The sequence below is a fragment of the Eubalaena glacialis genome, chromosome 1 (assembly GCF_028564815.1).
Source record: "Eubalaena glacialis isolate mEubGla1 chromosome 1, mEubGla1.1.hap2.+ XY, whole genome shotgun sequence".
Lineage (NCBI taxonomy): Eukaryota > Metazoa > Chordata > Mammalia > Artiodactyla > Balaenidae > Eubalaena > Eubalaena glacialis.
The window spans coordinates 18,637,219-18,709,307 of NC_083716.1; positions in this window are offsets into that span (position 1 = coordinate 18,637,219).

Below are 72,089 nucleotides of genomic sequence, written 5' to 3' on the forward strand. Positions count from 1 at the left end.
ATCAATATGGCATGTAGACATATTTCATTTGGTTTCCACATTGTAGACTCTGAGAAGGTTTGTTTTTTTTTTTTTTTTAGAAATGTTAGATATTTTTTAGATTTTTTTCAGATATTTTGATAATCCAGATCATTGGATTCTTCTGAAAAATAATAAGATTGGCAGGAGATGCCCTGTATTCTTGCCTGACAACCGACAGCTCAAATGAGAAGAAGCTGCCCTCTTTAAGTAATATAAGTACTCCAGAATTTACCATAATCCCGCCAATCCCTATTGCTTCTTTCACAGGTCGGCTTTACCTGTCCTTCATTTCCTGCTGGATTCCCTAGGCATTTGTGTTTGTAACTCCTGATCCATATCATACTAAATATCATAAGGTCCTTATCACATACTCTTTTATGTCATAGTTTTTTTTTGTTTTTTTTTTGTTTTTTTTAAATTTTTTTTTTATTTTTTATTTTTTTAATGCTATTCTTGTCTGCTTACATTCTTTTTATGTATGTATGTATGTATGGCTGTGTTGGGTCTTCGTTTCTGTGCGAGGGCTTTCTCTAGTTGTGGCAAGCGGGGGCCACTCTTCATCGCGGTGCGCGGGCCTCTCACTATCGTGGCCTCTCGTTGCCGAGCACAGGCTCCAGACGCGCAGGCTCAGTAATTGTGGCTCACGGGCCGAGTCGCTCCGCGGCATGTGGGATCTTCCCAGACCAGGGCTCGAACCCACGTCCCCTGCATTGGCAGGCAGATTCTCAACCACTGCGCCACCAGGGAAGCCCTATGTCATAGTTTTTAGTCGACATGTCTTGTGTCTATAATTGCACTAGAAGCTTTTAGAAAGCAGAAATTACATCTCATTATTATTATGCATTTTCCGTAGGATAAGATTTTTATACATTCATTGAATAAATAAATTTAATTAGTTCATTAATGAAAATTAGACTATAACATACCTTATTTTATTGTGCTTCATTTTCCTGAACTTCACCGATACTGCATTTTTTATAAATTGAAGGTTTGTGGCAGCCCTGTGTTGTCAGATGATGGTTAGCATTTTTTAGCAATAAAATATTTTTAAATTAAGGTATGTACATTGTTTTCTTAGACATAATGCTATTGCACATTTAATAGACTACAGTATAGTGTAAACATAACTGTATTATGCACTGGGAAACCAAAAAATTTGTGTAACTCACTTTTTTTTTTTTGCAATATTTGCTTTATTTGGTGGTCTTTAAACAAACCCACAGTATCTCCAAGGTAAGCCTATTGTTGCTATTTTAGCTGGTAGTTATAGTATTAGTTGATTTAAGAAGAATTCCAAATGCTCAGTCAAAATGAACTGTCATGTCTGCTACCAAGAAAAGTAATTTGCTAAAAACACGATTCAGATAATGAGATCCTTTGTCGCACAGTAGAAAAAGCTGGACTGAAAATACAGGCCTTCTATGTTTGAAAACACGATCTTATTCTCAAAATCATCACTCTCCATGCAACTTGTATTTTACAGCTGATATAATCAGTTTCTGTGGGGTGTTATTACTCACACTATCTTTTCTGTTGAGAGAAAATGTGTTTTCAAAGCACAGGTTCCCAATCTTTCAAAATAAGTCATCTTGCTAGAAAATGAAAGGTAACTTTAGTATGTCCAGATGCTGCCATATAAAAGGAACACTTTTCCAACTGTAGCCACCAATGGGGAACAATTGTGGGTATTTCTGTAGACAAGCAGCCCACAGGGATGTGTAGAGCAGACAAAAGCTTTGAATGGCAGAGCCCTAAGGAGTGATATAACCAAAAAACCAAGACAAATCCAGTAAAGGAATCTTTCCACTTGTCTGCATTCTGTTCTTCTTTCCCTCCCTGCAATATACAGAAAATATAATTTGCTTTTCTATCTTTTAAAAAATTCTAGACATTTCCTTCTTCACAATACACTGTGGCTGGAAAAATACTGGAATTGAAAGTCCAGTGTATCTTCTGGGTAGGACTGTTTAAGGCCTCCCCTCCCCTTGCAGGAGTTTTTTAGGTTCAGCTTCTACAGCTGAATTCTGAGATCCAGGTAGAGTAGGGGGGTAAGGGTATAACCTCAAGTCATCCTCAGTGTACAGAGTCAGAAGTAGGAGGGGACAGACCAGATGTATAACACCAGACCTGAGTGGGAGTGAGACAGTAATGAAACACAGGCCCAAGAGCCAAGCTTTGGCTTAGAGTGGCTACAGTTTTGGTAAAAGCCAGGAGGTTCTCATGATTACAGTCTTCTTTATTAGAATCACCTATATTGGAAGGCAGGACCATGATGAAAGTGTGCCCCAGAAAGCAAGCAGGCATCTCCCAAGAACCAATGGGATCAACAGGACATTTTCTTAATGGAAGATGGTATTAGGGCTTGGCCAATTTTGAGTAGACCTCTTGACCTTATCTCCTTCTCATCCTCATATTATACCAAATTGTCCATGGCATTCAGGGCCATTTATGATCTGATTCCAAGCTACCTTTCTTGTTTCATTACTTATTTCTTCATATTCACCACCTATGCATGTGATAGTGGATCCATACACACAAGCCACATACACTTGCCCATATTTTTGTTTATGTTTTCTCTTTGGGAAGATCCTTCTCCCCATGAAGCACTCCTGGGATTCATCTTTCCCCTCTGTATTTTCATACTCTCCCATTTTCCCCCCATATCTCCTGGTTCCTTGAAGGCAAAGATAAGTATGATTTCATGTTCCCTACAAGGCCAGGCATGTGTCTCGAGTACAATAGACATTCAAGGTAAAGAGAGTAGTTTAGTTAGAATCAGGCTGCCTCCATGGAGCACCTTGCTTAAGTACAATAGTCTGAAATCAAATGGGTTTGAAGAATTCTTCTCCTTCCATTATTTCATTTCCCAGTGTTCTTATCTATTAAACAGGTTCAGTTCACTTGCCTTCACCTTTTTCTCAGGTCTCTAGTTTTCACACTGTGATCACAGACCTCTAAACAGTCTAAGGAAATCTCTAGAAGCTAGCAAAGAAGGTGTGACTTGATAAAACTTCCATCTTGGTATCAAGGTGTTGTTTAGACTTCTTCCATATCCAATATCAAGAAATCAGACAGATGCAAAAATTATATGAATTCTCCATATTTAGAAAATGGTTTGCAGGGCTCTTTTTTAAATTTATGTAGCACCTTATTAAAATAATATCAAATGTGAAATCTCAATATATGGAAAAGACAAATGTGAGCCTCCATATAAGATTTGCTGGATATTCTTATTGGGATTAAGAGAGAACTCAGATCTCTATTACTAATGAATCTCGAACTGCTTGTCAATGGACCTGAGTTATTAACGTGATAAATCAAAGAAGCCAACCTGGGAAGAAATCATCTAATAAGAAGGGGAAAATAAACCTTTGTAAAAGTACTCATGATTAAGTGGAACATCAGATCTCTAAAGTCTGCTTTGGCTTAAGAGAAACAATTTTACCTGATAAATTGTCATTTTGCTTAACTGTGTCCTTGTTTTAAGAAGTCTTGTATTTCTATGGGTTACATCTTAATGATAATCAATATGACTGAGAACTTGAACGATGCACTCACTTTTGCCTAGCTCCATTTGGAAACAAATAGAAACAATACAAGGTTCAAGTAAAGAAGGAAGTAATGAAATGAAGAGAGCACAGACCTCAAAGTTCTGCAGAGCTGGGTATTGCCTACAGATCTACCACTTGAGATGTGGGGACTTAGGCAATTTACTTAACCTCACTGAACCTTAGTTTCAACAAAACAAGTATGCTAGTGCCTGCCTTGAAACATTGATATTAGAATGAAATATGTACACTGTATGTGATGCATCTAAACAAGTTGCTATTCAGTGATTGCTTATCCTACCCTGCTCCACACTTTCAATGGGGAATGTCAAATAAGAAGAGTTACTAAATCAGAAGTAGTATAAAGTGAGAACTGCCCATTTTTGTTTATAGATTCTGATTAAAGAATATCAAGAAATCATCTTCGTTTCATCTTATGCATTAGTTTATTGTTGTGGAAAGAAAAAAATGCATCTACCTTTCCCTCCATTCTCATCTCTAATCCATGGGTCTCCCCTGGTCCAAGCTGCTGTGAAGTTCTGGGCTCTGGGTTCTGGTCTCAGCAAGGTGAATCCAGGTGAGAGTCTACATAGCATCTTCAGAGATCCCCAGAGAACTGAAATGCTGTGGATTCTGGGAAAACTTTGGCCCAACAAAATGTGAATCTGGGGGTAACACATAAGTATCTCCAGTGTCCTTATTCGTCAAGGAGCTAAAGGGAAGCTGAACAACTGAGTGAGGCATCTCTACTCCCGAGACAGGGAGAGTTCAAGGAGATGGAGGACACAGCAGCCCACAGAGCACAAAATATTTTACTCCCCATCCTTTTTAAGATTGCTACCACAACTTGAGACCTAGTAAGCTAACAATAAAAACAATAACTCAGCAATGGGGACTCAGGAGCCAGAGAAAGGAAGATCAAATAGAAGAGGTGTTCAGGAATACAGAACTCCTGAACAACAAGAACAAAAACAAAATTAAAGTATTTAAAGAGCTACAGGTACAGCACAATATAGTGAATTCATGATTATTAAACTAAAAATTCCAAAATATGAACTGAATTACCAACAGTGACCAAAGAAGTAGAAAACTTGCATAGATCAATTGCCACTGAGATTGGTAAGGTATGCAAAGATCTACCATTGAAAAGTCACCAAGACCAGATGGGTTCAAAAGTGAGTGTTCTCTAACTTAAAAAAAGAAGTAATTCCAAAGTTATTTAAGCTATTCTTTTATTAAAATGTGTGAACTTTCCCACTTTATTTCATGAAACCAACATATTCAACCTGTTAGATGTAGTACAAAAGAAAACTACAGACCAATCTCAATCATGATTTAAAATATAACAATTCTAAATAAGCTATTAGCGGAGGGAATCCAACAATATATCAAAAGAATACAATGATATGACTAAAAAGGTATGTTTGGAGGAATGTGTGGATAGTTCAAGCCAGAAAAGTCTCTCAGTATATTCCAGTATATCAACTAATAAGGAGAAAATACACGTGAACTTACCAGTAACAGATGCAGACAAGGAATTTGATAAAATACATAGTTATCTTTTAAAATTACCAAGTATAATAGAAACTACTTAATGAAGTTACTTAAGTATAATATTTCCCAAAATCTAATAACGTATAAAAGTTTAAAGAGTAAAACAATAGACCATTTATAATAATAACAGAAAATGAATAGAATGACTGCTATCAAGGTTATTAATCAACATTGTCTTGGCAATTTAAGCAAATGTAGTCAGATAAGAAAATAAGATAATTGGTATAAACAGTGGAAGAGGTACAGCTATATTTTTTACTGATAATGTGGTTTGTATACCCAGAAAAACTCAGACTGCAGGAAAAAACTCAAACTCAAATTAATAAGAGCATTTAGTAGGTACCTAGATACAAGATAAGTATATTTATAGTAACTAACACACCCAAACTGACACACACACATGAGCATATATGTGTGTGTATATTTATATATATATGTGCATATATGTGTGTGTAAATATATATAAATATACACACAAATATGTTCATAACCCTTATGAAGTATTCTATGGAGCAATACTAGCTGAGGTAACAGATAAACCTAGGAACTTAGTGGCCCATCATAGTTGAAGTTAATGTTCCCTTCATGAATTGGGGGGTGCGGTGGGGTGGAGTGGAAAGAAGTTTATTCCACAGTCATTCCAGAGATGCAGGCTGATAGAGGCTCTGTCATCTTTATTTCCAGGCTCCTAAGGCTGCCCTGGGTATTAATATCCAACTGATAAACAGAAAAAGAGAGAAAGCCTTGCATATTTTTGATTCAGGCCTAAAGCTAGTAAACAACACTTCTGCCACATTCTGTTGTCCTAAACTCAGTCATTGAGAACAATGCAGTAAAAGGGAACCTGGAAAATACAGTTTTGGGAATACTGGACAGCTGTTTCCCAGGAATAATTCTTCACTGTGGAGTGAGAATATAAATTTTTGGTGGGTGACTTGCCTGTGTGTTATAAGTGGGCATTATTATCTTCATTTTCCAAGTGAGATAACCGAGGCACAGAAAGTTTAAATAGCATGTCCAAGGCCACACAAGTAATAGTAGTAGATCCAGGATTTGAACCAAACCAGGATTTGAATCTTATTCCAGAATCCATGGTTTTAACCATTATGCTACACTAGACTATATCGTACATCTTTTGTCTATTTTAGAAATAATCACCAAGAAGTGGAGATAGCAAAAAAAAAAAAGAAAAAAAATCATCTGCACTATTAAAAGAAACTATAAAGTTATTAGGCATAGATCTAATGAGAAAGACATAGATCCTATGTGAAGAAAACTATAAAATGCCATGGAAGGACATAAAAATAAATGTGAACAAATGAAAAAGCACTGCATATTCTTGGATAAGACTTAATAGCATAAAAGTGTTGATCCTCCCAGAATTAGTAACCCCAAAGAGTTCATTTTTTTAAATTACTTAGACATTTATATGAAATAAAAAATTGCCCAATGTTAGTCTGCAAAAACACAACATTGGGGGGATTGCCCTGTCAGATATTAGAGTATACTACAATCAAATTAAAATGGAAATATCAGGAAAATAGAGAATCAAAAAAAAAAATCCCAGCATATATTAAAATATTAAAGATATTAAAAATGCTATTTTAATTCACTCAGGAAAGGATGAATTATTAAACAAATGGTGATAGTATTGAATACTATAATGCTTATCCATGATAAAGAAAATAACATTGGACTTTTTTTTTGTTTTGTTTTTGTTTTTGTTTTTGGCTGCATTGGGTTTTCATTGCTGCTTGCGGGGGCTACTCTTCGTTGTGGTGCACGGGCTTCTCATTGCAGTGGCTTCTCTTGTTGTAGAGCACAGGCTCTAGGCATGCAGGATTCAGTAGTTGTAGCACGTGGGCTCAGTAGTTGTGGTGCATGGGCTTAGTTGCTCTGCGGCTTGTGGGATCTTCCCAGACCAGGGTTTGAACCCGTGTCCCCTGCGTTGGCAGGCAGATTCTTAACCACTGCACCACCAGGGAAGCCCAACATTGGACTTTTATATTACATCACCTACAAAAATAAATTCCAGATGGATGAAAGATTTAAATGTAAATAACAAAAAATGTAAAATAATCTTGGTAAAAATCAAGGAGATTATATATACAATCTAAAGCCAGGAGAAACCTGATTAACCAAGACAGGAAGATCAGAAACCATTTTAAAAACAAGCATACTTGTTTATATAAAAATAATTTTTAAAATGCTTCCTATATAGTAAAAAATAAATCAATAAACTATGTATTGGGGAAAAATTGCAGTGCAGCCAACAAAAAATTAACAACTTTAATTATATGCAAAGAGGTCTTACAAATCGACAAGAAAAACAAACAACTGAGCAGAAAAATGAGCCAAAAGATATTAATAAGCAATTCTAAAAAAGAAAAAAGAAATCCAAATGGCAAGCATACATATTTAAAACTTCTCCAACTCACTAGTGGTCAGGGAAGTACAAATTAAGGTAACAATGAAATATCACATACCTATCAAACTGACAAAAATTGTAAAAGCCTCTACTACCTATTCCTGATGGAGAATTTAAGTATACATTCACACATTGCTAGTAGAAATCTGAATTGTTATGTGTTTTGGAGAAAGCAATCTGGAAATATCTATTTAAAAATACACACACCATTTGACGCAGCAATCTCAAAGAAATGAGCAAACCACATCTCAGGCTATAAGTAGTTCAATCCATCATGAAAACAAAGTGGACTTGCAATCTATAATATTCTTGAAGAATAAAACATAATAACATTTATGTGATGAGTTTCCTTTCATCAGTGTGAAAGGTCTGCAGCTCATCATTGCTACCCTGGTTTGACTTTGAAATGTCAAAACCAGAATGTCTCTGTGGTTCAGTAGTTGGTACTCAGTTAAGGATAATTTAGGAAGAACTTCCATGTTTGGCTCAATCTCAAGGTATCTAGACCTCTGAGTTTAGGCTGAGATGATGAGAGAAAAAGGCCTTATTAGGTGTGGGGCAGAATGGAAGGGTGTGTGTAAGAACTTCCCACTGTAATCTCCCCCAGGAAGGTGCAACAGAGGGTTTCATTCAAGAGGAGAGAACGAGGTAGGAATGTTAGAATAATAATTGACCTTGCTGCTTGTGCCACATGGTTGCAGAGATGGCCCGCAATTTATTCACATCTCCCCTAGGCAGTCCTCTCCCACACTGACTCTGGGCTTGGTCATGCAAGGAGAGACTTGAAAAACGCTTGCACATGCGGCTTACTTTCTCTTGCCACCCCTGGGAACCCTGAGACCATCACAATGTGAACAAGCTTGATCTAGCCTACTGGATGATGAGTGACATTTGGCCCAGTTATCCTAACAGCCAGCCAACTACCAGCCAACTACCTGCCAAACACATGTATAAGAACATCAACCACCAGCAGATGGAAGATGCCTGAGTGAGCCCAGCTGAGAGGTTCAGAACCACCCAGGTGGGCCCAGCCCCAAATGTCGACCCACCAAATCTTGAGCTAGTGAAATGGCTATTTCTTTAAGATTCTAAATTTTGGGGTGGTTTCTTACGCAGCTAAAGCGGCTATACTGCTGAAGGGCCAGGAGACCACAATGTCATAAAACTTTAGAATCATTTGAACATTCATGCTTTAAAGCAGGGAGCTAATGTGAATATAATCAACTGTAGATTTATAGAAATGCATATGAATAGAGATATGGTATGCCAGGACAGGGATTGAAAAGAAAGGCAAAGCTTACATTGAACAATAAGAATACTTAATCAAGTTGATTCAACCCTTAAAAGAAAACAAACTGCAGTATGAAATAAAAGCGTTGAGAAGTGTGGCTGCTTAAACTGTGTGAACAATGCAGTTTGATTATAAGCATATCTAATTTCTCTAATATTAAATTAAAGTAGTTCTAAAGACACATGGTACACTAGATATAAAAACAGGAGACTCAGAGAACTGAATCATTTTTGTAAAAAATTCAAGAAATACCTAATTAGTTTGAACTAGTGCTTATGATGTATAGCTTGGGAAAAATTGTTTTAGGTATGAGACAAACAGTAAGGAGCTGGGGAATGACAGTCAGTGTAGATTCATTGAAATAAAACCCACTGCCTAGTAAAACAGGAATTATTATTATGAATTTCTCCTGAGCTTTGTTTTCCATTACTGTCATCAATGAGACAGTAATTTAACTCTCCACCCGACCCCTTATCTTGTTCCCAAAGGATCACTTCAAGCCTTTATTAAGTGCTTCAGGGTAGACTCAGAAAGATAAGAACTTTAGTTGAAAGAATGGTGTCCAACCCGTGGTGGATGGGGAGCCGCATTCTGTCCCCAGAATAGTTCTCAGGGACAATGCCACTGTACAGGGATTGTCAGGCATTACAAAGCGCTCACAGTATGTCCTCTATTGAAAGCTCATCCCTGTCCTCGGAAAATAGGTATTATCCCCTTTGTGCAGATGAGAAAGCTTAGACCAGGCAAGTTGGCCAGTTCTTGTCTCCTAGGTGTTAGTAGTTCAAATACTGCAACCAACTACCTCATACTCCCAAATGGCTGGAAAACTCTCTCTACTACTTCTTGGTTCGTCACTAAAACATTAGTTTGAAAAGCTCGGTGACAAGCCCTGTAGAACTACTACACATTACCCATCCCAGATGTCAGCTTTCCAGTTCCTCGGCTGCTGTGAAGTTTTATCTGTGCCTCGAGTGCTGTCTCCATTGTGGATATGCCCCTGCTTGCCCTCGCTGTTAACTGACAGTCTCTTGCGTTTTTGTCAACCCTCTTGTCCTTGGTGTCCTGCACTTTCTAAAGCTCTGTGACAACTAAGTCAAACATGGAGGTTTATAAATATGGGAGCAGTCATTTTGCTGAATTGATTTGTTCTGCATTTGCAAACCTGCAAGTTTCTTTGAAGGAAAACGAAAGAGCACAGAGTTGGATTTCAGTCTTTGGACACACAAACCATGTGCCCCCAGAAATCTAATTTTCTAGATTAATGAGTCATATCGGATATTGTAAATTAGAAATTACTTTTACAGCATGGGAACGATGCGAATAAATTGAAGCCACTTATTGAAGAAGACACTGTGGTACCCACATGTCACACACATTTAAACACAGCTTTGTGGTTTCTAGGCTCAATTGAATCGGTTCTTTGCAATTAGAAATCCTCTCTTGGGCTTTTCATTAGATTGGTCTTTCTAAAAAGGACTATGTTTTCCTCCATTCTTTCCATTTTTCTTGGACTTTTAAGAAGGATCTGAACTATATGGAATTGCCGAAATATCAAAACTTTCAGTCCAGCAACCCATTTATGCAATAACACTAGTATTTTACATTTATTATCACATCATTATTTCCAAAGCATGACTACACGTGTGATTTCATTTGATCCGTGTAGATTTCTAAAGCATTTACAGGGAACAAGGCTGTTTGATAGGGAGAAAATGGTATTTTATCTCCATTTTATGAACAGGAACCTTCAGGCAGAAAGCTTAGGGGGGATTTGCTGGCCGCCAATGAAGGAATTGCTGAGGGGTGGCAGCGGCGCTGTTCCCTCCAATCCGGCTCTCTCTCCCTTGCGGCCTGCAAGTAAGGCTTATGACTTTCTACCCCACTGCAGGTAGAAGAGCTTTCTCTGTCCCTTGACAAGCCACTACTGCTTCATCTTGGAGAAATAGTGGGAAAAGTCGAGGGCAGGATATCAGGAGATCTGGTTCCTCCGTCAGCTTGCCCTGAACCACCAATATTTATTTCTTAGACCCCAGTGCCTTCAAATGGGAATAAAGATATCTGCTGTATTCACTGGCTTATTATGATGATAAAATTAAATAACGAATATAAAAGTATTTTTCTGAACCATAATCACTACACAAATGTTAAGGTGAAACAGGAAATCTGAAAGCAAGGGAGCTTCTTTGAGGCTGGAGTCTAGCCCCTGGAGCTAGACATCAGGCAAGATGGTTTAGATATAATGTCTCATTTAATCCTCAAATCAGGCCAGGGGACTGAATATTACTATTATTAGATGCCCTTAGTTTTTTCCCAATTATTTTAAATTATGAAATAATTTAAATATTTTATAGCATGAAAACACACTAATTCAGAAAATAATACAACACAAGCATCTACCCCACCCAAATATTCTCCGGATGTCTCTCTTTTTCCTCAAGAAATAAAATTTCACAGGTAAAGCCAAAGCCCTACCCTCACTTCTCTCCACCTTTTTCATGTCCCTGCACTTCATGTGCATTCCTCCCATGGATGTGTTTATAATTTTACTATGCGTATGGACAGCCATAGAAAATACATACTAACTTTTGGTGTTTTAAAAATTTACGTGCATTTTAGCCAATACTGTATGCCTTGCTTTATATTTTTCTTTCAACATTACGGTTTTGAAATTTATCCATGTGACAGATGAGTTCCAGTTTATTCTTTGTAGCTGTTGCATGCTATTCTAATGTTGGACTAAACCGTCAATTATTTATCAGTCTCCCTACTAACAGGCAGCTTGCTTGTTTTCACATTTTGCTGTCACACACAAGCAAAATATATTTACAATAAACATATTGGTAAGTGTGCCTTCCTATGTAATTGGAACCGAGTTCCTCTATTAATGTATTAAGAAGTGGAACTGCCAGCTTTGGGGTATAAGCATCTTCACCTTTGTGAGGTGTTGCTAATCTGCTCTCCAAAATGTAGCAATTACTCCCCTGTCACCAGGTAGGAGTTCCCATATACCCTATCTGTGCCCTACACTGGGTGTTATCAGAGTTTTACATGTGCAGTCATCTGATGGGAGTGAAATGACACTTGGTTGTATTAATTCCCTTTCTTTTTCTGTTTGTGAAAATTCAAAATTAACTTTTCCAAAGATTGTCTATGGGGATATTAGTAAGTGAAAGCATTTGAGGAGTCCAGTTCTGGTCTGATCTAGGTCTTCTATGAATTAGGCCCTCACTTAGGGGGGTGCTATGGACTGAATAGTGTTGCCCCACAAATTTGTCTGTTGAGGCCCTAATCTCTAGTATGATGGTATTTGGAGACAAGGCCTTTGGAAGACAATTAGGTTTAGATGAGGACATGAGGATGGGACCCTCATGATGGGAATTGTGTCCTTAGAGGAACAGACACCAGAGAGCTTGCTATCTCTCTCTCTCTCTCTCTGCAATATGAGGACACAGTGAGAAGACCCATCTGCAAGCCAGGAAGAGAGCTCTCAGCAGAAACCAAGTCAGCCAGAACCTTGATCTTGGACTTTCTAGCCCCCAGAACTGTGAGAAAATAAATTTCTCTTGTTTAAGCCACCCAATCTATGGTGTTGTGTTATGGCAACCCAATCAGACTAAGGCAGGGTTAAGAACTCAGACTCCAGAGTCAGATTAGTTGGTTTAAATTGCAAGTCCCTGACATACCAATCAAATGACCTTGGGAAAGTTCCTAAGCCTCTCTTGGCCTCAGTTTCCTCATCTGCAAAATGGAGATCTTAATGGTTCCCATTTCACAGGGTTGTCACGTAGGTTAATGAGCTATAGAATATGAAATACTTAACCCAGTGCGTGGCAGTTGAAAGTCTCAGTAAATTTCAGCTATTGTCATTATTTACATTATTAGACAGGAGTCTTTTTTAACATCATTCCCTTGCTCAATAACCTTTCATGTTTTCCTATTAACTACAACATAAACTACAAAAATCAATGCTTTCCAGCATCTGGCCCACACCTTCCTTTCTAGATTGATGTTTCACAATGGCCCTACATGAGCCATTTGCCAGTCACAACTATTTATACACTGTCCTCCACCAGACTGTGTGCTTCTCTGCCCCTGTGCCTTTGCACTTGTCAATTCCCCTGCCTAGAATTCACTGCAGTCCATACTCTCCTCTACTCATCTCAATCCTATGCATCCTTTGAGAGTCTGGCCCAGATCTCTTGTATTAGGCAGAATAATGGCCCCCTATATATGTACACACCCTAATTCCTGAAACCTGTGAATATATTACCTTACATGGCAGAATGGACACATTTTATACTACCATCCTTCAGAACTGTAAGAGAATAAATTTGTGTTGTTTTAAGCCACTAAGTTTATGGTAATTTGTTACAGCAGCAACAGGAAACTTATACATCTCTCCTTGACCATGCAGCCTATCTTAATTGCTTCTCTAAACTCCCTTGGCACGTGTTGTCCTTACTGCTAGACTTGAATCCATGCCAGCCAGTTGCCCTCAGCCCTCCTCCCTCCTCCTGCCCTTCTATGAGCAGTAAGTAACATATCCCTGACTCCCTTGTGAGTGGCTAAGATTTGCCAGTGGGGGCCATAGGTGGGAGGTTGGAAAGTGACACCTGGCAGTGTCTTGAAGCAGCATCAGGAACCACAGTGGTTGCAGGAGGTGTGTTGGTGGCAGTGATAATAACAGCAATGGTTCCAACACTGGCAGCTGTAGCAGAAGCAGTAGTATCCTAGGAGTATAGGCTTCTGGGTCATGCTCAGGCAGCTGGGCTTCAACAAGAGGATATTTAGCAGCACATCACACTGGCTTCCAGGTAGATTTTTCTCTGAGGATCCAGAAACAGTACTGGTTTCCTACAAATACTTAACTTTATTTTCCTCTCTGTTAATAACTTCAGGCCTCGCAATACATATATAAATATATAAGCTATATATCAATATATAAAAGATATAATCAATTCCTGTATTAAATATCTTCTGTTTAATATACCTACAGTGATTTTTGTTTTTCTGATTGGATTCTGAATGATATATAGTCCCAACATATTTTTCAGTATTAAAGATGTATCTTCATGTCTTATATACCAAACTAGTTGGTAAACTCTTTGAGAACAGGGAAAGTATCTGAGGCATAATGGGAAGAGTGTGATGTACTGTGATAATCATTGCAAGATGCCACACCAAGTCACAAAATCCTAGTGGCTTAGCACAATAAGAGATGATACTTTACTTAATGATTCAAGTGAGGGTACTACACCACTTAGTGACTCAGGGATTCAGCCTCCCTCAGTCTATGACACATCATATCGACATATATACTTTCCAGTTGTGCCATGGCAGAGAAGAGAAGGATGAAGGCATCTCACCAAAGCATACGTGTTCTGGTCCAGAAATGACTTATCATTTCCCATTTGCCAGACTCCTTCATGTGGCCCAACCCAGTGGCAAGGGAGGTTGGGGAAAATAGGGATCGCATGGATTTTTTTTTTAAACACTTAATGTCTCAGCCATCTGGAGATCTTCAAGCCAGACAGAATTGAGTTCACATCCGCATGTCGTCTCTTACTATCTGCGTGGTCTCAGACAAATTGGTTAACCCCTCTGAGCCTTAATTTTCCATCTGTAATAATTCTCAACTTGCAGGATTTTTGTGAATATTAATTGAGATGATGGCTATGGTGATAAAAATGATGATGATGATGACAGCAGGTGATATTTAAGAGTGCTTACAAAATGCAGGCAGACACAGTGCTAAGAACCTTAAATACATAACCTCACCTCATTCGGTTCTCAAAATATTTCAACAAGGTACTAAGATATCCCCATTTTTCAGAGGAGAAACTGAGGTACCAAAGTAAACCTTCCCAAGAGTACACAGTTAAAAAATGACAGCTGGTATTAGAAACCATATCTGTCTGACTTTAAAGTTCATGTTCTTTCCACTATGCTTAAAATATGTGTCATAAATTCTTAATCCATGGCAATCCCCGATTCTGCCATAAAGATCGAAACAACAGCAATCATCACTTACTGTTTATATAGTACTTACTATCCTATGGCATTATTCTTAGTTCTTTATGTACATTATCTCATTTAATCAGTTTAATTTTCCCAGTTTGAAAATAAAGAATATAGTTAAGTAACTTGCCTAAAGGTCACACAGCTAGTAAATGACTCTTATAAAAGAGTTAGCAAGATGGTCAATTATGTTTGAGAGCCACCATTTGCTGTATCCCTCCTTTTGGAGAGTCACAATTTAAAATTCCTATTTTGAGCTCTCAGACATCCTATACTAATGAAACCCAATTATTTCCTAAACATACTTTCCCATGAAAGACTTTGTCTTTTCTTCTGGCATGTGGGGAGACTAGTTCCTAGAACCTCTGGGCGGGAACATCTGGACCACATTGTCCAAGTCAACCAGTGCTTCAAGGAAAGAACCTGGAGTTTGCTCTTCCAAAAAGGCCCAACCAAAGTGGACCATGAGCTGCAAACGGTACAGGTCAGTCCCCTTCCCAGGGCTCAGAGTCGCTCCTTCCTCAGTCAGCTTTCAAATGCAATTTTTCCAGGGAGAAGTGAGGCACTGATTTATAATCTCAATGGAAAGAATTTCCTTCCTGGAATCAGTGATGAAAGGACCATATAGGTTTGGGGATTAGGGAAAAAAGTCAAAAAATGCAATTCCAAAGAAACAGTGCAAAAATTTCAAAATCTCGCCATGGTTCTTGACAATCCTTCATTTCAGACATTTACAGGCTAACATGTGAGGTCCAATCAATATGCTAACCAATGTTCAGCCCAGACTAGCTCTGGAAGCCAGTCCTGCCTTTATAGAGCTTACAGAAAAATATATAAAGTATACATTGCAATTCAACAGAGTAAGAGTTAAAAGAGAGACATAGGGACTATGGTATGCAAGTTTGGCAGACAACTGTGAGAGGGACATATGAGCAGAGCAAGTTCTGGCCACATTGTCTTCTTTCAACCAAAATGTTTCAGCGAGTTTATGAATAAGTTAGGGTAGACTCTGCCACGCCACAGTAACAAACCCAAGTCTCTGTGGTTTAACCACAGTCATTTAGAATCAGATTCCTTCCACTTTGTGGCACCTCCATATTCAAAATGTGTCTTCCAGAGTCATCATGGAAGGAGAAAGAGAATGGAGCGTTGGGCATGGGAGGTTTTTATAGGCCAAGAATGGCTCACATTACTTTTGACCTCATTCCATTTAATCTAGACTCAGTCGCACAGCCCCAACATATCTCAAGGACCCTGAAAACCAAAGTTTAGCTGTGTAACCAGGGGGAAATGAAATGGGTTTTGCAGACACATAGCAGGGTCTCTGACAGAGTATGTTCTCACACAAGGGCTTTCCAGGGACTGACCCAAACACTGGTGGGGCAACATGGTGTCATGCTTTTGAGAATCCCCTTAGGTAGATTCAGATAAAGCTGATTTGGGTTTGAATCACCCTTTACCATGTTTATAAATCCAAGCAGTTTCCTCATCTGTAATATGGGGGTTAATAACAATGTCTAGTTTATAATGTTGTCACAGAGATTCAACTGCGATTGTTCCTGCCATGCGGTACATGTTTAATAAGAGATAGTCATTATTTCACAGTGTGGATTCCTTGCCATGACCTACCCCCATCTACATCAAATGTTTTCTCAGTGCAAGTACCATCGCCCCATGATTTTTATGTAATCATCAGGCTTCAGGGTGAATGCCTACTGCTTTTCTCACAAACTAAAGCTCTGCTCCCACCCAGATACATCAAGGGCTGTGTTGAAGTGAGCTATGTCCCTCCTTCTTGCAGAATCTCTGCAAAGTTCCTGAAACACTGGATCAGAAACTTCATATATTGAAAAATTCAGAATCTGAATCTCCATATTATTCAATGAAAACATGAAACCTTATAAAAACAGTTAAGAAATAGAGCAGCAAATTTTCTGCTAGCAAAAGATCCTGTGGCTCTCCAGAGACTTTAACATGGTAGAAGACAAGAGGTAGTCGTATCTGCCTCTTCCTCTCCCAGAGAAAAGAGAAGCATCAGTGACCAAACAGTGTATAAGACCAGTTTTTCTCTGGGCCTAACTCTATTCAGGCAGATGGGAACATAATCCGGTGGTGTTAGGAGGGTATGGCGTGAAGGCTCACGGGAGCCACTTGTTGGCATATCTTCCCAAATCTTTGTTCAATGACGCAATGCAGGGTCTTTTGTTAGAATGGCATTTGCTCTTTTATGTCTTAAATAATTGTTCTTGTAAGGTTTCTTTACTCATTTAATAAGATGAAGATTCCAAACTCTGGATTTTTCAATACATGAGGTACCACGTTCAGTGCCATGACATTGGTAGCTTGAAATTGGCCATAGAGGGAGTATTTACATCATGGAAATTGGCAGACACTAAAAATGAGGGCTTTTTTCCTTGGATGTGGAAGCAGGCTAGAGAGCCACTTGTTAAATATTTATTAGCACATTACATGTGTAATGCTCTACGAAAACTGTACACATGCAATGAGGGTGCAGCCCAATAGTCAAAGGGATTTCAAATTTTTTGGTGAGAAAAAGGCTGATATATCTATGGATAATTGGAGTTATTTGTTATTATGTTTTAAATATAAATTTTATTGTTTATATTTTCTTTTTGCAAAAATGACATCTTTATTATATAAAAAGAAGATAAGAATCACCCATAAGTCTACCACCCAGAGACGACCTCTGTTAATATTTTGGTTTCTTTTATTCATGTGTAAACAATAATATCAAAAATAGTATCATACCCCACATTTTGATCATTTTTCAGTAAATGATGTATTCTTCTGTAGCACTACCTCTAGTGGCTGTTTGGCATCATTAGGGCATGAGTTAATTACAATCATTATGCATAGTGTCATTGTTTTCACTGGATGAGGTGTCTCCATTAAGTACTGAGTGGCAGAAAATTTCCCATGAACTTCTGCCACCCACATATGGGCAAGGCAGGTCAGAGTAACAAGCTCAGTGGTGCTATTTAGCCACCTGGCTGAGCTCTCTCCTCCTCTAATGTTTGGCTGATAATTTTGAGGTTTCTCACAGCTGCTTTTAACCCATTCTGCTCACCGGGAGAGAATAAATGGGAGGATATTTCTAGATAAAGAGACTGGCTCATGATTACCTGGAAGAGTTACCTTGCATCCAGAAAAGAGACATGAATGGAAAATCCATTTAAATAAATGAAGGTGAACATCTCTGAGCACAAACACACCTTCCCATCCCACCAGTGAGCTCATTGCCTCTCTGATACTCAAACATCAATTAAAATAATTACTCGTAAATTATCCTTTCAATCCAGTTTTCACACAAAGCAGCATTAAACATCTGCAGATTCAGCTCAGAGCTGTTATCTCTGAGGCGATATTAATTATGATGCCAATTGGGTGAGGCTCTCTGAAAACCAATTAAAAAGCTATCACAATCTACCCCATCCCCCATGCTCCCAACCTCTTATCCTAATCTCTTCTTTTTTTTTTTTTTCATAGCACTTTGATCATTTTCTCACACAGTGTATAATTTACTTATTTATTCTGTTTATTGTCTTTCCCTCTGCTGGATAGTAAGCTCCATGAGTGAAGGGATCTTTGTCTTACTTACTGATGTGACCTCACACTTAGAAAAGTGCCTGTCACATAGTAGGTGCTCCCTAAAAATGCTTTGTAATGAATCTCATGGCCCTGATGAAAATTTAGAGGCCTTGTATCGTGGCTACTTTTTCTATCTACACCTCTGAGAACAGCTGTGAGTTGGACATGAACACCAGTCATTAAACAAGATTCCACGGGAGAACTGAGTTCAAGGCTCTCTCCTTCTTTCAGGATCAACCATGCAATTTATCTGCTTTAAGAGGATTAAAGGCAGGGGAGCAGGAGATGATATCAGAGCTTCCACAGAAGCCCATCCAGGCCAGTATTATCTCCCTGAAACTGTGTCTAGATCCAGATGTTTCCAATGCACCCTTGTTATCTGACCCATTTTTGACATCAGATTGTGGTGTGTGTCTTTAGGTACCATTTAATGCAATCATCTAAGTGCCAGAAACTGATGTGGACATTTAACGCACAGTAATTATTTTATTTTAGTGCTGACAGCCCCAAAAGGTATGTGTTGTTATCCCCATTTTACAGATGAGAACATTGAGATTGAGAGGTGCTGAGCAGCTTGTTTAAGGCGGCACTGGCCTGGACACCTTTCAATTGAGTTGATCTGAATCCAAGCCTATGTTCTTACTACCAAGTGACTCTGCCGTGCTACAAGACTTTGGGCACCAGATTCCGTTCTCCTCAGTTCCCTAATCTGTAAGATGAAAATAAAACTGGGTTCTATGGAGGTTTGGAGTAAGGATTAAATGAGATGGTATATACGGAATGTGTTTATCACAGTGCCTGATATTCAGTAAGTGGAAGTTTCTTCCCATCTTTCCCATTTGATAAATGGGAAAACCAAGACTTAGCCTGATTAAGCAACTTAGCTTAAAGTACCATTTATAACGATGAGCAAAGTGGACATGAATTCATACCTCCACACTCTCCATCTGTGCTGCTTCCTGGCCCATCCAGACCCAAATTCTGGCAAATCCTCAGATATAAGAGCTCCCTTTCACAGTTGCACATGCTCACGAATTCACCCAGGGTAATAGACACATCTTCACTGTGAACATACCTTCATGATGAGGGAGGACAAATACAAACAAAAGGCCAGAATAATAGTAAAAACAAACAAGTTTTAAAATGCTCGGTTCGTTTTTCTAGTGCGGATTGAAGTTAGAAAAGGTAGTAGCTGTCATCTGTTTTTGTCCCTACAGCTGGACAGGGTCTGCTAAAGCTTCACGTGCACATATGTATTATTCATCCTATTTCACAGATTTGGAAACTGAGGCAAAGGAGGTTGAGCAAATTACTCAAAATCACACAGTGAGTGATAGAAGTGGAAATCAAACCTAGATCTGTCCAATCTGAACACCTCATTTTTAACCTGTATGTTGAGTTGCTGATGGGATGACTTCTGGTCTCAGGACATTGATTCCCTTGTGACACTTTGCTTCCTTGTCAGGTTAGCGTCTCAGCCATGAAGATAATTATGAGGATTACCTCCCAACTAAAGTATAAGCCTTTTAAAGACAAGGACCGAAAGAGAAAGACAAATATCATATGATATTGCTTATATGTGGAATCTAAAAAATGACACAAATGAACTTATTTATAAAACAGAAACAAACTCACAGACAGAGGAAACAAACTTATGATTACCAAAGGAGAAGGGGGTAGGCAATAAATTAGGAGTTTAGGATTAACATGTACACACAACTAAATATAAAATAGATAACCAACAAGGACATACTGTATAGCACCGGGAACTATATTCAGTATCTTGTAATAATCTATAAGGGAGAAAATTTGAAAAAGAACATATATATATATATATATGTATGCCGAATCAAATTTGAAAAAGAATATATATATATATATATATATATATATATATATATATGCCTAATCACTTTGCTATACACTTGAAACTAACACAACATTGTAAACCAGCAATAATTCAATTTTAAAAAAGAGAAAAACACTATGATACTGATTACGTCACAGATCTGTTCTGGACATTATTAGTAAACCAAAAAAAAAAAAAGACAAGGGCTAAGACATATTACTACACACATCACTTATTATATTTAGCATAAGCCTTTATTATTTATGAATACTGAATAAATATTTGTGGTTGATCCATCCATAAAAGACCACGACTTGAATTCCTTGGGGAAACCTTGATCTCCCAGGGCTAACTCCACAGTAAATGAAACTCCCTATTATGAGGTGAATAGAGATGGAAAGCTTTGGATTGCATGTAAAAAATTTTTGCATTTTGGAATTGATTCTCAGTGACATCAGTCTCTTATTCTGCACAAGTTTATTCTAACACTTCCCCATTCATTTACTTTTTCTCAGACCAGTGTCACTCTGCTGTTTATACAAAGACCCAAACTGTACTTTAAGCTCTGTGGCCACCTCAGGAATGTGCTGTGGTGTCGTTTGTATCCACAACTTGGGTGCATCTGTTTAGGCAGTGACTTTCTGCTTCTGACGGAGATGCATTTGTCTTTGTTCTGCACCTTTATCTAATAACTGATCCTTCTTAATCATGTTAGAAGACAGGCAAAGTTTAATCCCACTATTAATCATGATCAGGACACAATGTGCTAAGAAGAGCACTTGATTGCATTGTCCAAACTGAGTTTTAACACAAAGAATTTTGACAACTAGGAGATGCTATTATTTATTCAATCAGGACATTACTACAAGTACAGATTTGTTCTAAGTTTTGAATTGTGAGTATCAAAATGAGTCCTACTTAGTCTCAAGATGGCTTTCTTGAGCCTTTGAAAAGGGTCCTAGTTTTGACAACCAGGACTGTATATGAATTCCTTGCTTGTATTTTGAGCTCACCCAGATGGAAAAGTGAGCACACCGCTATACCTATATTGGTCACCCAGGGAAGCTGTTGGCAAGCAGTGCTGTTGTTATAGAATGAATCATCTTTTTCTCACCTGTATTATTACAAAAGAGATAGATACTAGGGAAATCTTTGTCTACCCCCCTCTCCACTCCTGGATTGTGAATCCCAGTAATTCACCCTACGGGGGAATGTATACATGCTCTGTTCTTTCCTCTCTCCACCAATCTGGGAGCATTAAGAGAAAGTAACCTTATGTCTGAGCCCCAGTATTGATTGTTAGAGGGGTTCGGGTCCTATTGAACTCAGTAATTTCCGGATTATGTAGATTTTAAGCCAGGGAAGGATTCTGGGCAGAATAACTCTGGGATAACAAAGAACAGCCTGGCAGGAAGGCTACTAATTTCTTGGTTTTTATTTGATTCCAGTATATCCCCTTGGATCATGATGATGATGCCAATGATGATAATAACACCATACACAGTGTTGAGATGTATGAAAGGATTAAAGTTGCAGGGACCCAAATACTATACATTAGGATTATACTTATTCCCTACTCTTCACATTTCCTACAGGGGAAGGAATTTTGCTTTCACTTCCCTCTAACTCACTCACTCATTTCCAAGGTATTGGAAGAGATGTATCTGACTAGTAAAATTGAGAAGCAAGGCTTGAGCAGCCCAGCAGGAACTGTTCTCTTCTTTCAGAGCAGGCTACTGGGGGACCTTTGCATCTGACTTGACCAAGGCCAAATCAGGGCCTAGGCTAGCCTTTGAGAGAGAGGTCCTGTGACATTTCTCTTTCCCTCCCTCCTGTGGAAATAAACAAAGACCAACCAAATGAGAACAACAAAGGCTATTTATTCAGAACTTGCCATAGTAAGGAAGTCAGCCCCCATCAGTTGGTATTTTGGCAGAGATTTGAAAACAGGCGAAGGAGTGGAAAAGCTTTATAGTGGAAAAAAGAGAAGGCTTCAGGTGTGCCCTGACTGAAAGCTGTTGGCCTGGGGAAGCTGTGAGCAAGCCAACGAGAAGTGGAGCATCCTATGTGATTGATTAGGGGTGCATGTTTGGCTTTCTCTGATTGGTCATACACTGGAAGTGAGAATAAAAATTAGGAAAGCTGTCAACTGTTAAACAAGTTCTGGCCACTTTGGGCCAGTCATTACAGGGATTATTGTTTAGCTTCCTGGACCACTTACTAGGGAGCAGTCTGACTTCCTAAAGTCTGACTTCCAGATAGCAGGCTGGCTTCCTGGGCTGGTTACAGTACATAATGTATTAGTTTCCTGGGTTGGTTGCTGCAGGTTTTGAGTCAGAGTTCTGTTTTTATATACAGTCCGACCATTATCCATTTGTATATTCAGTCCCTCACTCTCTGCTGTGGAAGTGAGTAGCTTTGATACGGAATGCGTCATCTTTTATAGCCACTCTCACTCAGGTGAGATCTTTCTAAGGGTCTTTATTGGAAAGACAAATATTAGAAAGCCCAATAGTGTTCACACGTCCAAGCTACATCTTGCAATCAGCTTTGTCGGTAATAAGGCTGATATGTTGATTTCTATCTGTCTGACCTCTGGGTTTTTCAATGTTGATACTAAACTCAGGGGTAAAGACAGGGTTGAGGACAGTATCACATCGTAAGCCCCTATCCCTGGGGAGGACTAATATTCAGACAGAATTAAGGAATCAATGGGCAGAATACTTTAAAATCTGTTCCCTCTCCTTTTCTTAATGTCTAAATTGTGTATCTAACACCCTTTATTTCAAGTTTAAATCCCTTTGTATTTACATAATAGCTTTCCTTTTGTTCCCTGTATCGTTCCAAATTATTGTCTTAGAGTGCTTTAGATTACCATTTTCCCTTTTTTATATCCCTCTTGATGTGGTTCTTTTCATTCTAGTATATAAAATATATATTACTTGGGACTTTGGTTGTATGGATGCAGACATTAAGAAAACACATAGGGTTGTAAAATATTATGGGCACAAAGAAGCCTGGGCAGGGTGATGAGTCTGAGTTCTCTCTCTGCTTTTTTCCTAGCTTAATTGAGATATTATTGACGTACGTCATATGTAGGTTTAAGGTGTACAATGGGGTGATTTGATTCAATACAGGTATATATTGCAAAATGATTACAATAAGATTAGTTAACACCTCCATCTCATATAATGACCATTTTTGTGTGTGGTGATAACATTTAAGATTTACTCTTTTTTAACAGCTTTCAAGTATACGATACAGTACTGTTAATTTTAGTCAATTTGCTCTACATTAGATGCGTGGAAATTACTCATCTTATAGCTGGAAGTTTGTACCCTTTAACCAATATGCTAGTGAAGTTGTCTATTTCTCCTTGTAGCTTTATCAATTTTTACCTTATTTATTTTGATGCTCTATTGTTAAGTGCATACATGTGTAAGATTGTTTTGTCTTCTTGGAGAATCGATCCTTATCATTATGTAGTACTCCTCTTTATTCCTGGTAAGTTTTCTTGTTCTGAAGCCTGCTTTGTCTGAAATTAATATAACTATTGCAGTTTTCCGTTGATTGAGTGTTAGCATGGTATATCTTTCTCTGTCCCTTTACCTTTAGCCTATCTTTATTTTAAAAGTGATTTTCTTGTATATAGTTTTCTTTTTTTTTTTTTTAACACACTTTGAAAATCTGCCTTTTAATTGCTAAAGTTAGACCATTCACATTTAAAGTGATTATTTAGAGTTAGATTAATATTTACTATGTGTGTATAACTAGTTTTTATTTATTGCATTTGTTCTTTGTTTCTTTTTACTCCCTTTTTTTCTGCCTTTGTTTTTAATTGAGAATGTTGAATAATTCCAGTACGTCTCTTTGCTTAGCATAATTATTATCCTCCTTTAAAATTATATTTTTTAGGGGTTGCCCTAGAGTTTGCAATATACATTTTAAGTAATCTGAGTCTACTTTTGAATAACACAATACCACTTCAATTGCAATGCAGTTAGTGTTACAGAATATTCCCATTACCTCCTTCCCATTTCCTATGAAATTGCTGTCATTCATTTTACTTATCCATATGCTGTGATCACCCAGTACATGATTACTGTTTTTACTTTAAAAAGTGATTATGTTTTACTTAGACTAAGAATAGAAAAATAGGGAATTCCCTGGCGATCCAGTGGTTAAGACTCTGCACTCTCATTGCCAAGGGCTCGGGTTCAGTCCCTGGTTGGGGAACTAAAATCCCACAAGCCATGTGGCAAAAAAAAAAAAAAAAAAAGAAAGAAAAGAAAAATAAAATAACTTATTTCATTATTCATTTATTCTTCCTCCAATGCTCTTTCTTTTTTCTGTAGATTCAAGTTTCTGACCTCTACCATTTTTCTACTCCCTAAAAAACTTCTTTTAATATTTCTTGTAGGGGAAGACTGCTGGTGATGAATTTCCTCAATTTTTATTCTGAGAGAGTCTTTACCTTTCACTTTTGAAGGTTAATTTCACTTGATAGAGAATTCTAGTTTGGTGGATTTTTTTTCTTTTAATACTTTCAATATTTTATTCCATTCTCTTGTTGCTTGTGTGATTTCTGATGAGAAGTCTGCTATAAATCTTACTCTCGTTCCTCTACAGGAAAGGTGTTTTTATTCTCTAGTTTCTTTCATGATTTTCTCTGTATCTTTGGCTTTTTGCAGTTCAAATATAATATGCCTAGATGTAGATAGTTTGGTCTTTATCCTGCTTGGTGTTATCTGTGGTTATCCTGCTTCCTGGATCTGTGGCTCGGTGTCAGTCATTAATTTTGGAAAATTCTCAGCCATTGTTACTTCGATATTTCTTCTGTTCTCTCTCTTTTGCTTTTGGTATTCTAATTATGCATATGTTACAGCTTTTGAAATTGTTTCACAGTTCTTGTAGATTCTGCTTTTTTTTTTCTCCCATTATTTTTTCTCTTCGTATTCCAGTGTGGAAAGTTTCTACTGACATATCTTCACATTCGTTGATTTTTCTTTGGCCATGTCCAGTTACCTGATGCACCCATCAAAGGCATTCTTTATTTTTATTACAGCATTTTGGATTTCTAACATTTTCTTTATTCTTTCTTAAAGTTTCCATCTCTTTACTTACATTACCCATCTATCCTTGTGTGTTGTCTACTTTTTTGCGATGGGGTCCTTAGTATATTGATCATAGTTATTTTAAATTTATTGTCTGAGAATTCCAAAATTTGTGTTATATCTGAATCTGGTCCTCATGCTTGCTCTGTATCTTCAGACTGTGTTTTCCTGTGTTTTAGCATGCCTTTTAATTTTTTGTAGAAACCTGAACATGATGTGTATCAGGTAATAGGCACTGAAATAAATGGAAAAAGAATCTGAAGCTGTATACCTGAAACTTACACAATATTGTAAATCAACTATAGTTCAATAAAACACACATACACACACACACACACACACACACACACACACACAAGGAGAGGTGCAGCCGTCCCCACTATCCCAGCTGAGCCCTGCTCCTAGCCAACACCCCAGCTGCGTTCAGCCACATGACTGAACCCAGAAAAACCAGTGGAAAAACCAGCTAGCCAAGCCACAAGAACTATAAGAATAGGTAAATTGTTGTTTAAAGCCACTAGGTTTTGAGATTGTTGATTGCATATAAATAGGTAGCCGGTACCATGACTTTGGGCTAGTTCCATAAGTTCTAGAAGCCTGAGCTTCCTCTTCTATAAAGTGGGAATAATGACATTCACACTCCAAAGATACTGTGAAGATTGAATATAATGATGAATTTGGTTATTCCTAATTCTGAGTCTGGCCCATAGTAGACACTTGGCTTTTAATAAGTTACATACTTTTACTACTATTTTTGCTGCCTCTGTATCTGTAGGGGAAAAAAGAAGTGAATTTGGTTTTTGTCAGGAAAATTTAGTGAATTGTTTTATAGGGATGAGTAATCAAGATGTGGAAAGCTTTCTTTCTCATACGATACTTTTGGAAGTTGTTTCATATAAGGAAAAAATTACTTTTGTCAGAGCAATAATATTTGCCTAGCTAATGTTAGTTTGTTTTCAAATAATTCAATGGACTATGCATTTTGACTAGATAGTAACTACAAGGAGAGAGTCTATAATGATGCTAGTTTAAAAAGGCATATAACAAACTCAGAACATAATTGGGGAAACAGCTTATTCATTTTTGAGACCAAAAACATCGCCCTTCACATACCTTAATGCTGACTCAAGCCAAAATATGGCACAAATGATTTGCTACAAATATACATTGGTAGAAAATGAAGTCTAATGGTGTAATTGTGGAGAAAATCACAGCCCTGTTTACCAGGCATTCTAAACAAAAATTTTCAAAAGAAGTGCAAAGGTAGATCAGTATATTTGAAACTATGATGTACTTTGAAGTAGCTGAAAGATCCAGAGTCCATTGAAAACAGATTTGCTGAGTAAAGGACATCATTACGCCCAATGGACATTCAAGATGAGATAAACAAAACAGGAAGTATATAGGACGGATGAAATTACTTTGGCCCTTTTCAATACATTGTGTAATGGGATCCTCAGGCAATTATTGACTAAGTTGGCGAAAGCTAGAAAATTGGGTACAACATTACAGGAGAAATTATCAGTATAAAAATACAAAGCAATCCAGAAGCTAATTTGGGGCAGACTTCCAGAGAGGTTAGGAATGATTTAAACTGTTTCTTGATTTGAGGTTTATTTGGCTAAGTTTGGCAAATTTTTATAACTCTCTTATGTTACAAAAATAAAAATTTATGGTAACTTGGATTATGGCTTACACTTTAAATTGCAGCAGGAACATGGGAGACTAGCAAAGGTACATGTCTTGGATTCAAAAGTCCTTATTTCTAGTTACGGTTATGTGACCTTGAATAAGTCACCTCATCGGGTCTCTGTTTCTACATCTTCAAAATGAGGGTACTGGAGATTTTCAGATATTTTTAAGATCTTAAAAATGCCTGATTTTCCATTTATCCAATAAGGGGTTAATATCCAAAATATATGTGGAATTGATACATCTCAACAACAACAAAAAAAACAAAAACGCCATTAAAAAATAGGCAGAGGATCTGAATAGACATTTTTCCAAAGACATACAGATGGCCAACAGGCACATGAAAAGATGTTCAGCATCACTAATCATTAGGGAAACGCAAACCAAAACCACAATGAGATATCACCTCACACCTGTTAGAATAGCTGTTGTCAAAAAATACAAGAAAAAAATGTTGGAGAGGGTGTGGAGAAAAGGGAACCCTTGGACACTGATGGTGAGGCTGTACGTTGATGCAGCCACTATGGAAAACAGTATGGAGAGTCCTCAAAAAATTAAGAGTAGAATATGTTCCAGTTATTCCACTTCTGGGTATTTTTCCAGGGAACATGAAAAGACTAATTTAAAAAGATATATGCACCCCTATGTTCATTGCAGCATTATTTACAATAGCCAAGATATGGAAACTACCTAGGTGTGCACTGATGGATGAATGAATAAAGAAGATGTGGTATATGTATATATACACACACACAATGGAATACTACTCAGCCATAAAAAATAGCAAGATGCTGTCATTTCTGACAACATGGACAGACCTTGAAGATATTATGCTACGTGAAATAAGTCATATAGAGAAAGACAAATACTGTACAATTTCACTCATATGCGGAATTAAAAAACCAAATAAACAAAAAAATTGTTTTTAATTTTTAAATGCCTGATTTTCACTAATTACTTTTTACAAAAAGTCAGGCAATTATGATAAGCTAAACCGTGGCCTGCATAGATATCCAGGTCATAATTCTGGGAACCTCTGAAAGTTACCTTTTTTGGACATGAGGGCTTTACAGATGTGACCAGGTCAAGGGTCTTGAGAAGGTATGATTATTCTGGATTATCTGGGTGGGCCCTAAATGTAATCACAAGCATCCTTATAAGAGAGAGTCAAAGGGATATTTGACTAGAGAAGAAGAAGTAGGAAATGTGATAAAAGAAGCAAGAGGTTGCAGGGGTCATAAATCAAGAAATGCAGGCAGCTTCCAGGAGCTAGAAAAGGCAAGGAAACAGATTATTCCCGAGAGCCTCCAGCAGGAATCAGTTCTGCTGACGCCTTTACTTTAGCCCAGTGAAACTGATTTCAGACTTCTGGCCTCTAGACTGTAAGAGAATAAATATATGTTGCTTTAAGTCACCATGTTTGTGGCAATTTGTGACAGCAATAACAGGAAACTAATACTGCAGTCAAAATCCTTAAGACCAAATGAGGTATAAATGACAAATCATGGAATAGTAACTACTGAATCAATCATCTATGAAGGTATCTATTGGGCACTGACTATGGGACATATATAAAACCTGGTGCTGGGGTTGAGATCTAAGTCAGTTGTGTTAGGTAGAATGCTTTGGCCTTGAGAAACAGAAAACTTGACCTGACATGTTTAAACATTAAAGAGGATGTATTAGTTCATGTAACTGAAAAAATTAAGAGACAGGGCAGAGGTTAGGAAGCAACTGGTGCATTTCAACACTGGGAAATGGATTCTAGGAAGGCAACTAGAACTTTCTAGTGCAACAGTCTTCATAAATACCATGAACATGTGAAGCAGGGGAGACAGAAGTGAAATCAGAGGTGTAAGATATTGTAAGAAATGCTATTCCAAGGATAACCAAAAATACTGTAGAAAAATGTAGAAACAATACAGAAGAATGAAGAAATCTGATTGGAATGGTTTGCATTACTTTCTTAGAGGAGTAACATAAAAACTGAACCTTGAAAGTTGAGAGAGAGGTAGTCACATAGAGAAGGGGGTAGTATTCTAAGCAAAGAAAATCGGTGCTCCAAAGCTAAAGAAGCAGGAAAGAGCCAGATGAGATTAGAAAGAAGTGAGAGTTCAATGTGGCTGAGGAGTACCTAGTGAGACTGAGGTTGCAGGGTAAGGGTGCCATGGGACATGAAGCTGGAAAACAAGATTGAAGCTGGGTTTTGTAAATTTTAGTTTTTGTAGCTCTTATAGGTCATAGTAAGGAGTTTGGTCTTCATGCTGATAACAATGGGGAACCAGGAGCCCCATTATTGTAGATCCATAGAAGAGGGAACTGTAGCATAGACAGAACTTTGCAATTAATTGGAATTAGGGGCTAAGGAAAAATAAGGTGGGTCAAGGCCTACTGTGAAGTGTCTGGCTTAAGGGAGGGATCTTTAGGTAACCAGGAATGAGTTCAAAGTACCCCAGGACCTGCGGTAGAGATGTGCAGTGGGCAGTTAGAGTATGAGGATGGAGAGAGATGTGATGGAGGGGTCAGTCTTTCCAGGACACAGGTGAGGATAGGGAGGTGTGGAGATGTAAAGAAACTTGTCCAAAGTCATGGGACAGAAAGTTTCTGATGCGAGATTCAAACCCAGGCCTGCCAGCCTTCAAAGTTCATGCTCTTAACACTTCTGCCGTTTGGCTTGCAATAGCTCTTTCTGTAGAGGTTAATAAACACATATTTTGCAAATGGAAACTGAAGCTCAGAGAAGTGATTTGTTCAAGATAATATAGCCATTAAGTGGTAAAGCTTGGCCGTGCAAACTGACCTTTTAATTTCAACTCCAATGCTATTTCCACTACATGACATTGTCTTTTTGTAAAATTTTGCTGTCTAGGGACTTTTAAAGTTTTTCCTTTAAAACATAGGCAAATTTTTGACTAGATTGGCTCAAGTGAAATTCAGCAGAGAAAAAAGTTAGTCTATACTAATTTCCTTTGGCAGTAGTATTCAACTTGGGTGATTTTGACCCCCAGGAGACATCTGGCAATGCTGGAGATGGTTTTCGGTTGTCGCAATTGAGGTTCGAGTGCTAGTGGCATCTAGTGAGCAGAGGCCAGGAATGATGCCCAACATCCTACAGTGCACACGCCAACCACCTGCAAGAAAGAATTCTCCAGCCCAAAATGTCAATAGTGCCGAGGTTGAGAAACTGCCCACTAGCAATAATGCTTTTGATTGGTAGGTGGGGCCATTATAGACCACCCTCTCCCTGTGTATCCCAACCACTGAAAACTCTATTTTCCCTTTTCTCCTTCCTGTTTCTTTTCCTTTTTTTATCCAGTTCTCTCTGTAAGTCTAAGATTCTGCTCACTGACCATGTTTGTTTGTTTGTTTGTGTTTTTGTCAAGGCTAGAAGTGTCATTACTTAGAAGGGTCCTTTCCTGAGTCCTTCAGTTCGTATATTCAAGTACTCTTTCTATAAGACCTTGAAACAATGATTTGACCAATATTAAAGGCAAATGGAACATTCTTCTCATTGGGAGGCAAAATAGCAGAGCTATTAGGCACTTGGACTTTGGAATCAAGCATAACTAGATTCAGATCCCAGTGAGCTAGATTCAGATTCAGATTCCCAGATACAGATTCAGTGAGCTAGTTAACTTTCTCTATTTTTTTCCTATAATAGTATCTATCTAATAGGGCTATCAACATAACTAAATGAAATAATCCATAGAAAGCATTTATAATAGACTCTGTAAGTATTAGTTTCTACCTCTTATTGGCTTTTGTGATTACCAGTGGCCATCAGCAGGTGCTATGTTTAAAAGTGAGTTCCATTCAAACAACTGAACTGCCTTGAATGTACATAAACGAGCTCTTCTTTGGATAACTATGCTGGACATTAAACTCTGTTTGGCATATAGGAAATTTACTTTCTAATGATAGATTTGTGTGTAAGTAAAGAATGGAAGGAAAGAGGATTACCAAGCCAAGAGCCTCCTAGGTGTCAAAATCTGGCTACATCAGTGTATTAGTCAGTTTGGGCCGCTATAACAAAATACCATGGACTAAGTGGCTTAAACAACAGACATTGCTCTCTCACAGTTCTGGAGGCTGGGAGGTCTGAGATCTGGGTATCAGCCTGGTCATACCCTGGTGAGAGTCCTCTTCCTGGTTTGCAGATGGCTTTATTCTTGTTGCATCCTCGTATGGAAGAGAGAGAAAGAACAGTTTCTTCTTCTAAGGGCTCAAATCCTATCATGAGGGCCCCACCCTCATGATCTCATCTAAACCTCATTACCTCCCAAAGGCCCCACACCCAAATACTACCACAAAATATAAATGGGTTTGGGAGGGGACACAATTTAGTCCTTTGCAGTCAGTGACAACGTGATTGAATGAAGTGTACGGGCGGAGGCGTATAAAAGAAGGAGTCAGGTACTTGACAATATAAAGGGGATAAGCTTAACCTTCCTGTGTGGTTTATGAATCATTCCTCTAGATTTTTTTCAATAGATGGGAGAATGGTAGGGTTAGCATTGTATTATGGAAAGAGATTTTGAACTTGTAGCCAAAACCGGCATTTTAATTGCCAAGTCAAACGCAAAGTTTTATCGGATCTGTGGACTTCAGTTTCATACCTATAAACTGTGGGAGTCTGATTAGATCATTTCTGATGCTGCTCTGGTAATACTATCATAAAATGAATCAATAATGATCTTACCAAAGTGTTGTTAAGCTGAACTTGGCCTCTATGTCACTGCTACCTCCTTACCACCATTTTAAATAAATGCAGCATATTCATAACCATGTCCCTGGAGGCTGACAGGACACATTTTTTAGGAGGAAGCTTTCTAGGAAACAGTTAAAATAGTTTTACTCCTAAAAGGTAAGCTATGAACCTAATGACACCATAACTTAAGGAAAAGTGTATCTTTTCCAGTTGAAGGCAAGTGGTTTAGAGAGCAATTCTAGAGGATGCGTAAATAACTGGATTGGTGCCTTACCCTGGGGCAGGTTCCGTTAAGGGTTTTGCCCTTATTTCCATTTGTTCTCTCTTCTATGTCTGTCTCCCACAGGGTCACACCCCCTCATTCTGTTCCCTTAAGGAAACTTTGCAAATTCCTACAAGCTCTGAAGAGACACAACTTTGGTCTGTGCCTTTGTAAATTTCTTCTCTTTTTATAGTGATTTATTTTTTAATTTGAATTGACAAAATTATACACAGTCACTTTCAAAATTATCGAAAACAATGAAAAGGGTAAAGAAGAAAAAAAAATCATCCATAATCCATAGCCCAGTTGGTAACTGTGGTTGGATCCAACATTTAACATTTTTAAACATTTCATTCCTTCTTTTGATATAGGTGTTTGAAAATGTTTTAGCTTCAAAGTTTTGTGTTCTTTTATTTCTCTTAACATTGTGTCATAAGCATTTCCCCATCCCATTAAAAATTTCTTGACAATCTTTGATTTAATGGATATAGATTATTTTACTTATGCATCATTTTTTTTTAACCAGTCTTATATTGTTGGACATTTCCTTCCCCCTCCCCCACTATTATAAGTAAGTCTGCTGTGAATATCTTTGGAGATAAATTTTTACCTGTACTTCTGATTATTTTTTCAGGTTAAACTCCTAGAAGCGCTCAAGCTCTGAGTCAAAGGGCATGAGGACTTTTAAGGTTGGCCAAATTGCTTTCCAAATTGTATTAATTTACAATCCCACCAACATGTATGAGAATGCTGCATTTTGTAAGGTTCCCCAGACCAAAAGAAGCAGCTTCTCTAAAGAAATATCTAAGTATAGTGAGTGGTATGCGCCAGAGTTTTTAGATTGGAAAGCAGAGTTCTAGAAAAAGAATTCTTAAGAAACAGATCATTAGCAACTAGCTTGGTGAAGTTAAATGCAGATGTCCACCTTTCTGCTTTTATTACACAGCTGAGGGGGCAATCATTGGCTTCTCATACTGCCTCACTGGTCTACCAGCTCCATGTCTGAAAATATTTGTCAATTTCAAATTGAGTTGATTTTAAAAAGGTGGAATTTTCCAAAAGCTATCTTCATATTGCTATCCAGATACTCATGCTGGGTCAGGGGGAAGCTAAGTTCACCAAGAAATAGCCAAATCAAGCCAAAGGCATTAAATGATGGAACTCAACTCATAAGTCATAAAGCAGACATTATTCTGATTGGTAGGGTCTATAAATTATTCTTTCTTCAGTGTCTTTCAGTAGTGGGTTTATTGCAGATGAATAAGGAGAGTTTCTTGAGGCCATAGCAGTGTTTAATAAAGCTGTAAGGAATGTAGGATGATTGCTAAATGGAAAAACCAGCAAAATGGTTTGACCTCAGGTTTACATCAGTTGGGGAGATGGAGACCACTGCAGGGGAGAAGGGGAAGGGAACATCAACCTTGAGAGGCTGTGGGAGCTGAGAAAGCTGAGCATCACTTTGAATTAAAAAGAAAATTAAGACACATTTGTATATATTAGGACTCCTTTTAAGGGTGATCACTGGAGGGGAAGATCTAGATTAAAGGTCTAGATTAAAGAGTGGAAAGGGAACAGAATAGGAAAAAAAATATCAGGAAGCAAGATGACAAAAGAGGCACATACTCTGCTCAATCCTATCATTCTTTATTCAACAGATTTTGAACATCTAATAGCTAAATATACTTGTGAATTTTTTTTTTTTTTTTTGCTGTTGATGAAAGTAAAGGAAACCAATTTGAGCTAGCTAAGCAACAAGGAAAAATTTTGGAAGGATATGAGGGTGTCTTATAGCATTCAAAGAAGACTCAAACATTGGGTTATCAGAATGGACAAAAAACAGGATATATTTGGCAGCTTGGGTGAAGAAGTTTACGGACCTTCTCTTTAGAGAACCACCATTAATAGGACTTAGTCACCATCAGCCTCTAATTCTTACGTCTCTTGGTTAAAAATTCTAAGTTACACAAGATCAAGTACATGGTTTATGTGTCAACCAATTATGGCCAGAAGATGTCACGAATCACCTGTATGGCTGTCGGGGACCCATCCTAGAGAAGTGGGAATTTTTATGAACAGGCATCTCCCCCGAAGGTGTATGACCCAGAAAAGGTAGCATGCTAGACATTTTAGGTCATTTTATTTACGATTATTAGGAGAGCCTCAAGGGGGCTTAAAAATCTAGCAGCGGTGCTAAAATGCTTGCTCAAATAGTTATCATCAACTATTACAAGTAAAAATTGACAAATATCAAGAGGATAAAAATAAAACATTTTAGGGGATCAAAAGAAGGAAAAACTCTTTTCAACAGGCATGAACAGGGGAAAAGCTAAGGCGGGAAAAGGTGATTTTAGGAGCCAGAAGAACACAAGCAAATGTATGGATAAGCAAAATGTGGTGATTGGAGGTGAGCTGCTTTGTTGGAGGCCAGAGAACATTTTGGAAAGCAGTTAGAAAACAGGTACAAAAGGTGAGACTTGGATGGCTGGTGAAGGAGCAGGGACAGGGTTTATTAGATAATGGGGAGGTGGAAGGTTTCCAAGCAAAGGAATGAGGTGATCAAAACTGCGTGTTTAGATCAATCTGCTTACACCCACATTTCCCAAACGCTGCTCTTAGGAGGCATAATGTCCCAATTTCCTGTACTTTCTTGATGTTTGTTGATGCGGAGGCAGCCAATGTAAATGATTTCACCTCCTTTAGGAAACCCGTGTGGGAAGGTGTTGCATAGCTGAGGCTTCTCAGGTTGTGCATAAGCATGCAGAGTGAAGAATTACAGCCATTATCCAAAAAACCTTGACTGCGAAGCTCACATCACTTGACAAACCCCGATTGTTAATGAAAAATGGTGTGTGTGGGGGGTTTTCTCCCCTCAGTTTGGTTTGATTTGAGGTTGTTTACTTGAGTCATCTAGATAATTGCTTCATTTTCCCACCTTTCCTGGTTTCTGTAGTCAAGACCCTCATGTGTCAGAGTTCTCAGGGGCCTTACGAAGCCCCCCTCCAGGATATGTTAGGCGCTCCTTTCCCAGAGTGGACCCATTTCTGTTTCCCTGTCTACACTTCGTTCTCAGGAGAGGAACTTAAGGCCAGAGCTCTGTTCACACTGAGATTTAGCTGCTTCTTTTTAATTCTTCTTCTTCCTCCTTTGGAGCAGTTTTGGAATTATTTCCCTTGATAGGTAGGAACAAGCAAAAGTCAGCAGGAACCCACTGAAACACAGCCAGGGAAGTTGCCTTGCTAACTTGAATGCTGCCTTCTTGGAAGATGGCAATCACACTGTAGAGATTTGGATGTTCAAGATTGTTCTTTTAAATGTTTCTAAGGAGGGGAAAAAACAAAGAGAGGGGGGGATATTGATGACTTCTGCATCATTTGTATGTGTAGTTAATTAAAGAACTGTATCATTACTTTATTTTCCTTAATAAAACCTAGCCTGAGCTCCCATCCGTTAGAACATTCAAGAGTTTCTATCTCTACTGTGTTTTGAGTCTCTGGTGCGTTTGAGGAAGTTGTGTTCGTGTTTCGGGAAGTTTAGTTTCCTGCGCCATAAAAATTCTGAGGGGTTTACGTAGTGCTCAGAAAAGGGATGATGTGCCTGGGCCTTAGTTTACAGTGGACCTCAATGCAATATGGTCAGATGACCCCATTATGCCCATATGCCTGTTGTGAGGTCCTTAACACAGAGAATCTGTTTCTTGGTATTGCTTTCAAGACTTGACATTTAAAGTCCATCATCCAAAGGCATCCCTTGGCCCTGGGTTTCTGCCACTCTCAGAAATACTCCAAACTGCTGTTCCTTTCTTAGTGTCTCTTCCTTGTCTGACTCAAGGCTCCTCTTTGTAACATTTCCCCTTCAGTGGCCTTGAAACAAACAAAAGAAATACCCGTTTGCTTCTCCAGATATGTGTGTGTGTGTGAGAGAGAGAGAGAGAGAAAGTTTTAGGTTTGGATGGAGAGGAAAGATTACCTCTCATTCCTGGGCTGAACATTGTGATGTGGATATAAAAAGGGGTTTTATTATTCCTTGGTGAGTTCACAGCAGCTTCCACCAAAGCTCCAAAACACTTCTAGCAGGTTTTCTTTCACAGGGGGGGTGGGGAGAGGTGGGGAGGGTGGCAGGTATTTTGAGGGGTTCTCCTTAATACTTTACTATATATCCTTGTTAAAAACAGCAATAAGTAAAGAACCACGGCAAGAGAAAGGGTAGGAGGGACATGAGAAAAAATTAGGATTGTGGCCCCAGGGTCTCTATAGTGTTTCTTATTCCTTCCTGGGCCAGTGAGTGACCTATTTCTAATTCTTGTTTCAGGAATAGGAATAGGATAGCTCTTCAAGACTTCAGGCCTTCGTGAGGAAATTTGTTGTCAGTCTACTTGAGATCTGTTTCTCATACCAAGTTTAATACCTAATCCGCAATGTTAAGACCTAGACTTGGCTCCCATAACCCCTGGCTTCCTTGCCTGCTGATACTCTGAAATTCCTCTTCATTTTGAGCACCTTGAGAATCTCTTCCTGTTGATTTCAAGCTGGCTACATAATCCAAACATTATTTTGTTTTGTTGTATACAGGACTTCCAAGTGTTTGGAAGGCTTCTTTATTGTGGGAAGTTCTTTGATTACGGATTCAAATTCTTTAATAGACATAGGGCTATTCAGATATTTTTTTTCTTGAGTCAGATTTTGTAAGTTGTTTGTTTCAAAGATTTTTTCCACTTAAGTTGTTGAATTTATTGGCATATAGTTTTCCTAATTTTTCATTACTATCTTTTGATATCTGTAGGATCTGCAGTGCTGTCCCCATTTTCATTTCTGACATTGGCAATTCGTGTTCTCTACTTTTTAAAAATTATTAATAGAGATTTCTCAATTTTTAAGTATTTTTAAGAAGGAAAAACTGACTGTTAATTTTCTCTATTCTTTTATCTATTTTATAGATTTCTGCTCTTATTGTTATTTTTCCTTTCCTTCTACTTATTGTGGGTTTGCTCTAACTTTTCTAGCTTCTTGAGGTAGAAACTTAGATAATTGATTTTTAAGCCTTCTTTGTCTTCTAATATAGACTTTTTTTTTTTAATGTGTAGTGATAGCAAGTTTTTAAAATTTATTTTATTTATTTATTTATTTATTTGGCTGTGTTGGGTCTTCATTTCTGTGCGAGGGCTTTCTCTAGTTGCAGCGAGCGGGGGCCACTCTTCATCGCGGTGCGCGGGCCTCTCACTGTCGCGGCCTCTCTTGTTGGGGAGCACAGGCTCCAGATGCGCAGGCTCAGTAGTTGTGGTTCACGGGCCCAGTTGCTCCGCGGCATGTGGGATCCTCCCAGACCAGGGCTCGAACCCGTGCCCCCTGCATTGGCAGTCAGATTCTCAACCACTGCGCCACCAGGGAAGCCCCTAATATAGACATTTAAAGCTATAAATTCCCTCTAAGCATTGTGCAGTATTGTTCATCCCATGATTTTTATTATGATTCAGTTTGAAATATTTTCTAATTTCTCTTATTATTTCTTCTTTGCCCTATATGTTGCTTACAAGTATGTTCCTTAATTTTTAAACATTTGAGGATTTTCTAGATATCTTATTGGTTTCTAATTTAATCCTGTTTTGGTCAGAGAATATATTATCTAAGATTTCAATCTTTTGATATTATTGAGGCTTATTTTATGGCCCAGAACATGGTCTGTCATGGTGAATGTTCCATGTGTGTTTGAAAAGAATGTGTATTCTGTAGCTGTTGAGTGTGTCCGTCGTGACTAGCAGCACAAGTAGGTAAGAACCTTTCAACTTGTCATGAATACTTTTTCATGTCCATAATTATTAATTAAAATATCCAAATTAGTTTTAATACTAACCTGGATCCTTGAACTCTTTAATCAATAGAAATTGATAAGAGGCCAGATGAGAAATTCAGGCAAGACTTTTTTGGGACTTGTACTGCAGCATGAGGGAGCAAAAACAAGTAACAGGTGCACTTGCTCACTCTCTCGAGGAGGGCAAGCTGGTTCCTTAAATGGGGTGAGGGTAAAGGTGAATCTTTGGATGACGCTACCCTCTTGGTGGAGCTGTGTGCAGGGGTCATGCCCAGCACCCTGCTTTTGTTCTTGGCACCTCAGAAATGACAGTTGGTTTGTGGGCTTTTTGTAACTTATTGTTCATAACTGTACCAGCTGTAATCAAAGAACTTATTTTTCATGTCATTTTTAAACGTATCTGTAAATTATTCTTTGTGTTTGCTCTAGTGTGGAATTCTTTTTTTTTTTTTTTTTCTGCTAGGAAGCCATTGAGTAGTCTCTTCATTCCTAATTATCCTCTTTGATTTGTGATAGCACCTCAATTATATTACTAGATCTCATATAGGTATAAGTTTGTTCCTGAATTCTCTGTTCTATTCCATTCAGTTATTGTCTACTTTTCCATCAGTCTCACACACTTAATAATTATGGCATTATAACAAGACTTGAAAACTGGTAGGGCAAAATCCTTCTCCTTGTCATTATTTTATGAAATTGTTTTAGCTAATTTATTCCTCTATTCATATGAAGTTTAAAATACACCTGTCATATTTTGTATTGCACTGACTTCAAAGATTAATTGGAGATTAAAGGACATGTTTAGCATGTAGAGTCTTCATCTTTAGTAACAGAATGTATCTCCCATTTTATTAGTTTTCTTTTTATGTCCTTCAATAAATTTCAGTAAATTTCCCCATAAAGTTTCTAATTTTTTATTAGATTTATTCCTAATTATCTTGTAGTTTATGAATGATATGATATCTTTTCTTCTCTTACATATTATTGAATTTGTTTATTCCTGATATAGTGGAATACTAACAATTTCAGTTAAGTCCATTGTTTTGAATATTGAAATATAATGTCAAATTATAATAATATAAATAACAACTGTCTACTTTCTTTATGATCTTGAGTTTTCAATATTAGACCCATATCTATTTCGAGGAGTATACTGGACATAAAAATTAACTATGTCAGAGAGGAACTATGGTCACTAATATTTCCTCCTCCTATATACATATCTTAGCCTTTTTTGCACTTTAGTTGAGGCCATGTGACTCCTTCTGGCCAACGGAATGTGAGCAGTTGTAATTAATGTAGGCCATTTCCAGGCCTGGCTATAAAATCACCTTCAGGATCCTCCTCACTTTCTTTTTTTCTTGCTTATTGGCTGAATACAGAAAATCCAACCAAGGACTCTGAGAAAGTCGTAAGGGGATGGTAGAGTCACATGAGGGTAGGAACTTAGTTTCCTGTTTATTTTTCAAAGGAGGGCCACCAAGGAGGTTGCCTAATCTGGGTGGGATTATGATAGTTTTCCTTTGTTAAGCCACTGAGATTTTGAGATTGTTTCAGCAGTTGGTGATAATTGTCCTAACTAATATGCCAGCCTTTGACAAACAATTTATCAAAAACTACATGAAGGAATTCAGATTCTGTCCATGATTAATGACCCAAACCCGAAGAAGAGCCATAAACTGAATATTCAGCTTGGGTCCAGACTCTTGGAAGAGAACTGAACATGAGGACATGCTAAAAACAGGAGGGCATTCTGAGCTATCTGGTCTGGTGGATCATCATAGCAATGGAAAAGGAGAATGATCTTTGCTGTAGTAGTTCCTTCTCCCAATCAACCTGGAACTTTGAGGGAGAGGGCATGGTCTCAGAACCATCAGATTCCTCTATGCCATGCAGGAAAAAGAACCCTTTGTCTGTATATTAATATATTTTCATTCCATTCAGCAAACATGCACTGAGCACCTCTTCTTGTATCACTGTCTCTACACACACATACAGACACACACACACACACACACACACACACACCCCAGAATCATTTTCTTTCTCGGAGCTCCAGTTAAATCTTTCTAAAACCCCAGGGAAGATATTCCCAGAGTATGGTTTTCCTGAAATTGATTTTCTAGACTCTAGTTGTGTAATGAAGAACACATCAGGCCCCGGAGACAGTCTTATCTGTATCAGCCAGTACCAAAGCTAATTAATACACTGGAGAGCCTTTCTTCTTTAGGAAAATATCAGCCCATTAGTGCAGATAAGAATAGTGATCTTATGTATGTAAATTCTAGTCCCGTGGAAATACTTAACTTTTCATGGTCAAAATTGTTACAAGGAACATTAGGAGGACTGTGTTTTTCTCTATCTAAATTCTGTTAAGTGTAGATTTGGGTAGAAGAGAAACTGAGAAGATGATATGACCTTAGCTAGGCAATGAAGTCATGTCTCATGATGAGAAAATATGCTTTACTCATACTAATTAACCTGTCTTTGAAACTCTTGCATCACAAGGTAAAAGCCAAATGAATCGTGTGTGTCCTGTAATATTCAGGATTGGCAGCAAAGCAAACTTTTTGGTTTCCAGAGCATTCTGTTCAGTGCTTTAGAGGTCATTAGGGAGCACATATTATATAGACAAGACTGAATGATGATATCTATATGCCTCAGAAGTGAAAAGAAACAAATTATTAACTATTTGGCAAAAATTTACAGCATACTTAATATGTGTACTAACCTACTGTGTGTACTATCCATCTTTTCTTGGAAGTAATATAGCAATGCATATAAGAGACACTAAACTGTTTATACCTTGAACCGAGCAATCCAATTTATCCTGAAGAAATGATCCAGAGGCAAAAAAACTTGCATACACAATATCATACATTGTAATTAACTTATTTATTCTACACATTTTTATGTAGTGTCTGCTTCATGCCAGGCACCGTACTAGGTGCTCGGATTCCATAGTGAACAAGAAAGCTAATGCTAATGGCTTCCATTCTGGAAAGATGACAGTTCTAGAGAGCCAGAAGCTCTCCTCTTACAAAGAAACTAAAAAATGCCACAGAAAATGAAATTTTAAAATAACCATTTAAATAAATGAGTGAGCTTGGCAGAAAAGTCAGGGAAGGAATGGGACCATCACTCAGTAGAGGTGAGAAAGCAGTGAGTCTGCAGGCTGCCTGGGGGTTGTCCCAATTCAAGTGATGGGCTTTTATTTTAGGTTTTAACAATCTCATTAGCAAGAAACAGGTGACCAAAAAATTGGCCCAGTAAAGGTCACAGAGTCAGATTGGGTACTCTCCTCCATGGATAAAGTATGAAACCACAAAGGTTGTATGGAAAAACCCAGTTTTAAAAATATGCCCAACAGAGGCAGCAAGAAGAGATACAGCATTTTCAGTTTCAGCATTGGTCTTGACTGAAGGTGAAGAAAAAGTTTCCTTTGAGAATCTGTGGCCTATGTGTCAGCCCTCATGAGGGAATGGGAAATGAATCACCCATTTGGGGCCTGAAAAGCCATAACCTGAGAATTTTACTTTAAAATGGAGAAAAGTAATACTGTTCCCAGGCAGCTAGTGGAAATAAATGCAAATATTCTCTAGAGGAACTAAGAATGCATGAGATTCTTAAAGATGTCCTACAGGTAGAGTTCCTAAAGTGTGAACTAATAATAATATTAATAATAATAATAAATCCTGCACAAAAAGAAGCAGGATACTATGAATGAAAAAAAGAGAAAAGAACTAGAACTAGACCCATAAAACTTAATTATTTGGCAAAGAATGTAAAATACATGTTTTTAACCTATATAAAAAAAAATAAAAGAGCAAATGAAAAAACATGATTAGGAGCTAGAAATTATTTTTTTGGAACTAGGAATTATTTTTAAATGACCAGAAAGACTGAGAAAAAAGAACTAACAAGAACTAATAAAAATAAATATATGACAACTAAAGTGGAATGGTTAAACATCAGATTATACAAAGCTGAAAAGAAAATCAACTATATAGAAAGATATGAAAAATTATATAGACTAGAACAGAGACAAAGAGAAAAACTAAGAAAAATAGATTAAAAAATAGAGTAGAGGGAATAGGTTCAACATACAATCATTAAGGATTCTAGAAAGAGATTATAGAGAGAATAAAAAGTCAAGAAGAGATAATAGCTAAGAATTTTCCTGAATTCTTTAAAGACATAAATACTCAAATTCAGGAATCCCAATGGACCCCAAGCAGAATAATTAAAACCATTTTCACATGTAAGCACATTGTCTTTGAGAGTTTGCAATTTCATTATTAAAAAAATTATAAAAGTAACTTGAGAAAAAGAAGGATGAAAGAAATGGCTATTAGACTGACAACTAGCTTCAAAGTACTGAGAGAAATATTAGTGAAAACTCATGATTCTATACGTTCAAAATCAGGAATAAAATCAAGAAATTTATGGAAAAACTAAAACTGAGTTTATTAGCAACAGAACTTTGCTGGAAGGAACCTAGTACATTTACTTCAGCAAGAAGGAAATGATCCCAGAGAGAAGGTCTAAGATAAAAGGAATGTTGACTGCATTAGAAAATAAACATTCTGATAAACAAAGAAAACACTAATGATTAAATTAAATAATTCTAATGTTAAATATTGAGAGTTAAGTAAAGCAAGCAAAATTAGCATGAAAGTAGGGTTTGTATGACACATGATTGGATTTATGTATTCTAAGATCCTTTTATTGTTCAACAGTAAAACAAAGACATTAACTTTAAACTTTTAAAAGTTTACAAGACAAAAATGAAATTTCTCAAAGAGCAAACAAACAACAACTTCACAAGCACAGCAAAGGAAAACAAGAAGAAAAAAAAGAATAGTGAAAGAGGGCAAAACACAAAATAAGATGGCAGAAAACATCTAAATGCAAGACTAATTATAATAAGTGAATATAAATTGAACTCTTCAGTAAGGACACAGAGGTTATCAGAGAAGATAAAAAATATAGAAATCAATTATGTGTTGTTTACAAGAGAAGTATATCAAATATAAGGACATAAAAAGGTAGAACACCACAGAATATAAAGAGAGATAATAGGCAAATACTACTGAAAGGTTACTGTGTCTGTTACTAACAGACAAAATAGACTTCAAGGCAGAAAGCATTACCACAGATAAAGATAGTCACCATACAATAACAAAAATGTCAATTTACCAAGAGGTAATACAAGCTAACAACATGGCTTCAAAATATGCAAATCTCTTTCTTTTTCTCTTTCTCTCTCTGTCTGTTGATAATTGATATATCAAGTACAAAAAATTAGGAAGGGTATGGGAGATTTGAAATATGCAGTTACAAAGCTTGATCTGATGGGCATTTGTAATATATCCCAAACAATCAGAGAATGCAATGTTGTTTTTAGCACACAGGAAAGATTTATGAAATAAACAGCAAACTCCAAAAATTGTGTTCTGAATACAATAAAATTCATTTATAAATTAATGATACCAAAAAACAAAAATAAAGTACCATCACTTGGAAATGTTAAAAAAACAAGCTCTTAAAAAGCTCATGGGTCAAAGCAGCAATCATTATGGAAATAGGAACCTGAATGATGTAAAACCCAATTTGAAGGTTCAGTAAGACTTCTTGGAGGAAGTGCTCATGTTAGAAAGTTAGAAAATAAAAAGGCTAACGATTAATGTGCTAAGGATCCAGCTTATGAAATTAGAAAAAGAACAATAAAATAAGCCTACAAACATAGAAAAGAAAAATAAAAACAAATTTATAAAATAGAAAACAAATAGAATTAATAAAGCTAACAGTCGTTTTTCAAACTTAAGACTAATGAAATCAACACATATCTAACAAGACTGACCAAGGTAAAAAAAAAAAGACACAAAGACTGTTAGGAATGAAAGTGAAGACAACTATAGATAAAGCAATGATTGAAAAAGATGATTAAAGTACTATGAACAATTTTATACTGAATAATTTGAAAACTTAACTGGAATGAACAAAATACCTAGAAAGATACTTTACCATTTGAAATAGTAATTGAGTCTTCTCTCAAAGAAAATAGTAGTTGCAAATGCTTTTGCAAATGAATTCTATAAAACATTTGAAGGAATGTTATATCAATCATACATAAATTCTTCCAAAGATTAGAATGCATTAAGGAGGGTTCATTCTTTTCCTGTGAGGTGACTATGACCTCAATACCAAAACCAGAAATAGATGATGGGAAAGGAAAGGAAAATTACAGGCTCATTTCACTCATGAACATGCATGAAATATTTTAGACAAAATATTAGCATTCTGAATCCAGCAGTGTATTGAAAAAAAATGATAAATGTTAAACACATTGGTCAAATCCTAGAAATGCAAGGTTATTTTAATATTAGAGAGTCTGTTAAGATGTAAATCACCAAATTAGCAGATTAAAGGAAAAAGCCCATATACTCATCTGAGTAGGGGTAGCAAAACCATGTGATAAATTCAATATCTGTTTATGATAAAAATTCTCAGGGAAAACTAAGTGAAAAGGAAAATTCCTTAGTCTAAAATGTTACTGCCAAAAACCTGCTGGAAGCATTATACTTAATGGTGAAACTTTAAAAGCCTTCCCTTGAAAATCAGCAACAAGAAAAGGATACTTGCTTTCACTGTTTCTATTAAAAATATCGCTATAGATCCTAATCAGTGCAGAAATGCAAGACTGAACGAGGTAGTGGGTATATGAGCTCTCATTTTGTTATTATGTTTCATGTTTACATCTATGTTGTATATACTATTTTCAATGTATAGAATATTTAACAGTAAAAATAAACGCAAGTGCTTGATAAAGAAAGGAAAGAGCAGAAAGGGAGGAAAAGTAAATGGAAAGAAAGATGTTATCTCTCACAGAACTTCTAATAGTCTAGCAGGAGATATAGGTGAGTCATTTAGGCATTTGGAATATTGCATACCAAGTGCCATGATTGGTGGGTTGGCGAGTGCGTAACAGCAGACAGTCCTGACACCTAACCTCCAATTTGAGGGTTCCAAAAAAGTTTCCTGGAGGAAGTGATATCTAAGTCGAGGCTTAGAAGATGAGGAAGAGTTTGCCTGGCAAAGAGGGTGGGAGATTGAGAAATCAGGTGCTAGTGGGCAGGATTAAAACCATCTGTAAAGAGAGAGAGAATAGACAACACATAGATAATTGGGATCCTCCAAGTACATACTAGCACGCCCTGAGCATAGAATTTCAGGTTAGGACAAGCAAGAGAAGAAGCTGGAGAGGTAAGCAAGGGCCAGGTTGCAAGAAGCCAGATTCAGTAATTCTTGTATATTATCCTTATTATAAAATTTTAAAAATCTGAAAATAATCTAAATATCCAGAAATTAGAGATGGACAAATAAAGAATCAGAAATATGGTTGACTATAGGTAAGTATTAAAAAATGATCATTATGAAGACTTTGTAGGAAATTGGGAACATCTTTATGATTCTGGTGAAAAAATTCAGAACACAAAATCATACTTTACCACTCAAACTGTAATTATAAGTTTATGAAATATGTATGCATGAAGACAAAGATAGAAGTGAAACATACCAAAAAGAACATTGTGTTAGGAGATGGTAGCGTATGGCTGAGTTTTATTTTCCCTTTTCAAAAATGTTGTTTAATATCTTCTCATTGAAAATTTTTTTTTAAAGTTAAACAGAGGGACAATATCAGTAAGTTCAGTGAGCCCGGGGAATGAGGTTTTGCTCATTACTGAATCTGCAGTGCCTGGCACATAGTAAAGGCTGAATAAATATTTCTCAGCTGAATGAAAGATGGGCATTATTCTGAGGTGTTCTGGAAGAATTGCTGATGGTATCCTAACACAGTGTCAGGTATGTCAGAATTGGGCTTCAACACCAAATCAGAGACAGGTAATGCAAACTGATTGAACTTGAGTATCTTCAGGATGGACTGAGCTGTTTGACCTTGTATAGTATAACCCAAGGCAGATTTATGAGAAAGAGGAGACAACACTTTTCCAACAAAAGGCCTAGAAGTAAAAGAAGAGTTGAAAGTGAGATTTCTTTCTTTCTTTCTTTTGGGAGGAGGGTATGAAAGAGGTGTCGTTTAGTTGCTCATGTTTTTTTTTTTTCTTTAAATTAGTATAGTCATATAAATGTACAATATTTTTAAGAGAATGTATTTAAATAAGGGGAAAAAATCCCCAAAACTACAATAGATTTTATTTTTTTGTGGGTTCTTTTCCAATGTTTTCCACACTTACAGTCATTATCATTGTATATATATTCTTTTCTATTCTACGTTTCCTATTTAATATTATTTCCTTAAACTCCTTTAATATTTTAAAATACAATTTTCATTTAATAAATTTCATAGGATTTCAGCATTGTGAACTTATAATTTTCTTAACCCTCACTCCTTTGCTGCAAATGAAGGTTTTTGGCATTATTGTTTGGATTTTTCACTTTTTAAATTATATTTGCTTTTTTCCTCCTTTGAATGATTTTCTTGAGATAGAATTTTAGGGAAGGAAGGAAGTTCTAGGTCAAAAATTAGACATATTGTTGTGATATGCATATGTGTATCCATATTCTCCTGCAAAAGAATAATAGGGAAAAAAATAAACATGTTTTCTTGTATGTCCTGCTAGAATGGAATGGGCTCCCTCACTCAGTCAGGATTCTAGGATAAAGTGGTCATTCTCAGCATTTTGAGATCTAGATTTTATAGATAAAATCTAATGAAAACTTTTAGGGATGGGTGAAGACAGGTAAAATAATAGCTGTAATAATTCTTCATATTGTTTTCTCATTTGTTTGCCATAGAATATAGTCTGGTAGTATTATACCCATTTTACTAGGCAGGAAACCGAGGGTCATTGGGATTAAATAAATTTCCAAAGAGCTAGTGGCAAGTCATAGCTGGAATTTAAGTCTTTTAATTTCTGGAACACTAAGCCAATAACTATGGATTTTGTCAATAAGAAGTTGGAGGTTAAGAGAGGAGGTATTTTGTGAAAGAATGTTAGCAAAAATACATTTTATAACTTAAAAATAAAAAGGAGGTATTGCCTGCTTGGGACCAAGTATAGGCTAATCTCTAACGATGTGATCTTGATCCAGTCCCATAAGCATTCTGACTTTCAGTTTCTTGAACTGGAAGATGGGGTTGATAATTGTATTTGCTTTATAAGGTTGTGAAAAGTAAATGAAATGATGTATGTAAGTACTTGTGCAGTGTCTGCACACAACAACATCTAGTGAGTATTTGTGATATACCCAAGGTCCAGACTCTTTAAATTTGGCTAGGAAGTTAACCTGACTAACCATTAACTATCATCAATCCTTTACTTCAAGTCAACTTTAGGACTTAGGATATACCTGGGAGAATTTTGCAGTTATAGTTTCTATATCTAGAGTTTGCAAATTTTGCATCTGTAATACTTGTCTTCCTTTTGCTCCAACAATATTCTGATGCATTTAGAGAGCAAAGTATCTCTTCAGGGGGAGCTGCAGCTTTTATGCTACTGGTGTGTGTTGCTCTGTTCCTGACCACTCTTTTAGATCTTTATTTGAGATCCCAGCAATATTTTATTGTTCCCTGTACTCTCTCATCCTTCCTTGTCTATGCCTTCCAGACCCTTTGTTGTCTTATGTCACTCTGTGTCTGTGAACTAGACATGAGTCATCAAAGCAATATTGTATTGGGGGTATTCTTTAGCATTTCAGGCTTATTGCTCTGTTTTGGGCAATGATATACTGTGTTTTACAGACTTCCAATGAATTATTGTGTAAACAGATAAGTGTTGGTAAAATGAACTTATAAGAACTATTAATTATAGTTAAAGTGTGTGGTTGGGGAGAGCAAAGATTTTCAAAAGAAAGAAATAGTCTATTTTTGTGTATGATCTCTGTTTACGTGGCTTTGTACCTATGATTCAGAAAAATGTCCCAGATGAAAAAGCTATGATCAAAAAATCTACAAACAATAAATGCTGGAGAGGGTGTGGCAAAAAGGGAACCCTCTTGCACTGTTGGTGGGAATGTAAATTGATACAGCCACTATGGAGAACAGTATGGAGGTTCCTTAAAAAACTAAAAATAGAACTACCATATGACCCAGCAATCCCACTACTGGGCATATAACCTGAGAAAACCATAATTCAAAAAGAGTCATGTACCACAATGTTCACTGCAGCTCTATTTACAATAGCCAGGACATGGAAGCAACCTAAGTGTCCATCAACAGATGAATGGATAAAGATGTGGCACATATATACAATGGAATATTACTCAGCCATAAAAAGAAATGAAATTGAGTTATTTGTAGTGAGGTGGATGGATCTAGAGTCTGTCATACAGAGTGAAGTAAGTCAGAAAGAGAAAAACAAATACTGTATGCTAACACACATATATGGAATTTAAAAAAAAAAAAAAAACTTCTGAAGAACCTAGGGGCAAGGCGGGAATAAAGACACAGACCTACTAGAGAACGGACTTGAGGATATGGGGAGGGGGAAGGGTAAGCTGGGACAAAGTGAGAGAGTGGCATGGACATATATACACTACCAAATGTACAATAGATAGCTAGTGGGAAGCAGCCACATAGCACAGGGAGATCAGCTCGGTGCTTTGTGACCACCTAGAGGGGTGGGATACGGAGGGTGGGAGGGAGGGAGACGCAAGAGGGAAGAGGTATGGGGACATATGTATATGTATAACTGATTCACTTTGTTATAAAGCAGAAACTAACACACCATTGTAAAGCAATATACTCCAACAAAGATGTTAAATAATTAATTAATTAATTAATTAATTAAAAGTGGAAAAAAGAAAGAAAAAGCTATGATGATTTATTTATTAAGCTAACTGTACTTCTGTTAACCTTTAATACATTCAGGAACAGAGTGAACTGGATACTTGAAGTCTTTTCTATCTGAGTTTAGAGGTTTATGGTTAAAACTGTCTTTTCTATCATGCACATTTTCATTTTTTTTTAACAACTTTATTGGAGTATAATTGCTTTGCATTGTTGTGTTAGTTGCTGCTGTATAACAAAGTGAATCAGCTATATGTATACATATATCCCCATATCCCCTCCCTCTTGCGTCTCCCTCCCACCCTGCCTATCTCACCCTCCCTATCCCACCCCTGTAGGTGGTCACAAAGCACCGACCTGATCTCCCTGTGCTATGTGGCTGCTTCCCACTAGCTATTTTACATTTGGCAGTGTATATACGTCAATGCCACTCTCTCACTTCGTCCCAGCTTACCCTTCCCCCTCCCCGTGTCCTCAAGTCCATTCTCTATGTCTGTGTCTTTATTCCTGTCCTGCCCCTAGGTTCTTCAGAACCTTTTTTTTTTTTTTTTAGATTCCATATATATGTGTTAGCATACGGAATTTGTTTTTCTCTTTCTGACTTACTTCACTCTGTATGACAGACTCTAGGTCCATCCACCTTACTACAAATAACTCAATTTCATTTCTTTTTATGGCTGAGTAATATTCCATTGTATATATGTGCCACATCTTCTTTATCCATTCATCTGTCAGTGGACACTTAGGTTGCTTCCATGTCCTGGCTATTGTAAATAGAGCTGCAGTGAACATTGTGGTACATGACTCTTTTTGAATTATGGTTTTCTCAGGGTATATGCCAGTACTGGGATTGCTGGGTCATATGGTAGTTCTATTTTTAGTTTTTTAAGGAACCTCCATACTGTTCTCCATAGTGGCTGTATCAACTTACATTCCCACCAACAGTGCAAGAGGGTTCCCTTTTTGCCACACCCTCTCCAGCATTTATTGTTTGTAGATTTTTTGATGATGGCCATTCTGACTGGTGTGAGGTGATACCTCATTGTAGTTTTGATTTGCATTTCTCTAATAATTAGTGATGTTGAGCGTCCTTTCATGTGTTTCTTGGGAATCTGTATATCTTCTTTGGAGAAATGTATATCTTCTTTGGAGAAATGTCTATTTACATTTTTGGATTGAGTTGTTGGTTTTTTTTTGATATTGAGCTGCATGAGCTGCTTGTAAATTTTGGAGATTAATCCTTTGTCAGTTGCTTCATTTGCAAATATTTTCTCCCATTCTGAGGGTTGTCTTTTCGTCTTGTTTATGGTTTCCGCTGCTGGGCAAAAGCTTTTAAATTTCATTAGGCCACATTTGTTTATTTTTGTTTTTATTTTCATTTCTCTAGGAGGTGGATCTAAAAGGATCTTGCTGTGATTTATGACATAGAGTGTTCTGCCTATGTTTTCCTCTAAGAGTTTTTGTGCCAGTGCCATACTGTTTTGATTATTATAGCTTTGTAATATAGTTTGAAGTCAGGGAGTATGATATTTCCAGTTTTGTTTTTCTTTCTCAGAATTGCTTTGGCTACTCAGAGTCTTCTGTAGTTTCATACAAATTTTCAGATAATTGTTTAAAGTTCTGTGAAGACTGCTGTTGGTATGTTGATAGGGATTGCATTGAATCTGCATATTGCTTTGGAGAGTATGGACACTTTTTTTTTGGCTGAGTTGGGTCTTCATTGTTGCGTGTGGGCTTTCTCTAGTTGCAGCGAGTGGGGGCTACCCTTCTTTGTGGTGCATGGGCTTCTCATTGTGGTGGCTTCTCTTGTTGCGGAGCATGGGCTCTAGGAGCATGGTCTTCAGTAGTTGTGGCACGCAGGCTCAGTAGTTGTGGCTCGCAGGCTCTAGAGCACAGGCTCAGTAGTTGTGGCACACGGGCTTAGTTGCTCAGCGGCATGTGGGATCTTCCCGGACCAGGGCTCGAACCTGTGTCCCCTGCATTGGCAGGTGGATTCTTAACCACTGAGCCACCAGGGAAGTCCCTGGAGACTATGGACGTTTTAACAATATTAATTCTTCCAGTATGTGAGCATGGTATATCTTTTCATTTACTTGTGTCAACTTTAAATTTTTTCATCAATGTCTTACAGTTTTCAGAGTACAGGTCTTTCACCTCCTTGGTTAAATTTATTCCTAGATATTTTATTGTTTTTGATGTAACTGTAAGTGGAATTTTCTTGCTTTCTCTTTCAGATAATTCATTATTAGCATATAGAAATGCAACAGATTTCTGTATATTAATTTTGCATGCTGCAACTTTACTGAATTCATTTATTAGTTCTAATAGTTTTTTGATGGAGTATCTAGGGTTTCCTATATAGAATATCATGCTATTTGCAAATAATTACAGTTTTAATTCTTCCTTTTCAATTCAGATGCCTTTTATTTCTTGTCTGATTGCTGTGGCTAGGATCTCTAATAGTATGTTCAATAAAAGTGGCAAGAGTGGGCATCCTTATCTTATTCCTGATGTTATAGATAAAGCTTTCAGCTTTTCACCATTGACTGTGATGTTGGCTGTGGGTTTGTCATAAATAGCCTTTATTATGTTGAGGTATGTTTTCTCTATACTCACTTTGTTGAAAGTTTTTATCACAAATGGATGTTGAATTTTGTCAAATGCCTTTTCTGCATCTGTTGAGATGATCATATGATTTTTATCCTTCAATTTGTTAATGTGGTATATCACAGTGACTGATTTGTGGATGTTGAACCATCTTTGTATCCCTGGAATGAATCCTACTTGATCAGGTTATATGATCCTTTTAATGTATTGTTGAATTTGGTATGCTAATATTTTGTTGAGGATTTTTGCATCTATAGTCATCAGGGATATGACCTGGTTTAGTGTCTTTATCTGGTTTCGGTATCAGTGTAAAGCTGGCCTTGCAGAATGAGGTTAGAAACTTCCTTTCTGCTTTAAATTTTTGGAATAGTTTGAGAAGGGTAGGTATGAAGTCTTTAAATGTTTGGTAGAATTCACCTGTGAAGCTTCAGGTCATGTACTTTTGTTTTTGAGGGGAGTTTTTTAATTACTGATTCAATGTCATTATTAGTAATTGATTTATTCAGATAGTCTGTTTTTTTCCTGATTAAGTCTTGGAAGCTGGTGTGTTTCTAAGAATTCTATTTCTTCTAGGTTATTCAACTTTCTGGCGTATAATTGTTTGTAGTAGTGTCATAAGATCTTTTGTATTTCTGTGGTATTGGATGTAATTTCTCCTCTTATGTCTATGATTTTATTTATTTGGGCCCTTCCTCTTTTTTCTTGATGAGTTTGGCTAAAGGTTTGTCAATTTTGTTTATTTTTTCAAAGAACCAGCTCTTAGTTTCATTGATCTTTTCTATTATTTTCTTAGTCTTGATTTCATTTATTTCCACTCTTATCTTTATTATTTGCTTCCCACTACTAACTTTAGGTTTTGTTTGCTCTTCTTTTTCTAGTTCCTTTAGGCGTAATGTTAGATTTCTTGTTTGATATTTTTCTTGTTTCTTGATATAAGCCCATATTGCTATAAACTTCCTTCTTTAACTGCTTTTGCTGCATCCCCATAGATTTTGGAAGGTAGTATTTCCATTTTCATTTGTCTCAAGATATTTTTTGATTTCCCCTTTGATTTCTTTGTTGACCCATTGGTTGTGTAGTAGCATGTTATTCAGTCTTCATGTGTTTGTGCTTTTTAAAGTTTTTTCTGTAATTGATTTGTAGTTTCACACCATTGTGGCCGAAAAAGATGCTTGATATGATTTCAGTCTTTTTACATTTATTGAGACTTGTTTTGTAGCCAAACATGATCTATCCTGGAGAATGTCCCATGTACACTTGAAAAGAATGTGTATTCTGCTGTTTGGTGATGAAACATTCTATATATATCTGTTAAGTCCGTCTGACCTAATGTGTCACTTAAAGCCAGTGTTTTCTTATTTATTTTCTGCCTGGATGATCTATCCATTGCTACAGGTGTGACTGGCCCCAGCTGCAAGAGTTGTGGGTATGCTGGTGGGTGGATTTGGCTCCTTGGTGCAGGAACCGCTTGGGGCAGGGGGACACCAGTTCAGGCTAAGGCCACCCACCTGGTGAGGCAGGATGGGAGCCACTTTGGAGGGGCACCAGTAGGGGTGGGTAACTAGGACAGGGTAGGTCTACAGGAGAACACCTGGTGGGAGGAGCAGTGCTAGCAAGGTAGATGGTGAACATCAGAAATGGTGAACATCAGAAATAGTGCCCACCAGTGCCAGGCCAGCTAGGTAGAGGGAGAATAAAAATAATGGTGCCTGCCAGTGCTTGAGTCTCCAGAGACAGTTCCAATAGATCCCTGCCCCTTCAGCATTCATCCTAAATTTAGTCAATGAATCTCCTTCTTGTATGACCCAGGCAAATTGCTGCCTCTGCCCTGGTACTCAGAATGAGTGAGTTTGTGTGCAAGCCCTTTAAGAGCAGAGTCTTGGTTTCCCACAGCCCTCTGGCTCTCCTGGATGTAAGCCCCAACTATCCAAAGCCAGATGTTATAGGGGTTGTCTTCCCAGTGAAGATCCCTAGGGCTGAGGTGCCCCCATGTGGGGCTTGAACCCTTCCCTCCTTAGGAAGGACCTCCACGTTTGTGATATCTCCTCTTGCTTATGGGTCACTGCACCAGGGGTGTGAGTCCTGACTGCATCTCTGTGCCTCCTACCTGCCACGATGTGTTTCTTCCTTTATATCCTTAGTCGTAGAAGAGCTGTTCTGCTAGTCTTCAGGTCGTTCTGAGAGAGAGTTGTTCTATTTGTAGTTGTAATTTTGGTGTCTCTGTGGGAGGAGATGAACTCAGGATCTTCCTACCCCACCATCTTGATCCCTCTCCAAGATTCTATCAAGAGGTACTTTCAAACTATGATTACAAACTTTGGCTTCTATTCCATGTGCAGTTAGGAAGAAGCTGTCAGTGAAATGGATTGTTCCAATTCAGATTCTGCTGGTTTCAAGTAATAGTAATTCATAGGAACTAGCTCAAGGAAAGATAGTTTATTATCAGGCAAAAGAGGTGTTTTCTGGAAATCCAAAGTCAAAAACAGAATAGCCAGGGCCTACAGGAACTGAGACTAAAGTAGAAAGCTACTACTACTGAGGATGTCCTCTCTCATGCTTTCTCCACTCTTTTGCCTCTTTCCTTTATTTACAAACCGCCTTCCTCTATTTATCCACATTATGCTTGTTCCATAATGGATGGCTCAAGTTACAAGTCTGGGTGACTTTTCAGCTCAGCTACTCAGAGCTTAGTGTCTTGGTTTCCAATTCCAACTTTCCTAGAATGAAGTCAAATAAGCTTCAGCTCATTTCCTTATGGGTAGAACCCTTCACACAAGGCTTTGTCATGGAACTTGTAACAGGTTACCTAAGTCAGTTGTCCATTTTTGACCCAGGCAGCTATGGCTGGCAGGATGGTATCACATGGCACAACCATAGCTTTTGCCCCTCACTGGTTGTAAAAAATAATGCACAGAAAGCTATCTTATTAGTAATTTTTGTAGATATGTGAAAGCTTTGCCTTGTCAACTCCACACAGTTGTTTTTTGTTTGTTTGTTTTTGTTTTTTAGATTTTTTTTTTTTTGACAGGGACCATTTTTAAAGTCTTTATTGAATTTGTTACAGTATGGCTTCTGTTTTATGTTTTGGTTTTTTGGCCATGACGCATGTGGAGTCTTAGCTCTCTGACCAGGGAGCAAACCCATACCCCCTGCATTGGAAGGCAAAGTCTTAACCACTGGACTACTAGGGAAGTCCTTCCACACAGTTTTAATGAGGGTTAAGTGAGATAAAGGTTTTGAAAAGATTTTGGTAAACTGTGAATGTCTATTAGAGGTTAGTAAATTTATTTTGTGCACTGTCAGACTGCTCTAAGTAATGTACCAGTATGATCAAAAAAATGTATTAAGGTCCACAAAAAGTCTAGAGAATAATGTAGAGAGAAAATTATTCCAATTATTTACCAGTCATATCTCCTAAAACCAGCTCTCTTGATGATCTTAAATACAGGTGGGTAAAGTGATACTTAACTTTCCAAACTCTAGTTGTAAGTAATTATTTAGATATACATTAGGATCCTTCCAAAACTCTGTAACACCATTTGGGCAATACGGTAAGAGGAGGAATACCGACAATGTGATTTAGTAACTAGACTATACCCTTACAAAAGTAAGGACGAGAAGTCGATGTTGTTAAAAGGATACACGTACTTTTTCTTTTGTTAATGAAAGATATAGCTTTCAACAAGTAGATGGCAGTTGCTATTATTCTGTTGAGGCAAGTGGTTCTAGGGATCAAACTACCTGTTCAGCATGAGGCATAACATCTGTTACAAGAACATTTCAAAGATTTGTTTTTTAATGATCTCCTCAAAGCAGAGAAGTTGGGAACACAGTTTGTGTAACACACAACTGCTTGGATGTTCAGGGTGCTTGGAAAACTCAGGTAGGTACAAGCCTTGATAGGTATTGCTAGGTATGCTTACTTTACTTGGTTTGTTTGCTTGTTTGTTTGCTTGAGTCATCCCTTAAGATTCCAGCATGATCTAATAGAAGAAACCTTGTACAGGAAAACTCAGTTCAAATTTCCATGGCCTCTTATCTATGGGACCTTGATGAGATGACTGTCAACCTCTTCACTGTAACTCCTGGGAAGTTAAGCTAGCCTTTCCTATTGTCATGGCATTTTGGCCGAGGTCCAGAAGCTGGGAAACAAAGACTATGAAATGCTTATGCATATTAAAAACATAGTTCATCACCTACTTTAAGTATATATAAGAGGATATGCAAGGGAAGCAAGTTTTTCTGAAAAAGAGGGGAGTGGAAGAGTGTGCCTCTCCTCACATCACACCCAATGCTTGTAGAAGAGAATTTGCTGTGGAAGCAGGGGCCCCAGTGCCGCTAAGAGGCTAGTGTCAGATGTGGGGAGAGAACCTTCGTCCTATATGCATATCTCCTCCAAGACTTCTTGGTGACACTTCCCTGACCATTTAACATTGCAATTCTCTTTCAGTGATCTCTATCTCTCTCCGTTGCTTCATTTTTCTCCATAGCATCCATCAATTATACAACTTATTAGTTCTTTAGTTAATTGTCTGTCTCAGTACTCTAGAATATAAATTCCATGCAGACGGGGGCCCTTGTTGTGTTCATTGCTATAATCTGAGCACCTTCAACAGTGCCTGGCAAGTGGTAGGGGCTCAATACATTCTTGAAGTGAATTAAATTGTAAGAACCTCCAAGAGTCCTTTGGAGTTTGGGTGATATAAGGAGCCTCTTTCAAGGGGACAAGCTAGTGGGAGAGGTCCTGAGGATGGGGAAGGGGCTAGAGCAGGCTGCAGGGGGCAATCAGGACAAGCATGTAGTCTGCGTGTGCACAGAAGGCAGCAACTGGTTTAGGTGGTCACAGAGGGGTCCCACCAAGAGGACAGCCTGTGGAGTGAGTGTGCAGTCAGACCAGGGGCCAAGGAGGAGTGGTCAGTGACCAGGAGAAAGGGCATCCCGGAACCAGGAAACGACATAAAGTGGTGCCAGCATGGAGGACTCTCCAAGCCAGCACCTGCCACAGTCATGGGCCCCGAGCCAGATTGCAAGTGCGTAGTCCGGTGAGACCTCCCTCTCCTTCTCTGGTTTCAACCTTGGAGGAGAGGGAGCTGGTTAGTGACAGGAAGGAGAGTGGAACAGAAGGTGAGGACACAGTGAGGATACTGAGCTCACCACCACCTTCCCACAGTAGGTGTCCAAGCTTGAGTCCAATGCAAGCTCATAGCAGGGAGTTTAAATCTATTGAGAGAATTATATTCAGTATCCTGTGATAAACCATAATGGAAAAGAATATATATATATATATATATATATATATATATATATATATATATGAGTCACTTTGCTCTACAGAAGAAATTAACACAACATTGTAAATCAACTATCCTTCAATAAAATTTTTTAAAAAAGAATATCGTAAATCTATTGAGAGAGTAATAGTTTGATGTTAGAAAACACTGGATTTGTAAAAAGCCTCCTCTAAATGAGAGTCTATGTGAGAATAACAAGAGAAAATGGGGAATCTGCTTGAGATTTTGTTGAAGTTTAATTCTAATGGGCTGGTTTAAAGGACAATGATGAGGGGAAATTTTTTTTCTTTCTATTTGTACTCTATTGAGTCAGCCCTTCCAATGAGCCCAGCATGTGTAAAATCAGCGAGGTAAGTGTGTACATTGCCCAGCACACTACCGGGCACACAGAAGACCCTCAGGACATGTCTGTGGTCGGTGTAATGTCATTCCATGCAGCCTGCAGAAGACACCCCCAACTGGGCTTCCAGCCTCATCCTCATTTCCCTACTCAGTTTGCCTATTTCTACATTTACTTGTCTCTTCCATGGAGATTTCTCTGGATCTCCATTCTTTCATTCAAGGTAGAGACTATAGATTTATCTTTCCTCATAGTCTCATGATTCCTAGTGATAATAATGATTGTCCAGATAGCCAAGATCATTGAGAACTTATTAAAATATCAAGCACCCTGCTAAGCCCTTTGTGTGCCTTCTTTCATATAATCCTCACCACAACCCTAAGAGGTCATTATCGACTGGGAAGATGAGGCTTTTCAGAGTCTCTGGAACTTGTCTGAAGTCATTCAGCTGGTGTCATGGTGTTTGAACACAGTACTAAACAACAAGCAAAGGAATTCAGCCGGGGCCACCCCACATCCTGACAGGTGACCCCACACCCTGTTGGAACAGGTGTTCATCCTCTACTGCACACCTTGTCCAAAGATTCTTTTTTGTTGTGAAATCAGGAGGGCTAATTCAGTTCCCTTCACAGAAAGTATACTTTGTAATCGTATCACATGTCTGCAAGATGAAAAGCAGCTTTCTTGGTCCAGCAGGTAAAATCAATGCTTCAAATAAAAATCCTTGAGCCTCAATTATTGAATGCAATGGTCCAAACAAACTCTGTTTGTCCAGGCAAAAATATTGCCAAGAGTCTCTTTGTCTGTTTCTAATTAAGCATATCTCCAGATCCTCTGCCCTGTTCATCCCACTTGGACATGTGCTTACGTAATGAATCAGCAGGTACCATGCAGTTGCTTTTGCTTTGTCTTTAAACTCTCCATGGTCTTATGTTCCCAGAGGCAGACCAGGGCCCTGGGACTGATGGCCACCAGGTTGATAACTCCTAGAAGTGATCTGATTATGTGATTTAGCTGTGGGTAAATGCAGGGCTTGCTAGAGCTCTACGTACCTCAGGTATTTTGTTGTATGTATCCCTCTTTCGACATACTCACTGCGGCATTTTCCCAATTAGTGCCGTCTGAATTAATGAGGGGCTAGTTAAGGGCATATACCCGCCCAGAGAATGAGAAAGGACTTCTGGAGAAATATTTTTATGGCTCTAACCAGGGTGGTAGCTTCTTGCTTGGAGTGCCACGTTCTACCCAGCTGATAAAAAGATTCTGTTATGACTGTGCCAGTTGTGGGTTTGCTGAATTTTATTAGCTCTTCGTTTGTAAATGATTCCCTGGAACACAGGTGCACTAATACATATAAAAGGCACATCCTCAGGGAGAATATGAATATCAATTCATATTTTTATTTGCTTATTATTTATGGATCTGCTCACATTGTTAGGAAGACGCTTGGACCACAGTCTGACTTGAATCTGCCAGTGTGTGGGACTATATTTTTCAAATTCTTCCTTTGGCCCAGAGCATGGAGATTAGATTGGATTTCATGAACTAGTGCTACTCACTCCTCCCTACCTGAAATCAGAATACTCATAAGGCTGCAGAAGAGGCCTGGCAATATATCTCCATAGTTTTGGCTGCAAAATGGAGATGGGATGATGTAGCCTTCGCTTTGCTTTGGCTTTTGCACAGACTGCCATGGTGATTAGGAAGAGAAAACTGCGAATCCTCTGGAAATGACCTGGGCTATGTTTCCTATCCCCCAAGTGATTGTGTTCAGAACACGAGTACATTTCAGGGAAAACACATGGGGAATCGGTCTCTGGCTTTCGTCAAACATCACATCCTAATCCCTTTGAAAATTCCTTTAGATCTACTGTTCCGAATATTTCATGGTTGTATATATTTCATTAATTTACACCACCTCTCTGGCATCATTCTTAATGCATTCGTGATATTTATTCTGTTAGGTAACGTGGTTAACGATGTATGGTCATCCACAGTTTGTTGAGGAAGAAACTGTGACTCAGGGTGTGCAAATTGCTTTAGCAAAGTCATCCACTAGCAAACTGGCAGAGCTAGGATTACAATCTACATTTGTGCTTCTAAGTCTTATCGTGGACTTATCAACTGTCAAACCCCAGAAAGGTTTCTGAATCTCTGAGCCTCAGTTTTTCATCTGTCCAAATGGGGAAGTAATACCTGTGCTGTTTATTTTCCTGGGAAGACACAGAAAGCAGTTGAAATGATATATGAGAAAACGTTGTGTACGCTCCACGGTGCTATAGATGTGGGAGGTGTTACTAGAATGGCAGCATCAAAGGCACACAGAAACCCCAGGCAGCGTAGATTCCAGAATCTTTATGACTGACCAAAGCAGGTTCAACAACAGGATAACTAAATATTATGTCTCCTTCCGCATAGGATCCTGCTTATATCCTAGCCAAAATAAAATGTTTTCCTTGCATAGCATAGGGATTAAAAATTTAGGGTTAACGTTGCTGATTTTGTTGGTGACCTTCTGACTGATTTTCTCCAGGGGTCTTTCTTTCCACACATACAAACAGAGGTCTTTTAGTATTCCATTTGTGCCAATAGACCAATTTCTCCTTTAATTTTTGTAATAAAAGGTAAAATTAAAGTATTATCCATATCCACAACACAGGTTAGGGACACTTTAACAGCCCCCCCCCCCAAGCCAAAAAAATAATAATAATGTCATAAGCAGCTGGTGATTTTCAGACTATTATCATTCAGAAAAGCACTGTTTCTGCCCATCCCCCGCTCCATCAGAATCCATAAAACATGAGCGGGCTGCATAATTCCCTGCTTAACTCTATCACTTCTCTAATCACATTTCCCTTTAACACGTTCATCAGGACACCGCGCAGAGCTCTGGGTATTCCTGTGGCCTTTGATTTGCACATTAAACTTTCCAGCTTTTGAATTTTTGAAATAAGTTGTAATGCTGGGGGAAGGATTAAGGAGGAGGGGGAGGCATGGCTTCATGCACACACCCTTCGCTAGATTTCTGCATCTGTTTGCTGCTGTCTGTAGCCCCTTCAAGCTTGTAACTGGTAACAGTAAACACCCTTGATGAGAGCCTAGTGTAGGCAGGAGAGGCATCTGAGGACAGCTGGGAGAGAACGGGATGCATCCCTGGAACCACTTTCTCCCTCTACTGGTCCTGCTACCCTTAGTCTGTGTTGGCCTTGGGGTGTCACCGTCACATGACTTATTAAGAAACAACTAAATGCAACCAAGAAAATGGATAATGAAAAAGGAAGCTGTAATTTTAATGTAGGAGAAATTTTAGAATAATAGTATATTTTTTAAAATCATGCCAGTCAATTTTAAAATTAAGATGAAGTGGAAAATTTCCTAAAAGAAATGAACTACCAACTAAGTTAGAAAAAAATTAGACAACCTGAGTAGACCTATAAATATTAGGAAATTTTATATGGAGAGTGACTCCAAAGCTTATCTCCAGCATTTGTAGGCAGTGGCCTATTCAAAGAGCTTGGGCACAAAACAACGTACATAGTGTGGTCTCTATTCTGCAAGGAACTGACGTCCCAGGAGACAGGGTAGATGGTATACATGTCCTGACATGAAAGGTGCAACGTTAGTTGGAACCGTCTCCTCGTAAACCTGGGAGTGAGTATCAGCATTGCTAATAACTGCAGCAGTAATGACTGTTAAGATCATAGTAGGCATCAATTATTGAGCACTTGATCATGATTTGGGCACTTTGCATACATTATCTTATTTCATTTATTACACACATGAAAAAGGTAATTTTATAGACGGAGAACTGATGCTAAAAGAGATTAAGGAATTTGCCTAAAGTCATCTTGCTAATGATTAAAAGATCTAGATGTAACCCCAACTTAGAGTTTGGGCTGGATGATCAGATTTAGGAGCTATGTCCTCTTCAAGACCCAAGAAGGCAGAGCAGAATACACCACACAAAAGCTTTGATTTAGAGCAGCTAAAAGGAAGTGCATTTAATCAGTTTTTGTGGCTGAGAAATTTTTCTGTTAATTTCACTGAGGATTGTTATGTATCATATTGCTCTTACACCTGGAATGTAATTTCATTTAAATGTGATTACAATGATATTTTGCACAGGGCACGAGTAAAACTGTGCTTTTTTTCTCCCTCCAGTGTCAATTAATATAGACTTTATTGCTTTCCTCCAGGTTTCTGTAACTAGGCTCTTACAATGCCTCATCACCCGGATTATACAATCCTAAAGGCTTGAGATAGCACCTATCTGTTTTGACTCAGTAACACTATTTCATTCCTTCATTATTACTGTGTGTCCCAGAAATACACGGGTTGTATTTCAGTGACTGCCACCAAGCCTGGCAGACAGTAGGTGTACAGTAAATGTGGAATGAATGTACTCAGTGCCTCACATGATGCTGAGCTCAGTAAATACCAGTTGACATGTCTTCTCATGACTGAAAGAGACTGAAGTCCCAAACACAAGAAAAGACATGATTTTTCCCCAAGAGGGCTATCCGGCTGTCTCTGTTGCCATCACCTAGTTTGATTTCTCCAAAGACAGAGCCATCTGTAAGAGTACAGATACATCCCAGCATTGTGATAGAAGGAGTGGGAAAATTGACTGGGGAGGAATCCTGATAAGAAATGAGGTTTAGTGCTGCCCATGAAGATAAAAGACAGCAAGGAGAGAGTGTTGATTGTTTTCAGCATTTTGTAACATTTCTTTATGGTTTTGCATCCCATGGGATTGTGAACTCCTTAAAGATAGGGATGATGCATCAAGCACAACACGTTGCCATAAGGATGTACTAAGTAAATGTTTGTTCAACTGACATGAGAATATCCACCCAATAATTTCTGAGCACCCACTCTGGACTGGCCTGGTCTCTCTGCCATGGTCACTGCCACCAGGGAAGTCATTGCCCAGAAAGGAGCTAGTTGGCTTCTGTGTATGGGAATTGACTGCAAATATTGAAAGACAGAAGAAATTTTAGATGGAACCAAGATTTGAACCAAATGTTTTAAATCAAAGGTGGTAGGGAAGTTTTGGAAAATAGGTCAAATAAGGACGCTAAGATGACATACCTCCTTCAGTTTGGAATGAAAAGTCTGCCATGGCCTTGAGTCTTCTGCCCTCCTCGCCTTCTCCTGTCTGGTTGTCTCCCTTTTCTTCCCTCCAGGGCACTCCAGGAGCCTAATGGGTTGTTAAACATTTTGAGCTTCTTGGAAAAAGAATCTCAGCATTTTTAAATGCCTTTTTTTTTTTTTTTTAATTCAAAGAGCATGACAAAATTGCAAATGAGCCCATAAAAGCATCAAAATGAGATGCAAAAATAAAATAGGAGAAAAGGATGGAAGGCTCAAGAAACAAAGAGTTAGAAACCATGTCTTCAGCAGAAGGGCCACTTCTTTAAAACAAAACTGGAGGGGATGGTGGGAATGTAAATTGATACAGCCACTATGGAGAACAGTATGGAGGTTCCTTAAAAAACTAAAAATAGAACTACCATACGTACCCAGCAATCCCACTACTGGGCATATACCCTGAGAAAACCATAATTCAAAAAGAGTCATGTACCACAATGTTCACTGCAGCTCTGTTTACAATAGCCAGGACATGGAAGCAACCTAAGTGTCTGTCAACAGATGAATGGATAAAGAAGATGTGGCACATATGTACAATGGAATATTACTCAGCCATAAAAAGAAACAAAATTGAGTTATTTGTAGTGAGATGGATGGACCTAGAGTCTGTCATACAGAGTGAAGTAAGTCAGAAAGAGAAAAACAAATACCGTATGCTAACACATATATATGGAATCTAAAAAAAAAAAAAAAAAATGGTTCCGATGAACCTAGGGGCAGGACAGGAATAAAGACGCAGACGTAGAGAATGGACTTGAGGACACGGGGAGGGGGAAGGGTAAGCTGGGACGAAGTGAGAGAGTGGCATGGACATATATACACTACCAAATGTAAAATAGATAGCTAGTGGGAAGCTGCTGCATAGGACAGGGAGATCGACTCACTGCTTTGTGACCACCTAGAGGGGTGAGATAGGGAGGGTGGGAGGGAGACGCAAGAGGGAGGGAATATGGGGATGTATGTATAAGTATAGCTGATTCACTTCATTATAAAGCAGAAAGTAACACACCATTGTAAAGCAATTATACTCCAATAAAGATGTTAAAACAAAAACAAAAACAAAACTGGAGGGGAGTGATAAGTGTGGAAGGCCACTGTGCTGTGGTTCTGAGTCCCTTACAAGATAAAGTTTATTTTTTTCACTCTGTAGAGTACTCTTCCAACCCAGACTCCCTCTCCAGGCACACACAGGCACATCACCCTAACCCAAGCCAGATGAAAACTTTTAAAGACCCTAAATACAACAAAGATGCCTGTGCATGGCTGTGTGATACAGAAATTAAAAGCAGTACTCAGTGACAAAATATTTTTTAAATGTAGTTTTTCGGAATTTCACTAAATGTATATTTAAGCCAATATTAAGATATCTTTTTTCTAGCCTTTCTTAACTTTTGCTATTTTTAGTACTCCTGCTTTTCTGATACCCTAAGCACATGTTCAGTTTGCCCGTTGAGTATCCCTCCACTGATGTTTTCTCTTTTGTGTTCTGCACCCTATTTTCCTACTTTACTTACAAAGGCATCCATGCAAATCACCTCCGTTCCTTTATTTACTGATGAGTTCATCTCATTTCTCTCTCCCACGTTTTATTTCCCTCTATTTCAAAAGACAGATGAACTTGGTGCCCTGTGAGTCAGGTTATTGCCTTATTTGAAAGATATGTTTTACACCTTCAATCTATAAGCCTTCTCAACTACAAAGATAAATCTCTTTCAGTCAGGTTTCTTTTTATCCTTGGAGAATCCTTGGAGCACGCATAGAATCAATTTCCTTTTCTTGAGTTCATGTGCATGTATGTTCATGTTCAGTCATGTGCATGACTGAAACAGATGTAATTTTAGATAAACACCATCTAATGAAGTTCTATGCCATTAGGAATAATGCCAAGGACTGGTTCTACACTAGTAGATTTTAAAATGTTAAAAATCCAAATCCTGTTGATAGAAAAAAGTCTAATACAACCTGAAGGAGGTTCTGGTCAGTTGGAGAAGTGGCAACTGTTCTACTCCAGTTCCACTGCCCACAAGAGTGTTGCCTTCTCTGACTCAAGGGGGCAGCTTTTCTGAAATAAAGTGAAGTATTTGGCTACTTTTTCCCAAAAGTATCCCTATTTTCCCAATATGGCCAAGGGGAGCTTGTATGAACTCAGTGGCCTGCTGAGATGAAAGCCCTTTTCATTCCTACTGAAAATTAAAAATGCTGTTATGTTAGTCCAGGTCCTCTAAGAAGCAGATGCCAAGACAAAATTAACTGTGTGAGGACTGTTAGGAGAAATATTTGTGTGAAAGAAAGTTAGTAGGGAGCTGGAGAAGGTCAAAGAGCCGTCAGACTGCTATACAAATATGAGCCTTAGTGAAGGAGAGAGGAAGACGAGGTTGGATGAAGATGTCCTAGACTGTCCTGCAGTCTAAGGAAAGTTTGACAAAGCCATGAAGGAGTCCTTGAGCCAACACTGGCAAACAAAGAAGGCTCCCTGTCCCGCAGGACAGAGTCTGCCTTAGTATCCCCTCGTCCCACCATCAGTCTTCAGCATGGCCTTGGCGCAAATGCTGCAATGAGTTTCAAAGTGAAACATCTGAGGTGCTCAGAGATGACACTCCCTGTAGGAGGAGGTGCATTAGATATACTCGACCTCTACAGTCCTTCCCTTGTCCCTTAAAGCTGTGCTTCTCCATAAAGTCTCAGGGAGCAACTCCTCCATGGTTTCATGGGCCTTTCTTCCTAAGGAAACTCAGAAGGAGGTTAGTGGGATGAACTATAGCCCCCACGGCTGCTGTGGACCTTGGGGCTGCAGTTGGTACTTACCCTCTCCCTTGCCTACTACTCTTTCTAAACTCCTCTCATCCTGATCTACGACCCCAGCAGGTGACTGAGGCTTATCTGGTGGTATGATCCAGACCATTATACCTGAACCACCTGAAAACTTGATACTCATACTCTTGTCAATCTAGGGACGTTGCACATCTTTGTCCACAGTTACCGGGTAACGCCAGGAGAGGCCCATGTAGATTACCTGGGTTCTTTATATATCCTCCCTGCTTCCTTTGTGTAAAACCAGCCCTCCATCCTCCTCCTTCTAAGTATCAGTTACCCCTGACGGTGTGGTGTCTCTTCTTTTTATGCCCTGGCTCCTGAGCACGAATAGTCTAACGTGCGCTGGTGGCAGCCAGAATTTGTAGTTCAGTGGCGCCTTTGCTGTGCCCCTTTCTAGAGTGTGCCCCCTTATGGGACTAGGACCTACAGTCCTGCAGTGCCCATGGTGCACATTGTGGCGATATATGTAGGGCCACTTCTGCTTCCATCTCTCGGTTCGTGAGCCCATGTGTCCTTTCTATTGGAGACAGTGCCATAAAAAAGTCTCTGATCTAATAAATGTACTGTATCCTGAAGGACATATCCCATCCTTTCAGAATGCTTCCTCTGAGATGGCATTCCAGTTGTACCTCCTAAAAATCTGCCCCAGTGTTGGTGGTGTATCATGTGTTCAGTGGATCCAAGAGTAATAGATCTGTTCCTGCATCTCCTTCCGTGTAAAATGTGTGCCCTGGTCAGATGCTATGCTATTGTGGATTCTATTCCCCAAGCCCTGGACAGTGGTGCTGGCGAAGGCTGTGCAAGCAGGAAAGGCAAACCCATGCCTGGAAAAGATCTCGAGCCCTGTGATGGTGAATCACTGACACTTCTGTCTTCCATACAGGTGATGAAGCCCTCTTTAGTACCAAAGATGCCCTCTGGTTCTCATGTCAGCTATTAATTGCTTGTCAGCAACTCTCCATGTCTCATTATCTTTATTCAGGGCATCAATACAATTTAGCAGTAACCAGCCAACTCCTGTGTCTTTGAAAGCATTTTTCTCTCCATATTCCAAATGCCTGCGCCACCACACCTGCCCCCGCATTTCCCTCTGGGACATTTTCCCAGCTCATCACAGGTGAAATATTTAGCACTTGTACCATCCTTGTGCCAAGATCTATCCATGCCCCACCTACCAATCAGGACAGCATCCTCCTGGCCTGCTGGGTGGAGGGTGAGCCAGTACCAAATCCCATTTTAATGCTCGTATTCTCAGACCATTCTTAGTGCCACTTGTGTTAGTGTGGGTCCCCTGAGAAGCAGATGCCAAGAAGGGATTAAACATGCAAGGATTTTGCTAAGGGAAAGAGAGGTAGAAAATAAGGGAGGAGTCGGAGAGGACTGGGAGAGCCCTCAGACTCCTGTTCAAAATAAATCTGGATGTAGGTAAGGAGAGACTTTATTCAATAGGAAGAAGGCTCCAATCATGAGATCTGCAAGGACTTGTCTTTTACAGGGAGAAGCAAACAAGGCTAGAAAGACGGAGTGTGGGAGAGTGGGATGAATGATCGCTTAATGGGATAGTTGATCAGGGAATGTTCTTCCCGGAGGTCAGCAGATTCTCGGGAGGGGCAGTTAAGGAGAAGTTGTTCTGTTTCCCAATGCTCAAGGGTGGGCCAGATTTTAGGAGCCTGTGGGAAAGAGAGAAGCCTCATAACGCTGGGTCAAGTTAAGGTAGCAGGCGTGATATCCAGATTGGTTAGTGAGAACAAACAGTTCAGCTAATCATCTGTGAAACAAAGAACAGGATTTGAGGAGTCCGTGTCTGGTCTTATCATCAGTAAACAAGTGTCATCCGTGAGTCTTGTCTAAGTCATAGGGGAAGGGTTACTCTTTGCAGTAAGCTCTTTCCTGGAACACAGAATGGTGGGGAGTAGATTTTTTCACAACTGCTGGTTTCCAGGAGCACAGGGCTCAGGTGAAGTTCAGCATTGTCACTGCGATGCAAGTCTGACCCTGAGTGAAGGAGAGAGGGTAGGGGGGAAGCCTCCTAGATTGCATGCAGACTAAGGAAGTTTCAGCAAAGCCATCAGGAAGTCCTTGAGTCAAAACTGGCCAACCGTGGAGTCTCTGCATGTTTTCCAGGAATGGGTCTGCCCTTGTATTCCGCCTACAACTCTGATATCGGCAGGGAGGAGCCTGTGAGAGGTGTGACACGTGGAGATGGATTTCAAACGCAGCAGCTGGGGCTCTTGATCAATTACGCTTCCTATAAAAGAAGGTTTGCCAGGTGCATACTCCTGGCTGCAGAGCTGGGATGCTGGCTGCTGTTTTATAGACACAGATTTACGAGCCTGGCTTTGCTAAGCCTTTATTAGAGATGCCTCACCCTCAGTCTGGCCAGATATCTCTGGAAAATGGGAAACAGTGAGCTCCTGGTGGACAGACACAGTCTTCCTTAACACTCGTAAGGCTCTTCATCCACAGGAACGATTTGCCATGTACTTCTGCTTCTTCCATAACAATTGAAGTCACTTAGACAATGTTGGAGAATAATGAATCACCACCAGCATAAATACATTACAAATGAATAATGCTTTGCAGCAAAGGTCGTTCAACTACTGCTCATAGAAGTACACTTTAAATACCTTACGATTTTATTTGTCCATTATACCTCAATAAAGGTGAAAAAAACCAAAATTCCAGGAAGCCCCGTGGGACATCTAGTTTACTGTTCCACTGCAAAATAAAATACAGCTACTGCTCATAAGCTAAATCTGGCTCTTCACCTACATCTGAAAATAATGTTTCTTTGGAACACACCCACACGCATTCATTTGTGTATTGTCCACAGTTGCTTTTGCACTACAGTGGCAGAACTGAGTAACTGAGATAGCTACTGTAAGGCCTGCAAAGCCTAAAACATTTACTGTCTGGCCCTTCGTAGGAAATATCTGCCTGTCCTTGCTTTAGAGCAAGATTACAAAGAAATATAAGACCTTCTAATATTCCAACCATGCTTTCTTATTTTCAAAGTGTGTTTCCATGTATTATTTAATTCTCGTAATAATTATGAACCACTTTGTATAACTTGACACTTTTTCATGAATCTTTAATGTTGGTGTTTCATCAAGTCCCACTTTTCCCTCCAGTTCATCAGGAGCTCTGCCTAAGTCTGAAAGGTGCTTCAGGAAATAGGGTAAAACTGGTACCTTTGGGAGCCTCATTGTACAAAGCCCTAGCCATCAGGTTCTGGTTAAGGTGTACTGTTTATTTTTTCACTATACTTGTTATCTTAATTTTGGCTCCCTTAAAAGCATATCCCAAGACAAGGATTTGGGTGTGAGCAGCTGAATGGAGAGGTGATCCCAGCAAGCACTGGGAGAGAGCTGGAAAGTGAATCAGAAAAGGTAATAAAGCTAATAAAAGCTGTGATAATGAGCAGTTACCACTTGGTAATGGGGGCTAAGTCCTGCTCCTTTGGAAGACTGTCCCACTGAGGGATAAGGAGCCTGAGATATTATTTATCCTCTACATTCTGTCCCTTGTCATTTGTGAATGGCCCCTGAGAACTTTTACTCCCTTTCTAGCTTTCTACAGGCAGAAAAAGCCTTCAGGCAGAGTAACACTGGTGCGTGAATTAGGAAGCCATCAGTCTGTGTAGGAATGGTCCATCAAAGCCGCAGCTGACATTTGGGGTGGGCCAACAGGAAAGATACTGCACTGGCTTTTGGCATTACTGATTAGTTTCTTGAGAATCTCTGCTAACTTACAAGCATCTCCCTATAAAAAGAGAAAACTTCATGATGTACCTTCATATTGCTTTTGCCTTTTAAAAATATATGTTATTTTTCCAATTGGCATTCTCCTTGTAGTCAGCTTCCAACTAATTCTAAACCTCTGTCTCTCGTCAGAGCCTTAGAATTGTAGCATCATAGAATTTCAAAGCTGAAAAGGACTTTCCAGTTTTATTATTTTTTCATTAGCTGATGCAGCTAACCTAAAGTTTTACAGCTTCTTTTTTTTTTTTTGTCACAGAAACCCCACTTACAAAGGGAAATTGACTTAAAATTTGGAATACATAAGAGTAGAATAAAGTCCACTCTTGAAACAGACCTATAAAGTGACTGCATTATGTGGCCACAGGTCCTATCATCCGCCTTGCTCTGGGCATGGAGCTGTAAGTCATTCAGGGGATTTCTCTGTCTGATCAGAGGAAAGAGAAAGGGAGAGAGTGGGCAAGAAAATACCTTCCCAGTGATTTTAACATCAGGATATGGACATTTCTTGACCCATACATATAGAGAGTCCTGGCAACTTCCTCACACTGAAACAAGGAATTAGATGTCCAGTGATGCCTGGTGATATATCGGGCATGGCTGTCAGAGCTCATGACGTGGCAGAAAGGAGATCTATATTCTATTCTGCAAGGCAGCCTAACTGGTCCCTTTGGCCAGCCTGCAACCAAGCTGAGTCAGTAGATTGAGAAAAGCACACCTCCTTGCCAAGTCAGATGCCCCATTGGCTTCATTTATCTCCCAAAGGAGAAAAGTGGTAATTTACATGGTGGATTTTCTTGTCTTATATGTGTTCCTGTAACATCAGGGAGTTTAGATTCCAAGAGGACTGCTACAGAGTGCAGGCTCTGAAGATCTGAGGTTCAATTTTGTCTCATTTAAGAAGCCCAGAATCCACTTAGTAGATGAAATCAATAAAAAGGGAGGTGTTTTCAGCTCTCAGGTTTAAGAGAAGTAGGGGACATAATTCATAGTTCTGTTTTCAGGAGATTTTTCTTTTTATGTACATTGAAAAACAGCACATTTTTTTTTTTCGTGGCTGCAGAAATTGGATCCATGTTCCTTTAGATAAATGGCAACTTATTTCTGGGTCTTTTTTCCTGCCTGCGTTATCATGTACAGCTCCATGAGCACAGCTTTTGGATCAACCAGTGACTGAGAGTCGCCATTTAGAATGGGAAGTGAAATTCCTAAATAGTCACCACATTGACTTTTTAAAATAGAATCTGCTACTTATTTTTTGTAAGTTATATGCAGTATATGGTTACACTTACATTAGATACATGATAGATAGATAGATAGATAGATAGATAAAACCTAGGGGACACTATTCTGTTCCCAAGCTATTGATGAAATAAATAACTGAGACATGGAGCAATTAAGTAATTTGTGTGAGGTCACATGACAATCTGGTTGAGCAGCTGGGAGGGGAATCAGAGTCCGTGCTCTTAACCACTACCCCACATGGCCCTTTGTCTGTTAGAAAACTATAAAGGCAACACACAAGGCTATATTACATACCATCAACATTTATAATCTACCTATCATCCAGTCAGAGCAGAAATTATCTACCTTTATAAATTAGTAAAGTAAGAATCAAAATGGCTTCAGTCGGCCTCCCAATTCCCCTTGATGGTGGTGGCTGCCTGGCGGGCGGGTAAACTGCTTCCAGTTGTTGCAGGAAAGAACACAGGGGCCGACCCTGCCAGTGCCCTGCCCATAGCCCCTTAACTCTCATCAGCTCGGTGCTCATAGATTCCAAATGCAAATGACTTTCTGTGGCCTCTAGAGCTTGGCAGTTGGTGTGGGCCTGGCAGAGAGTGCTTGGCCCTTAATACCCCTGGAAACAGTGGAGAACTGGCTGGAGTTGGTGGAAGGTACCCCTCGTGGAGGACAAATCTGCTGCCTTCTCCACGTGCCCTCCCAGAGGTCACAAGCGGGCCCGAGCCCAACCTGCCCACAGAGCTAACCTTATGAATGCCCCGTGTCCTGGCTTCCTTCAGTTCCCTGCCTTGACTCCCCATTCCCTTCCCCACCGTGAGATCAACTCCCAAGTTATTGAATAATTTCTTATACTCAAATCTTCGTCTCAGAGTCTGTTTTGGGGGGGAGAGGGAGTTGTCCTAACCTAAGACAAATACCATAAGTGGTGCTTGACATCAACACCTGCGGGCCCACCAGGTGTCCTGCTGCCCTGAATCACGCCTGGAGTAGAGAACACTCAGGTGCACGGCTGTGCAACGTAATGCTGTTATCTGTAAAATCAAGTAATAATAGCTACCTCACAGGTTTTGGCAAAGATTTGCATGACTCTCTTACATGTGTTTTCCTGTCAACAATCAGATTGTATTTCTAAGTAAAGTTAATAAGACGTTTGATTGATGCATCTGTCCAAGGACGACCTACAGGAAATCGTTGCTCCTCAAAAAATGATACAAAGGCCCAGCCAATCCTGGTAGATCCCAGTCCTCAGGCCTCCACGGACAGTTATTACAATCATGAGGTGGTTAGGACAAACGAAGGGGGATTAAGTTGTAACGTGTGTTCTAAGTCATCCTAAATGGGAAAGTTCTTTTCAAAATTTGAAGGATGTACGTAGCTTATTATCGGCAAATTACTAAAGTCTCCTGAGTCAGTCCAGTGACAGAGGGGAAGCAACATACAAAAAGTGTTGAGGGATGGTGGGAGGTAGGGGAGACTGGAAACAAGAAAAAGGGAGAGAGAGAGAGAGATTAAGGTCTGGTTATTTAGCTTCACTAAGCCTCAGTTTGACCATTTGTAAAACAGAAATCGAGGGACTCCCAAGGGTGTAGTAAAGAATAAGTGTTACTGCAGTTCCAGACACGTGGTATTCACTCCACGCATGCAAGCTGTATTATTAATATTATTACTGTTTGGCTAAAACTACGTAAACTAGCCTCATATCGTCTACAGATTATACTGCAGTTTGCATAAATACATCAGTTTATTTGCATGGACGGCTGTAGTCTCTTACGATACTCAGGAGGGCTAGAGCTCACCAACTGGGTCTCATTGCTCTGAAGTTCCCTTAGCTGTGGCTGCAGGATTTCCTGTGTAGTGATCCAGTGTGTTTTCTCCAACAAAGGACTATTGTGAAAAGTCTATTCGTTCCTTACTGCTGCTGCGAGACGACATCTTTTGGAGACGAAGGTGCAGGGTTCTGTTTTCAAGGGGGTTGGCGGTGCAAATCCATCCTCCAGAGCTACTGGAAATCAATTAAATTGGTCTTCTCTGTGGAATCTGAGGAGTGCCTGTGGTTAGTATGGCTGCTGTGGGCAGAGTAAAGAGGTGAATATTTGTACCGCTGCTTCCTAGAACTCATTGACTAAGAATAGTTTTCTTGAAGCAAATAAGACAAAAGAACCTGAGGAGGAGGC